Below are 72,089 nucleotides of genomic sequence, written 5' to 3' on the forward strand. Positions count from 1 at the left end.
ACAAAATAACCAGCACAAATAAAATTTAAAAAATCCTGAGGGCTACAGCGCTCAGAGTGATATCCCTTCCCTCCTCCCTGAATTTTTATATCTGCTGAAGATGAGAGAATTCTGTAGAACTGTTCCTAAATGGAGAAGAATCTGCCTCTTGGTTTCTCTGGAGGGATGGTAAGCCATTCCATCCCAGCCAATCTCAATTGCTAGGAAGGGACATAAAGCAAACAAGCCCTTAGACAGATAGGCCTTCTTATTTAGGGCTCAATGTACCCTCAGAGTTACGAACACCAGATTTACGGACTGACCAGTCAATCACACACCTCATTTGGAACCAGAAGAACACAATCAGGCAGCCGCGCCGGGGGGGGGAGGGGGGGGGAGAGGCAAATACAGTACAGTACCGTGTTAAACGAAAACTACTAAAAAATTAAAGGGAAAGCAGCATTTTTCTTCTGTGTAGTAATGTTTCAAAGCTGTAGTAAGTTTAACTTTCAGTTGTAAACGGTTGAAAAAACAACCATTACGTTTTGTTCAGAGTTACGAACATTTTAGAGTTACGAACAACCTCCATTCCCAGCATGTTCATAACTCTGAGGTTCTACTGTACTACCAAATCAACCATGAACCATAACTGCTGAATAAAAGCCACCCAAGTGCTGATCAGGGGGCAGTTTAAAGGCAAGCCTATCTCTTTTCTGTCATATGATGCAAGTCATTTGCATAATTACATACAAGACTTTGATTTGTATACACACTTGCAGACTGATTTCTGCTCAGTTATACTGCAGGTTTGCACGACTATGTTTTCCATGCTCCTTCGGAGATATTTTCATCATCTGCACACTGGCACTCCTGCAGAAAATCACAGCTCACATCCCAGGCTCCCCTCGCAGGGTTGCCAATGACTTTTGCAGTTGAAAGCCCTTGAGGAGTCATGATGCTGCACTCTGCATTAACTGTAAATGATTTTATTTAATAAATACTTTATTGATTTGCTAATAAACATACAAGTAACACAGGTTTTTCATACATCCTTGGGCTTTCCTAACAAAGAGCTTGAGCTTCTCAAACGTATAACAGATATCAACACCCAGTGGGTACGTTTGAGACAGAACATTCCCATGTATTTCATACAGTGTTTCATATTTACATATACCCAAGCCATGTCAGACACATTAAAAGGCAACATGACACTCTGGTCTCAACCCTGCAAAGTTCTCCTCACATGAGTAATCTCTATTCACATGAGGAGATGCACTGGAGTCATGTGAAATTCTTACTTGCATAAATAATGTTTTGCTGAATGAAGCTCTAAATAACCAACTACTCCCTTTTCTCTGCCCACCTGAGAATATGTAATCTTGGCAAATGAGTAGCCTTCAAGGATAGTTCCAAATAAAACATCATTTAATATTTATACTGCAGTAGCTCTCAAAGGCTCCATTCAGGGATTAGGGCCCCAGCGTATTAGTCACACTACAAACATAGTAAAACACAATCCCTGCCCTGAAGAGTTTCCAATCTAAAACTCCAATCCTGTAAACATTTATGTATGTGCTAAACTTTACTCACATGAGTAATTCCATTAACACCCAATGGAAATGGAGTCCATTCCACATGACTCAGTACAATGAGGTCTGTTAGTTTGTGAGGTTAATTACACACCTGAGGTGTGCTTTGAGGTGTGAGGTAAAATACTGAATGACTTCAAGTTTGAGTGTAATAATCCCAAGAAATGCAGCACTTGGAGTGACTTACTGCAGCTGTTGTATCAAATGAAATGTATGTCTCCGTATAAAAAAAGAAATGTTGGCTGCTGTGCAGACTGTTGATTTGCTGAAAGTCACTGGTACAGATGGAACAAAAAAACGCAACGGAGAAATTGTACCACCAGAGGACTTGACTCTGCATGCTCACACAGTACCCATTACTCATGTGAGCAAGGATTTGTAGGGTCAGGTCCAAAATTAACCAAAATAGGTCTTTAAAAACTAGTGTTGCCTCTGACTTGCCCTTTAATATTGAAAATTATATTTATATAGGTAATAATGTTTTGGCGGCATTTATAATTAAGGATTTTTTCCTTTCAACATTTACTTTTGAGGGTGCTTTTTATCCTATCCTTGCCTTAGAACACTATGGGCCAAATGGTGCCATGAATACACTGGCACTTGTTGAGAGGCGGGGCAGAGCCTCCAGGACAATCGTCCCCTGAGCAGCCTGATATGCAGAGGGATGCCCCCAGCAAGCAGAGCACAAACTGCTCCTCATGCACCCAGCATGTTGTATAGAGCTGGGCTTCCCCTCCTTTTCAGCCCCCTTTCCTTCCCACTTCTGGGCAATGTGTAAGGAGGAGGTGGGGCCCTACACGTTCCCTTGCCCCCTTTTTGCCAGTGTGCTCAGAGGGCTCGGTTAGAGGTGCACAGAGGCACAAAACTGTGCACAGGGTGTACAAAGGAGAGGAGAGGCTTCTTGCCTGCTGCTTCCTCACACTTCACCTTTTCAAAAGCCAGTCACCATCAAGCCTCACACTGCACAATCCAAAGTGATGGGAGAAATAGCATTGTGCACTGGTTAGGTTAAACTCTTCTACTGCATTCCAACAAAATTCTACTCCCTTCCAATGGGGCTACTCGTGTGAATAAGCCAAGGACACTGCCATTAGTTAATCATAGCAGTAATTACCTAAGGGTAGGCTATTCATTACAGAATTAATGAGCGGCTGACACTATGATTGAGAAAACTCTCCCAGCAAATTCCCATGATACGTCCATGACCTGAACATTGTTATTTACCTTATGAAATAAATGACTTATGAATCAACTTCTCTCTCTCTCGCTAGCCATGCAGTCTACTTTATTCTGGTGCGTATGATTTATCACACCAATCCTGCTGCTTTTCCTGTGTGTATAGATATGGCTTTATTCTTGATCAGATGTTCCTGCATCCTCCTCCTCCTTTGCATTGTCCTCTCTAAATAGCTTTAATACAATTAGTTTATTATTTTGAACTATCTAGGTACAAACAGAAGTTTCACACTGATGGTCAAATATGCCATGCTCAGGTTAAGAATCCCCAGATAACTGATGTCAACCCAGGGCATCCTATTTCCCTTGAAAGGCCTCCATTATTCTTAAATATACAAACTACAATAACATTAACATTGGGGCATTTTCATCAGGGCTAAGATGTCAAGTCTATTCTAAATAATTACATGTGAAATAAGGTAATTTTAAATTGCACATAGTATTGCACTTGGTGTGTTCATCTTCAAAAGAAATGAAGCACAAGGGCTAGGTCCTCTGCTGATGTAAAGTCAATGGAACTATTTGTAGTTCATTTGTACTAGATGGGAACCTGACCCCAAAATTTTCAAATGAACATAGCTCATTAAAAATTATTTTCATAACAAATGACATGTAAGTCCTTCGCTTCAAGTTTCTGTCTCCATACTAGTGATCAGTACATCTATCATTCCTATCACATTCAGCTAGTAAGTGGGTTAGGCGCTGAAAAATAAGGGTTTGGATCCCTTATATATTAAAAAGTAATGTTTAAAGTAACTATGGCTGTTCTCATAATCCATATAAATGTCTACATCTTTTTTAATCCTATTAAGTTATTGTCCTCAGATATATGGTAGCCAAGAATTCTGCCAGTCACTTATGAACTATGGAAAAACTATGTACTATTTAAATTACACATATCACCACATTGGCTGTGTTCATCTTCAAACAAACAAGATGTCTTATGCTACTCAAAAAGAGAATGTTTTCAACCAGCTTTCCTGGTGCTAAAACAAGGCCCATCAATCTATAATTCCCAAGATTCCCAATTTCAAAAGTAGGGACAATATTCATTGGCCTTCATTCCTTGGGTATAGGACACCCATTGACTTCAGTAGGCCTTTAATCAAATCCCAAGACAGCAAAAGTACACTCCCAGTACTGGTGATTTATTTTTGAGAGAACATAAGAATGGCTACATTGGGTCAGACCAATGGTCCGTCTAGTCCAGTATCCTGTCTCTGTCAGTGGCTACTGACAGATGCCTCAGAGGGAATGAACAGAAAAGGGCAATTCCAAGGGATCCATCCCCCCCAATATCCAGTCCCAGCTTCTAACAAGTTTAGGCCACAGTTTGTTGAAAATACATCAGGATCCTGAGCCATAATTGTGCACTGGCTCAGAACTGGAGTAATGCCAGGCTGAGTGAATCCCTGCATTTGTTCGTTCTGCAAATGTGTGTGATAGGTGATGAAAATATCAGTTCCACAATTAACACAAGAACTACTCATTATTAGTCTATTTTCAAATTTTAACTAAAAAGAATGGCGCCATCTACCTCTGTGGAAGATAATTATTTCCTCCTGACTGTCTCGTAGCAGCGGCTCAGGACATCTCAATAGAGAATTTATCCTGTTTGCAATTTACGCTGTTCTTTTTTTTAAATATCCTAATAAGAGAAAGATAAATAAAAACCTACTTGCTCTTAGATGAATCTTACCCTGTGTCTAACAATATGGCTGCATAAAGCTGTAGCTAACGTTGTCTATGTTTATAAATGAAAAAAGATGCATCGTTTTATGGAGCTAGAGTCTGAATACACTGGTAAAGCAGGACCTGATCCTTTAAGGACGCTAGAATCTTGGCATTGCTCAGCCTCTTATAAGATTAAGCCCTTAACTGCAGAGAAACTACACAGCTGTACAAAGAAAAAAGTTTTGCTACAATTTTATCATAATTGAGGGGCATTAAATAAGGGCAACATGATTCTGTCCTCACAAAGGAGCATCTTCTTTTAAGGCCTGTCTGAACTTTGATGCAAAGAAAGGCATGAATTAATTTAAGAAGCTGCTTCTAATGCACTGGCTTTTTCCATGAAATTCTTCTTAAATGGCATCATGAAGTCTTCAAAGTCCACCTCATAAGTAAAGCGCTCACGACGCAATTCCCGCTTTCTTATTAGATTGGCTGTTGTAGCTTCTGGGCTCCATGTCTGGAAAACAAAGTAAATACAATTGTTATAGTTAAGCGTTAGTATATTCTAATTAATTAATAATACTTATGAAATTGTCTCAAAATTTTTGATACCGTGTTTTTTTTAAATTAAAATCAATATCAGACAATCAAACTATTGGTTATTTAGTTGAATATTCGCTTCATCAACTGGGAGACCTGGGATTTCAATCCTGAAATTCACCATGATATTACATTAATTCCACCCAATCAAGGGTAGAATATTTAAAAGCACCTAAAGGAGTCTGATGACTAACTTTCATTGACTTCCAATGGGAATTGGAAACCTAATTCATTTATATGCTCTGGAAAATCCTACCCTTTGTCCATTAGACACTTTTAAAAATCCCACCCTAAAAATAGTCTGTATAATTACAAAACCTCTTCCTGATTCAGTAAATATTAGTGGGCATGGACGGGCACATCCAGCATTACTTCCTGCTCCCACACAGAAAATTCCTCAATGTAACTTGCAAACATCTTTAATAGCTGCAGGGAAGCATATGCCAGAGGCTCTTTCCCACTGTCATGTGACAATGAACATCTGCATATAGAAAAAAATGGGTGTCCGGCACTTTTGCTGAATAGTCAGCAATGGCATCAAGATCTGCAGCTTTATGTGACAGAGGAGGTGACAGACCCTTAGTGCATATAGAGCATTGTAAGTGAGGACAATTGTTTACAACTATGCTGTGAAAAAGGATTGAGGCCTGACTGTCCTGTCAGTTGTGCATGTGCAACTCACAGATTTCTCTTGCAACTATTGGGTTAAATGTGGTCCTAGTAGGTATATAACGTGTTAATTGTTACAGTAATACAGTAATACAGTAATAATACCATTCTGGATCTGAACAGTGATCCATCTAGTCCAGTATCCTGTCACCAACAGCGGCCAACACCAGCTACTTCAGAGGAAGGTGCAGTCGTGGGATAACTTACCCGAAGGGAAATCAGCTTATGCCTGAAGCATGAGGGTTTACAGCCTTTAAAGGTGTTCTTTATTTTTAAGATACATTTAATATAGTTACTATTGTAACTGTGGATCCATATAAATGTCTAATCCCTTTTTGAATCCTGTTAAGATCTTGGCCTCAGTGATACCGTGTGGCAATGAGTTCCAAAGGCTAATTGTAATGTCTTTAATTTCAATAGTCCATATCTTGAAGAAGAGGAGAATGTCTCAGCAGTTAAAAAAAATCAGTTATCTTCAGCAAAGTCTTTTCCTCAAAGATTATTGCTTATAACGGGAAAGTCAAATACATTAATAACATAACTGGCAAGTAAGTAGAAAGACTCACTAGCATGGATTTAAGATAGTCAAATGACAGCCTTGCTTTTCTAAAGGTACTCTCCTCTCTGTCTCCAAAGCTGTCATCATTATAGCCCTTCCACTTAATATCCGTACAAGAGGCGAGGAAAGCTGATCTGGAGTTAACCCCTTGTTCACTAGGATCATCCTTACACCCTGATACAACTTCATTGCTAACATTATAAAGATATCTTTTTCAGAGAGAAACCACCTGAATTTTTACTCAGTTGTTGCTCTTCGATCAACTGATTTGTAAATAAAATGCTGAAGATATTAATTTCTAGAGTCAGAACAAAATGGTTTCTCTAAAGTGGAACAAACAAAGTGACACTAGCTATAAAAAACATGTTTCCAAATCATGCAAACAAAACTTGTATGTTTTTGATATTTCTGAATATGTTGGGCCAGATTCTCTGCTGGGTTAATGGGTTCAGCCCCACTGAACTGACTTTGACTTCAATCAAACTGTTCACATTTACACCAGCAGAGAATACAGTCCATTGTCATATTCTTTTCAGTGTCCAAATGCAGCAGTATTGAGGCTCTGCTAATATACTTACTTTTCTGGGTATGAATGTGATATCAACTTTCTTAGTAGCTCCACTGGTTATCAGAGAATTCAGATGAATAACATTGTCCTTAAGAGATTCTTTCTTTTCTTCAAAAATAGATTTTTCTGCGATTGGTGGAGGTGGCTGCGAAAGTTTAAGCACAAGACAAATATGTCACCATTTCAAACACTGTACATATCCTGCAACAACTAGTATTTCTTTTAGCAGCCAACCAGATAGATATGTGTGTGTATCCATCCTAGAAAGCTTTTTTATTATTGAACCATTTAAAAAAAAAAGTGTACCTATTTATTGGAAATAAAAACGAAAGAAACATTTTAAGAATCAGGCGAGTATATGTAGTTTTTGGAAATTTATAGATGAAACATTAACATTTGCAAAGGAATTGGTTGAAAAGTTTAGAAAACTTGATGCTTTTTCCACGTACCCGCAAACATTAATTAGCAAACCTGTAAAGAAAAAGCCTGTAGGGCATCTGCACTAACGGGGTGACCAGATGGTTTGGCTTCTAGTTTCAGTCACAATTCTTTCTATGTTGTCAAGGACAGGATTACTGTAAGGCCATAGCTCTCAAACTTTGTCATAGTGAGCCTCCCTGAGCTATGAAAAAAATGTTTACATCTCCCTATAGTTTACTAAAACAACACAACAAACTGAAAATCCTGTAGGTTGCAAAATATGAATAAAAAAAAGTTGAAGGGATTTGATCAGTATAGATCAGTATGAATTTCAGAAGTATTAAATTTAAGTTAAAAAACCGTACAAATGGAAGCAACTAAAATAAAACTTCACAAACATTTTAGGAAACATGACATCAAACAATGATATATTAATTCAGTATCATACCCATCAGTCCTATCTTATCAGCGGGAGGGGTGTGTTTGTTTCCTCGCTGTACAAAGTAGTGGAATTCGGGGTTGCAGTGTAGAAAGGAAGAGATGTAAATCATCATCAACAGAGAGCTGTGAGCGATACTTTTGTTTTGATTGTAGTTAATGGTGAGAAGCCTGACTCACAGAGATAGGTAGATGAAAAAGGAATGAGGACTTTAAGAGCTGGTGTGCTAACTCACGAACTCAGGTCCTACTGACAACCAAAAATCTGCGACTGGCATTTGTGAAAATTTGTGCTGCAGTTCCTCGTTGCTCGTCAGGTCGATAAGGCCTTCCTCTTCTTTTGAGGACACCATGACTGTGGGGTTTGGCTTAGATCTGAATGGGTTCCTGATCCATTGATTACATTTGTCTTTGCTCACTTCAGGAAAGTATTCACAAAACTGCTCTTTCAGACTCCCTAAGAGCTGAACAATTACATCCTGGATACAGTCAACTGACAAATCACCGCACTGTTGCACAACGTCCTCCAGTGAAGACCACAGTTCAAGTTTGTTAATGAATGCTGCTATCTGATAATTTGCAATTAAAACATTTGCATGTCGTCCTGAAGTGACACATTCAGAGAATTCAGTCGCTCAAATATGTCAGCCAGATATGACAACAAGTGTATTCAACGAGTGTCATTGAAATGCTGTACAAGTGGAGAGTCGTTATTGACAAGAAAAATACAGACTTCCTCACATTGTTCACATAGTCATCAGCACCTTGCCCAAGAGACAGCCAACAAACTTCTTCATGTAACAACTGTTTGAACATTTCCCCCATCTCTTTGCATAAAATGGCCAAAACTCTTGAATTAATTGGGCACGATTTGATAAAGTTTACAATTTTTACTGCAACTGAAAAAACATTGCTGAGCTCCTCTGCCATCTTCTTAGCAGCCAATGCCTGTCTGTGGATCATACAATGATTCCAGGTTGCTGTGGGGGCCACTTCTTGTACCCTTGTCATGAGCCCACTATGCCATCCTGTCATAGACCATGTTCCATTGCTGCATATTCCAAAACAACGTCCCCAATCAAGGCCCGTGTCTTGGACAAAATTATTTACTTATTTAAAAAGCTCTTCACCAGTTGCTTGTGTTGGAAATGGATGGCAAAACAGAAATTCCTCTTTTAGTTCTGTTGCTGAAGCAAAACATAAATACACACCAGTAGCTGTGCAGCATTTGATATATCGGTAGACTCATCTATCTGATGAACACTTTCTAGGAGCTGCTTTTTCACATCAGTGGCTATCTCTGCAATAGGGCATGGAACTGTGTCATTAGAAAGTGGTATCACGTCTAGCGGTGACGCTGCTTTCTCTCCTACCATCACCGTGCACATATCCTTTGCAGCTGGAAGTAGTAATTTCTCACCTATGTTGTGTGGCTTACCAGCTTTGGCAATGAGCAAAGCCACATGGTAAGAAGCCTCAGTAGCCTTCATGTTAACAGTGCTGTACACATCAACAACTTTTTTTTCCTCCTGTTAACTCGTTGAGCTTCCTCTGAAAAAACTCTACTGGTTTAGATTCTAAGGTAGGGTGTCTTGTTTCAAGATGGCGGCGTAGCTTGCAGGGCCACACACTGTCGTTTAGTACTTTGCCACATGTAACGTATTGAGGCTTCAGTGCATCGCCGGACCCGCTCCATGTAAAGTCCAGGTTGAAATAAGCTTCATCATATTTTCGGCTTCTGTTTTGCTGGAACTTCCGCTGCTGCCCTCACTTCGGCTTGTGTTGTACACTTTTCTCCCTTTGTACCAAACCGATCGATTTCTCATGTACGCTGTTTCTCACTTTAATAGCGCTGCAGATAACATTTTTAAATGTGTGTGTGTTTTCCTCCCAAGTAATGTACGCCTGACGTGTCACGTTGCTAAGAGAGCCCTGCATGGGACTAGTGTAAAGCTCTGTTGCACCTTGTGGCTGGGGTTCCCGGTGTCAGCCCAAGGCGGCTGGGGCTCGGGCTGTCCTCTATATCCCCTCCCCCTGCCTTCCGCGTGGGCATGACCCTTCTGCACAAGACCCTGCTGCCCAGGGCTGACTCCCCGGGTGCATAAAAAAAATAAAATAAAGGCACACAGCTTGTGCCTCTCTTGACACATTCCCACACCTCCCAAGGGAGGCGCACCTCGTCATTTGAGAACTGCCACTGTAAGGAGAGCACTTTTAGTCCCAGAGGCAATAACTGCATTGCATCTCTACACAGCATCCCCAGGGGCTGATTAAGAAGGAGCACTGATAAGTTCAGAAGAAAGTCACAACTGAAAATGCCATAACTATAGTGAAGTTGCTATGGCTGATGTTAGAATGTGAATTAGTGGGAAATGATCAGGTACTCCAGGCTCTGGCTGGGATGCAGAGAACACACAAGGGAAAAGAACACTCAGAACACACACAGGGTCTGATAAATTTGACTCAAATAGCTCAACATCTGATGAGGCAGAATATGTGATAACTGCAGACCCACTACTGGGAAAAAAATGTCAAGGGGACTTTATTCAAAGCCCACGTAACTCAATGGGAGTCTTCCTGTAGACTGCAGGGGCTTTGGATCAGGCCCCATATACCTGATGTAATGAGCTTTCCTTTTAACAAATCACGGTCATCTGCTGCTCACTCTCTACAGTGCTATGATGTGATGACAGTAAAGATCATATGAGGGAAAAAGACATTTCTCTACCTTGTATTTGGATACCACAGGTCACACAATTCCCGGAATATCACACACCAAACAGGATAATAGGTGAGCCTGCACTAAGATAATTATCCAGTCCACAGGTTTAATTGATGAATGAGTACTATACTAGTTTGAAGCAGCCAGTGAGTGTCATTTAGAAACCACGAGTTGCAAAGTACTGACTTTAAACAAAGTAAATGCCCTTGGTTAGGGTCAAGTGCTACAATAATACATTTAGATGCCCATGACTAGGATAGCGATTATATTCCTTGCACACTTTCAGTGGCCAAATCTGTTGACACAGTCAAGGCCACACAAGCACTAGAGGGTTCTGGAACTGACTGCATGGCTTAGCAGATATGAAGGGTAAAGTTGTGAGTAAAGTTCTAGCTCTGATGATCTGGGTTCTGTTACCGGCTCTGCAAGAGACTTCCTGTCTGACCTTTGGAAATACACCTAATATACTTAGATTGAAAGCTCTTTGGGATGGGGATTGTCTTTTTGTTCAGTGTCTGTACAACACTTAGAATAATGGGGTTCTGATCCAGGACTGGACCTTGCTACAGTAATGCAAATAATAATAAACACTGTGTCCGAGTTCTTCTCTCTGCAACGCACTCCACTCCAATGGTCCATGCTGTTGGGCTCCTGCTACCCTCAGAGTTCTTTACCCTGGCCCTGAAGCAAACTGTACCTATTCCTGTTCTCAGGGCCCTCATTAGGGGGGCACAGGGCCCAGCACAAACCACACTGTGTGGACCCCCCGCCCGGCTCCTGCCCGGTCCCAACACAAAGCCAGGACCCTGAGGGCAGCCGCCCACCTCCTGGCCGGTCCCGACTTCATCTGCCCGCCTCCCGCCTGGTCCCGGTGCGCAGCTGGGAGACGGCCTGCAGCCACCCGCCTTCCTTCCGGTCTGGCGCGTGGCCCCCCAAAGCATGGGGCCCAGAGCAGTTGCCCCGATTCACCCTACCCTAGGGACGGCTCTGCCTTTTCTAGTTTGGTGGTCATACAGAAGGCTTCCCACAGCTGCTGCTGGGCCAGAGGCATTGCACTAAAGGACTGAAGCCAAAGGCTGACAATTGTGCTCTTATTTTATAATGTTCTCCAGGTCTGTGAGGTCCAGATTGCCCCTCTATCCCTACTTCTCCAGCATACACTCCTCTCAGGGTAACATCACAGGACAGCCCAGGAGCATGCAGACTTTGTGAAGAGGTAAATCCCTCCCCATCCCAGCCTGCACCGCCACCAGTTTTCGATTTGCACTTTGGAAAGTCTAATCTGTAATGTCCTTATCTCATGCTGAATCTTCTGGATTAGTAGATAAGGATTTTGCAAACTTAAAAAAAAATGGGTCACATTGGCAAAAAGTGACCCTCATACCTCCTCTTTTGCAGCTTCAGCCTCTCCACGCTTGGACTTAGCAGCTGATTTAGGTTTGCCCGCTTTCTTCCCTTTCTTCCCTTTATCCGCTTTATTTTCCGGTGGTTTTGGCAAACGGTCCAGTTTTTCTTGAAGCAGGTCAATTAATCTAAAGTCAGCATATGCCTTTGCAATGTCCAAAGTATTTTGTCCTTTTTAAAAACAAAAACAAAAACCAAACAGAAGTTGATGATAAGAATCAGTGTCAGGAGCTGTATCAGCCATGAAAATAAATGGTGGCACTGATAAGTACAATTGCATAATGACATTGCAGTTGAACTATCCTGCTAACCATTAAACACATGAGTCATGCTCACTCACGCTAGCAGCCTTGCTGACATCAATGGGAATACTTGCAGGAATAGGCACTATTTATGTGACTAAGGGTATGTCTACACTGCCGGGGCTGCGCCGGACTGCACAGTTCGACGCAGCGGGATCAATTGAGCAGGCAGTGGAGACCCGCACCTTCGATCCTGGATGTGCTCTCCGGTCGGCGCACTAAATCCACCGCCTCTCCCCCCTGAAAAGAGTACGGCTGTATCAACGGGAGGGTGTTTCCTGTCAACACAGCGCAGTGGAGACGCGGTGGTAAGGGAACGTTAGTAAGTACATACAGTACATAGCTTGCGTCTCTCCTGTCAACGGCCGTCGTCAGGGTAGACCAGGTCTAAGGGTTTTCAGGATCATCCCACATCCCAGGTCTAACTACCAGACTATAAGGTGTTCTGGGATGTGGGGAGGGGCGGTCTCTCTGATTTTTCAAAAACACAAACCCATGCTCCGAGTGTCCCTAACCCTCAACTGCCAGAAGCAGCCCACACTGGCCCTTATTGGAGACAGGATACTGGGCTTGATGGATAATTGGTCTGACCCAGCCTGGCTGTTCTTACATTCTTAAAATGTGGGTTCCACATAGTAAAGACTAAAACCCCAAACACTGGAAAAGAGGAAAACACCCACTAAACTTACTCAGACAACTGTAACTCTATCCCCAGAGCACCAGAAATGTAGTACAGCAGGATCCTCAAAGAACATACCACTTCATCTTATTGCTTTTAACTTAGGGTCCACTGTCTCCAAGAGGCTTGTGCGTAACTGACAAAAACCCCAAGCCCTTTATTGCCTTTTTAATCAAAAGTGACCACAAAATAATGCGGATATTTACCTTTTCTGTTTTCCATCTGGACTTTCGCACCAGCATCGATTAAATACTGCACCGAATCCAGCCTGCAACTCTCAATAGCTCGCATCAGTGGGGTGGAACTGTTGATTGTAACTGCATCTATCACTGCTCCAGACTTAACTAGCAGTTCAGCAATGTCCTGTTGACCTGCGTGGCAGGCATGGTGCAGAGGAGTCCACTTGAAATTGTCAGTTGCATTTACATCAGCCCTGTTAATGAATTAAACATAAGAACAGCCATAGTGGGTCAGACCAACGGTCCATTTAGCCCAGTATTCTGTCTTCTGACAGTGGCCGGCGCCAGATACTTCTGAGGGAATGAACAGAACAGGACAATTATTGAGTAATCCAGCCTCTGTTGTCTAATCCCAGCTTCAGAGGTGAAATGGTTTAGGGACATCCAGAGCATGGGGTTGCATCCATGACCCTCTTGGCTAATAGCCATTAGCCATGATCTTCTCTACTAGAGAGGTCCTACGTATATATAAAGATGAATACAGCTGCTGTAGCTAGATTAATTGCTTCACAATTCCAGGTACAGTAAATATTAAATGCATGACATTATTTCTTAAATGTAATAAGCCTTTTCATGGGCTTTCATCTCACTGCCATACAGCTTTGAAATATTTTAAAAGAGCTGATAAGGCTTATTATGGAACCAAACTAATTTTAGGAGTATGTGTGGCTGGTGACCACTTAACTAACTGTTCCCATCTTGGTACAACTGCCTGATGCCTACTCACACTACTGGGAGAATGTTTCCATAAGGAGGGGAACAACAGGGTTGTAAATGGTTCATGTCACTAATCAAACATGTCATTTTTACAATGTTGCTACTACCGTGCTTTGCTTCCCATTCGGACCACCTGGTGTGATCTTATAACCCTTATGGCTATGTTTTATCTTCCTTAACAAAAGATCAGCATTCTTAGATTCTTTTTATCAGACCAATTCAGGTTGACTGTCACTTAAAATCTGCTCTGAGTAAGAGGCTGCATGGTGCTAGGTTGCTGCAGAAGCAATGATCCAGGGGACAAGAATCTGCCATTGAGCTAAACTAAGAGGAGTTTACTTTTCCCATCTGAGATGACTCAGCTGTGTTGGCTCATTGGGAGAAGTGGAGCCAAAGCCTCTTCCTGTTCTTGCCTGCCCTCCTGTGCAGGAGGGAATGTAGTAGCCCTGCAACCGCTGCTCTCTCCATAGCATTCAGGAGGGTAAGCAGGCACCTATACACTTCTGTACGGGCCTACAGGGCAAGCAGTGATCTTGTCCTGGATGGAAAAGGAAAAGGAGATGAGATCTGAGGATGTGTCTGCCCTTGGAGCTCGGGATGGGATTCCCAGCTTGAGGAGACATACGTGTGCTGGCGCTGATCAAGCTAGTATGCTAAAAACAGAATGTAGGTGCGGCAGCGTGACTGGCAAGAGGGGCTGGCCACCCCAAATAGAAACCCAGTTGAGACCCTAGGTATGCTCCCATTACTTGTGTTGCCGTGGCTACGCTCTATTGTTAAGCATGCTAGCTTGACGAGAGCTAGCACGTTTCTGCAAGCTGGAAATCACACCCTGAGCTCCAAGTGCAGCTATACCCGGAGAGGTAGAACAGGAGTTTGAGGTGTGGGTAGAAGAAGTAAGAAGAGTGTGAGGGGAGGAGGGAGTGACTATGGGTTAAACAGATCTGACTTCCACTGAAGCCCACGGTTGAATTTCCATTCAATTCCAAAAGGAGCTGGAAGAGGGTCTAAAACGGAGGAGGTCTAAGGGTGTGTCTTCATAGCACAGTGAGCTCAAGTGAAAACTCAAGTGTTACTCTTTGCTCAACTCCCATCCATGCATAAAAATCTCTTGTTAAATGGTGCTTTAAACTCTAGTCCATCGGGGGGGTTTAAACTCAAGTGATGCTGGAGCTAGTAATAGTGGGGGATGCAGCAGCGAAAATCACAATAACTCATCACCAGATAATCCAATCGCTCCGTGTAACTCCAAGGTTGTTTTGCAGTGTGTGGTTGCTCTCACTAGGGCTTGGTTAGCTTGAGTTCAATAATTTGAGCGTACTGGTTTGAGTTAATTGCTGCAGCACAGACAAGCCCTAAGGGACAGGCCACAAAAGATGTGCGGAAGAACCCTTTCAGCAGCTAGCTCTAGAGTCTGATCACATCATTTATTTCAGGTCCCTTCCCAGTGTCAGGTTTTCACCTGTGGTACATTCATCTTCAGAATGCAATGGAACTCCGCAGCCCAAAGAATTACAGCCTATGGATTACAGTCAAATAGCACCCACAGCGAACGGAGACATGAAAGAGAAGTTCATCCAACTATCATGATCATTTCTTTAGCTTTTTCTCAACCGTTTTTTTAAAGTCAGTGCACCCCATTTATTTTGAAATAGTTATATCTTAAAGGGGATGTGGCCAAGTTAATAACCCAGATTTCACAGTACTTTAACAGATTCATATTGTAGGAATCGAATAATACTCATAGTTGCTTTTAATAATGAGCACACACTCTCTCTCTCTATGATTATAGATTGCCAGACCTCTGGCATAAATCAGCATAGCTCCACTGAAGCTAGAATATCTATACTGATTTATATCAGCTGATGATCCAACTGTATAGCTTTAAGTTAGAAAATTACAGTATTTTAGAGTGCTTCTTAATTATTCAGAGCTAGAAAGAGTGATATTAAAAATGTCATATTGGTGTAATCAGGGAGCATTTTCAGGATTGATTATCTAGTTTATCCTACACAGCAGTACAGCAATGATGGAATGACAGAAGTGAAATGCGCAACTTGAAAGAAAACATACGAGTTAGGTTAGCTGAAAGCATATAAATGTTTTATATTATTACAGAACAGAAATAATCGGTGTTGCAGCAATATTGTTGACATAGCTGCTTCATAAAATGTGAACTGAACAGCGACCCTCATGATGCCTCTACACTTTCTAAAGCTTACATTCGGACTTCTCCCTGCTTTTTCCATATTCCTTTTTGGTTGATTTAATTTTTTTAATATTTCCCCGTTAATATTTTTTGCATTTGATCTTGATTTTATTCACTGTTAATTTTTTTAACCTTTTGGAAACAAAAATGCATATGCAAAGAATGGTATTAACAAAAATACAGTGGTCTGAATAGCATTTTCCAGTCCAAGGCAATTAGATCAAGGAATGCAAACACCTGTGTGCAAGCAGGACGCTGCTGAAATTAATGAGGCCCTGCATACATGCAGGGTTTCATCTGTGCAGGACTGGGGCCTACTTGATTGTGATATGCCTCGGTCAAGTGGAGCTCAGGACAGGAGGGGATCCAAGAGACACTTCTCCTGGTAACCAGAAATTGAGGGAACCTCTGAGAAGGGAGACCCAAAAGCAAAGTCTGGGGAGCAAGAGTCACCAATGTTATTTCACAGTTAGCAAAGGGGAGAAACATGCTCTCTCCTGTTTTCAAACAAGCCACCAGCTCCTCCCACAATCCTCCCCAAGTCTGCTGCCTCTCAAAAGCCCTACTGCATGGGTTTACAAGGGGTAAAAGACCTTTGAGGGGTTCTTCCCTCACACACACCCCAGCTACATCAGCTTCATTGTATCTGGGACTGTCTCACAGAGGTATAATGCAGAAATTGCTAAACTGGAGCGACTATTAGTCCAGGAGCCAATACCAGATGCTTCCCAGGAAGATGCAAGAAACCCAGAAGTTATGGAATAAGATGTTTAAGGGTAAGATTCTTCCTAAGCCGCTCTGGCCAGAAGTTGACTTATGCCCTGAAATACAAGGTTTACATTCCATCCAAACGTCTTTTAAATTCTTTACTAATGCAATCCTGGATGTTCTTGTAATCTTGCTCTCAGTGACATATTGGCAATGAGTTCCACAGGCTAATTGAGTATTGTTTGTTTACCAGTTTTAAATGTGCTGGCTTTCAGTGTCAGTGGATGTCTCTTGTTCTTTTGTGAGAAAGAGTGAAAGGAAATGCTCAATTGCCTCCATGCCATTCATTATTTTATTCATCTATCATTTCCTAGTCATCTCCTTTCTGGAATAAATGATCCACAATCCTTCCAGTCTCTCGTCACATGGAATATTTTCCATGCCTGCAATTATTCTCTCCATCTGTTCCCTAGGCCCCCACTGCTTCAATTTTATCCCTTTGGGGACAAGCTGATCAGATCTGAACAGAGTATTCCAGGGGACGGCATAACATTGATTTGCACAGGACTTACACATTAATATTTTCTCTTGCTGTATTTTTTTTAAACAAACAGATTTATAATACTGCTCCAGCAAAACAGTGCAAATAAACCAAAGCACACACTGCCGATTTATGGTTAAACTGCACCATTTTCTATAACTTTAGCTGTACATACTTTGTATTCCACTTGATATGGTTTGTTGAAAGACCATATTGTAAAAAGAAGCCCAGTTAAATTCCCATAACAACATTTTCACCATGTACTGATATTCTATCTTGCTGAAAGGTGCAAAGCTAACATTTACTATGGCATTTTACCTCTGAATTTCCTGTTAAAATCCCAAAATTAACATTGCTTTACCATGTTACGAGGTTTGAATGTTAAACATAAGGGGCAAAATTTATCCCAGCTGTAATTCCACTGAAGTCAACTGAGGTTTGATAAAGTCAGTGGAGATTAATTGGTCCAATGAGCATAACCACTAGACCCCAAGAATGCACAGATTTGAATATGTATGTAACTTTACAAATGTCCCATTAATGTTAGTGGAACTGCCCAAATGCATAAAGTTACATGAGTTTAAGTGTCTGAAGGATTGGAGCCTATTGGTAACATAGGACTTGCTGGAGCCCTAGGCATAACTACCAGTATGAACCAAAGGCTGTGAATAGAGTAGGGCTGGCCTTGGCAGAATTGCAACACACCAGGTATTAGCTAGCACCAAGTAAGCACATTCCTGATGTGAGAGGATGGCACAGGAACACGCAGAGTTCTCAAGTATCTGCATGAACGCATTCCTAGGAAATGGTCTGGGGACAGACAGACCCTTCGTAAGATATTGAAGGAATGACAGGACGTTTTGTTCGAACTAGCAAGTGCAAGGTGTAGGATAATAACAGGAAGCATATGGAGTGTAATACATAACTTCTTTGTATCAATGTATAAAAGAAGAAGACATAGGAGGGGCATTTTTGTGCTGGTCTAGGGACAGGCTCCCAGTTTCCTAACTGAGCTGGTACCATTGTCGCAGGCATACATGTGTTAATGTAAGGGTAGCTTCTCTACGGCACTAGTACCGTGCTTTGTTGACAATAAACCTGGCCAAGCACCTTCACCAGCGAACCAAGCCCGTGGTCTTTCTTTATGAACACCATTGAGGTCTGCTAAATCAGCAAGCTGCAGTCTCTGCTTGTGCAGCTGATACTGGAGCTCCAGAAACAGCAGCATTTAGCAGCCTCAGCAACAATGCACAGCACTCACAACAAGACCTAAGATTGTAAGTAATCCCTCATCCTTGGCGAAGGGAATTAGTGCTGTGTCTTGCTCTATGTAGAGAGTAATGCTAATGTAAATGTCATTGTCTTTAAAATTAAAAAAAATAATTTTAAAAAGCCCATTACACTTGTGTTTAGCAATTTTTGCAATTAACATACTCCTCTTTTGTTCTCCTCTTTGAACAGACACCCTGTCATGCTCTTGTACAGCCCAACAGTTATTCAGATAAATGCTTAAGGGAACATCTTCCAAATTACTTTAATGAATCGTTCACTATTGTTCAAAATTAAAATCCTACCTTTTATTATTAAGATTTCCCAAGTGTGTCTGCTGACTACAATCTGCTACAGAACTTTTAAAGCAGTGAATATAAATGTAGCAGTATCTGACTAAAGCCTTCATCCTAATCTACTCAATACATAAAGGGTCAGCCTGCTGTGGCTGTAGAATAGAAGTGATGCTTTTATGCACCACTCTCATTCACACCTTTGCCTTTAAAGGCAGCGGGAATCAGAAGATCTACGATGTATTCCCAATTCTGCCACAAACGGCATGTGTGTCTTGGGCCAGTTACTTAGGACAACATTTTCAAAAAGGATCCACTCATTTTGAGTGCCTCCATTTTTGGAATGTCCAATTTGGGGCACGCTGGGGCTGATTTTCATAGGTGTTGAGCACCTGCAGCTCCCATTGAGTTCAATTAGATACGTATGTACTCGGCACTTCTAAAAGAGCAAAAGCTCAAACTCCGCGAATTATCAAATACTGAAAAGATTGGCTTTAGCGACGTTTGAAGATCACCTTGAAGTGTCTCTGTTTCCCCATCTTCAAACAAGGATCATTGCAACAACAATACCCTACCTCACACGGCATTATGAAGCTAAAATTCATCACTGCTTGTAATGCTCCAATTGTACGGTGATGACACTCCACAAATGCTTACAAATAAAGTTAAATATCTCCAAGTTTTCTTCTTTTGTATCTGAGGGCTTCTCTACACTGGCACTTATGCCACCAAAACTTTAGTCGCTCAGGGCTGTGAAAAAACCACACTGCACCCCTGAACGACATAAGCTGTGCCACCATAAGCTCTAGTATGGACAGCACGATGTCAGCAGGAGACGCTCTCCTCCAGCATAGTTACCGCCACTCATTTAGGTGGCTTTATTACGTTGACAGAAGAGCTCTCTCCCGCCGACATAATGTGGCCAGCAAAACTTATGTCATTCAGGGGTTGGTTTTTTTTCACACCTCTGAGCAACAAAAGTTTTGCCAGCATCAGTGCCAGTGTAGACAAACCCTTTTCACTATCACTTTTCACTACCTTTTATATATACTATGCAAAAACAACAAAAACAACCCTCCCCACCAAACAACGAGAAATCTTATAAAAAGCTAACTTGCCCCTTCTCTAGAAGATATTTCACAGCATCCATGTTCCCACTTCCACACGCAGCCATCAAAGGAGTTTTATAATATACATCTCTTATGTCTACTGGTACCCCCTCTTCAAATGCTTTTTTCAGTGACACAATGTCTCCTGCTTTAGTAAGATAGTTAATCTTGGTGTAAGTCTTCTCTGGCTCATCAATGTACCATGCAGAATCATCCTGCAAAGGATGTTCAGGTGGGTGATCCCGATGAAAGCGGTTACTATCGGTGACATTCTGATAGGTCTCGATCATATACATAGGGGGCCCGCCATCTTCTCGGCGTGGGCACAAGCTCTCTGGAATGACACAGATTGGCATGGGGTTGGAGAACTTGCCTTTCTTGACTTTTCCTTTCTTCCCTTTCTTCTTTTTAGGTCCAAAAGACGTAATGAGATAGGCTTTTTGCAAGTATTTGGAACCTTTAAAAAACTCTTCAATGTTAATTCCCCCAGCACGAGACTTATCATGTGCCTGGATGATGGTTTGTATTTGTTCAGCATCCACAAAACCACACTTCTCCAGAATAATTGATGCAAAGTCATCTTTGCTTATCATTCCATCACCTCTGTCCACCACCTCAAATGCCTCACGAAGGGCCGTTTGATGCTCTAAGGACCAATCGTGCAACCTCATTGCCCAGCGTGGATTGGCTTCTATCGCTCCAGGTTTGGAGATTTTAGCATGAAGTCGTTCAATTTTGCGCAGTTCCTTTGATGCTGCTTTAAAACCACCTTCTTTGGCGGTCATTCTTGGGGTCTTTGTTAGTAGGTTCTTCCATTTAGGATCACAGCCTATAAATACAAAAATTGTTTTACTGAAAATACAAGATGGAATATAAAGCTAGCTCAGTCTTAATACAGATCTGCAACAAACTGCTACAGATAATTAATAACATAGGTCTATAATTTTATATTGTCTGGGATCTAAACAGAACTATTAAACTGTATTTTTAACTATGGAGTGGGATAGTTATTAAACATAAATGCACAAAAACTACACTGAAAGTATTAAAGATTTTAGTTAAACCAATAAAAGAAGCCATGAAGATCAGAGCTAAGATTGAAATGTTATTTTAAACTCACCATCTTGTTCCCAAGAATTGCAGTTAGGCTATGTGGAGTGCCATTACTTAAAATGTTTGGACCTCATTAACAGAGCACAGGATTTTGCAGGTTCATATGGAAATAGTGAAATTGCAGGTGCAACACTGGATTTGATTTCAGTCAGAATGATGATCACTTCTCTGAGGCCTGATCCAATGCACGTGGAGATTAATGGGAGTCTTTCCGTTGACTTCAGTAGGCTTTGGATCAGGCCTTTAAGTGTTTAGTGATATGATGATTATTTTCCATTGAATGTAAAAGTTTCAAAAGCAGCTGTGGACACTCACTTCTGGGAGAATTAAATCCATCCTATGCTAATGGAATATTGTTCCCAACTGTGTATGCTTAAATACTTAGCCCACTGTAGTTTTAAATGACTCAAATCTATTGAGCTTCCACTGTCTCCCTTGAGAATTATTCTTCAGGCTTACAGCCATACTGATAGGAAAATTTTCCTGACAGTCTATATTTGTTCGTAGATTAAGTGCTCATTAAGAGCCACTTTGACAGTCCTGGAAAGTCAAATCCTCTATTCATATAGAAGTGAAATTCTGCATTTTGCACAGAAGACGAAGCTTTGTATGATATAGGTAAATACACATTTGTTGTTTACCTCTTTGCCCTATAAATTTGCAGCAATCCGCAAAACCCCCAGCAGCAGCATAATGAAGTGGCGTGTTCCCATTCATAGCAATGAGCCCAACATCTCCATTATAAGCCGAAATAATCCTTAGGATCTAGAAAAGCAAAGTCAATGCCATTAATAACCCTGTACTGAAGTTGTTGGGGTTTGTGGGTTTTTTAATTTTTTAATAATTGAAATACTGTTTAACCCATGTCCACATTGTGCAGCTCTCTGTCCCTCTCCTCTGATTAGTCCACATGTAAACGTTTATGAGGTTGCTACAGTTATGTGGTTCCTTCGCTCAGGCAGTAGGAGCTTGTGCTTTTAGATTCGGAATACCAATGAGGCAGGAATTGCCGTCAGGCTACTCTATAGCAGAAACTTAGAGATCTTTTGGGGAGAGATGGAGGGGGGAGCCTCTGCTGATCAGTTCCCCCACCTCTGTTGAAATTACAGAGGGCAAATCCACAGCTGTCCTGAACAACACACATACAGACCTGCCTTAAGAGACGATAAGGGGAGAAAAGAAGCTGCTCCCCCATCACTAGACATCTACATGCATTCCTTTCATGTGTTCTATGATAATAAAACACCTTGTGAGACACAGCCATGACACACACAGCCTTGGGAGACACCTCGTCCCTGAGGGGGGCACCCACATAACGCGTAGATAAGCACATGTATTTATAGGTACCTCACAGAAAACTGCTGCACATTTATAAGAGAAATACCATAATTTCTAAATTCCCTTTGATGGTTTAATAGAAGTCATTCATGAATACTGATTTATCTGCTTACTCAGCAAAGCTGCTTGGCTTGGAGAAACAGGCTAGGTGGGTAGTTTTGCAGTTAAGCTTCAGTACCATCAACAAAGTTACCTCAAAAAATCCTCCTTTGGCGGCAAAGTGTGCAGCATTGTGTCTTTCATTGTCAAATATGTTAACATCTCCTCCTCTCTCAAGTATGCCACGCACCACCTCTAGAACACCTTCTCTTGCCGCTTCCATTAAGGCCGTGCGACCAGTAGCCTGTAAGTTAAACAGATTGGTTTTATGTTTACTTTCATTTTGGACAGCCCAAGCCAGTGTTGCAAGGTGACATAAGAACTGACGGCCTCCTTTATGCGTCATAAAGAAGGGTGTAAGCCCAATAATTTCAAAGTCTTTGGCAGGTCACCTTTAAAAACCTAATCCTACAGCCTTTAGGACTCATGAGCAGTCCCGCTGTCTTCTCTTGAGTAAAAGCTGCAGGATCAATCCCCATGAGCCAATCCTACAAGTAATTACATATGAGTAGCTTTACTCAAGTGAGTAGTCCCAATGAAGTTAATGTGTCTATTCATTGGAGGAAAATTACCCAGAGGCATGTTTATAGGATCAGCCCCTAGAGATTCAGAAGAGTTCAGCTGCCATTTCGGTTTTTCAATTAAGTGGCCAGACTTTCAAAAGTGCTTCTCACCCTGCCACTGACATGGCACTCAGAGGGCTTGCTGGATTCTTGCTTTGGAATCCCACAACGGTGGACGCAGATTTAAAACAGAGTACCATTGGTTTTCCCTGCCACAGACAATCTAGACAGGGACACAGGATCATCGGCTCCTCTAGCCCATACTAAGAACTTTGTGCAAAATGTGCCTGAAAACCACTTGTGCTAGCTTTGTCCATGTGCTAAGATGGAAGTGCACGGGAAGACTGATTCAGTGCACCAGCTGGGTCAAGGAGAAGCACTAAGCATAACTGGTAGAATAGTTTACTGGAAGATGGCAGGGTTTCAGAAATTCCACCAGTATTATTATATTCCCAAGCAAAACTAGCATATGCAAGTACAAACATTAGATTTATGCATAACATTTGTACACATTTTGTTACGACAGAATATACACTTTTAGGAACATTTGGCTTTAGGTGACCCAGTGACCTTTCCTGATGCATAGCATAGCGATAGTCAGTGGCACATGCTCTGTCCCTTACTGGCTACGTCAGGTCCACAAGTTGGAGTGTGCCTTTATGCTCAAATTCCAGTAAGATAAACACAGGATGCGGCTGTATATGAAAGGGTTATTGATGCACTAGACTACGCACCAATCCAAGTGTATATTACAGCATTACCTGGATCACTACTTTTCCTTATAGCTGCCTGCACATTTTGTCTCTTTCAAATGTGTTTACATGAAAGGGAAATATGGTCTAGAATTATTAAGATGTGTGCTGTTCTCTGCACCCCAGAGATGGACATATTTCATTTGGAGTCATACATATTTTGTTTGTGAAGCACTCTGAGATGCAAGATGCTCTAGTCATATAAAGTATTACAGTATTACTACCTGATCTGTGGTGGGGGAAATAGAATCTCCATCCCCCTGACATCACCTGGACATGCAAGCCAGGCAGTGAGACTGTCTTCCTTTGAAAATTATTCTGTACAAGCTGGAGCCAAACTGCTTCTACTCAGCCAAATGGTGAGTCACAGTGAATAGCAAACCATTTGTCCCAGCGAGTAAATTCAATGGAAATGAAATTCAGCTGATCCTGAATATACTGTAAAGAGTGAAACAGTTCCGAAGAACCCTATGAAGCTGGAACTTTGTCCCCTGGTAAGGATACTTTCTAAGTAGAAAATAATTCCTTGTTGCTAAGCTCTGATATTAAATGTTCCTTATTGCCTATCAATGTTAGCCCACCAGTGAAGGAGCAAGGAGTTGTCGGGGATTCTTTTATCTTATTAAAAAATTAAAAATATTTAACTTCTGCACTGCTCTTTGACCCAATAAAACAAGCAGATTAACTCGATAGTTAATAAGTAAATAAACTGGATTGTTCATCAGTTATGTTGGTCTGTTTCGAAGGCTATATTTGGGGTAGGAGATGTAAGAAACTGCTGCACTGCTGGCAAGTGGCTGGAGCGATTATGCTTGTGCACTTTCCAGGCAGGCTGATTAGGTCTTGTGAGGCTCAGGGAGTTTGCTGTGGAGAAACGCTGTTAAAAAAAAAAAAAAAAAAAAAAAAAAGTTTTAAAAGGTCTAACCTGAAGATCCGTGTTTCAGCTTCAGTCCAGCAGCTGGTACTAAGGGGGAAAGGGGCAGTAGCCCTAAACCACTCCCTATGAAGTGTGTGGTACTAACACGCTCCTTCCTTTGCACTTGGAGCTCATATCCCCATATGATAATGGCACACCCACAATCAGTAAAACCATTCCAACTGGATAGCTAGCTGGGCATTCTCTGTGTGTGGGCTTTGGAACTCACTCCCCCTCTTGGTCTAACACAGCCTGAGTCTCTTTAATGTACGGAGCTAACCCCATCTATTTTCATGGTCATCTTGGGAGACAAAAGCTGGACACTGTTTGTGGGCAGGTGAGGAATATTTGGGCTGGATAATTTTCAATATAGGGATAAGGATAAGCTCCTGGATCTGTGATTACCTGAAACATATGGAACATTGAATGTGCCCTGAGCACTGGTGTGGCTTTTTTTAAACGTCTCACTGTAATGAATGAATAAATAACTGACCTGGATTATGGCTGCCCCTTGCATTCATGCATGACAGAAAGGAGGGTAAAGGAGAAGTTTTCTTGTAGCATCTCATGGTTCTCATGCAGGGCGAGCTACACTACACGTCTACTTTTATTGAATATAATTGCAGCATTTAAAACCATAGCTCAGATCCTTCGGCTCATGTAAATGGGCACACCTTCACTATAGCAACAGGGCTATAGCGATTTACACCATTTGGGGAGCGGGCCTGGTTGTTTTTATACTTATCAATAATTGGATCACAACCTCCCAAAATCCAAAAAAGGAGATAAATGATCCAGGTGTGGGATCTCAGCAAAATAAAACAAGGATGATGAAGGAGAGGTGCTATCAGGGGCAGTGACCTTTACATTGCCCAGAAATTAACTGCCTGATGTGTCTTACAATTATTTCAATTTAAAGATATATGGTCATGTATTGTAGTGGTCTTACAAGTGCATTACAATAGTATGTATACATATTCAATGTTAGGAACATTCCTACTAGGTTTATCGCATTGGGGTCTGCTCCTCTTTCCAAAAATTTCAGACATATTTCTTTAATCTCATGTGCTTGTTCACAGGCTTGTAGGAATACTGGTTTCCCATCGATAGTACAGTTGTTAACATCTGCGCCATATTCTAAGGCAATCTGAACGCAGCGGCAGTGCCGTTTCGTAGGTAAAATGCAGTAAAACAAAATTCCTGCAACAAAAAACAGAATGGCTGTTAAGCAACAAACATTAGGGGGCTGAAATAAATAGCAGGAAAGGTAATTTAGGCCCTCATTCAGGAATCTGATCTGCACGGACAGGTCCCTTGGACCAGTACACAGATCCATTAATTTCTCAGGTATAAAGATCTGTCCAGATTATAGGATCAAGACCTTAGAAATTAACACATGAAATGGTATTTGGGATTTCAACGGGACCACTTGTGAAGTAAAGCAATACTCAGTGAGAGTGAGGTATCAGAATCTGACCCTGAATAGTTAGGCACGTATAAAACTAAATACTGGAGAGAGCTATAGCCTAAATTCCTGATCCAGCAAAAATGTCTTCACTTTCAAAACCACAAAAGCTCTTAAGAATAATGGCTTTGTTGGGTTGTATAGACTGAACGCTAGGATGCTGAGTACTAAGCCACAGGCCTGCTACGTGAGCCAAAGAAACAATCCTGTAATAGTTAGGCTCTTACCCACTATGTTGACCAGCCACTAGAGGGGAACATAACTTACATGACTAGCATGTGACAAGAAAGCAGCATGTAATTTGTGTTGATTCGGGCTCCAAAGATACTTCTTCTGTCTAATATGATTAATCAGGACTCTTTTTACCTTTTCCTTCATTATCGACTATGGTCATGTCTGCCTCAGCCTTCGCTAGTTTATCCAGGGCTAAGTCATGGCCTCGCTCAGCTGCTTTCATTGCAGGAGTGCGTCCCTTTCGGTCTTGAACATCTGGATGAGCTCCTTGCTCCAGCAGGAAGTTGCACATGTCAATGTCATTTGCAATGCATGCCAAATGAAGGGCACTATCTCCATCGACAGGTTCTGTGAAATTAATGAGTTCTGGGAATCCAAGCTTGGTCAGCTTTTCTATCTGCTTCTTGTCTTTCTGGCGAACACATTGGAGAACTTTGTAGATCTGCAAGTTTTCAAGTCTTTTGTCTGCCAGAGACATCTTTGATCAAATGAAGTTAGTCTTCTTCAAAGGGAATACTTTCTGGGCAAAAACCACATAAAACACAGAAGTGAAGTTATTCTCCTTACAAGCCACAATGGGGTTGATCTAAATCACCTATACATCAATTAAAGTTTTTCATTTGATTTCAGAGGCCATTAAGCATCCGCATTATTCTTGATTTTATATGTGCGTATATATAACAGGGGTGGCCAGACTGTGGCTCATAAGCTGCATACAGCTCTTTTACAGTTAAAGTGTAGCTCACGGACCCCCTATGCGACTCCCATTCTCCCCTACCAGACTGGGGTGGGGAGCTCAGAGTTTCTGCCCTGCGGCAGGGTGGTGGGGCTAGAGGATTCTGCCCAGCAGGGAAGAGGGTCTCGAAGGGTCAGTAAGTTTGGCCACCCATTATATACGCACATATGTACACACAGAGAGACATGTACATATGCATAACACTTCAAAAATAACTCCTTTACAAAAAACTCTTCCCGATTATCAAGCATTTAAATTGTTACGAAGAGGTTTTGTTTAATGTGGAAACTAAATGTTGGATTTACTGCAGTTAGGAGCTAAAACATAAGGTTTTCTGTTAGAGAGACTGTTATAACAAAGCCTGAATTGATGCAGTTCAACAAAATCATAAAAGGAGGTCTATAGGCTGGTATTTTAATGCCTTCATTTAAAAAAAAAAAAAATCAGAAGTCACAGCTTTCTCTGCTCTTGCTAAAATATACAAGATGAAATTAACTCCTGTGCAGAGGGCCAGCAAAAGACCTCTGCACTACTTGAGCCCTATTCTGTAGTAAATAGCATACAGGCCTTGTGTTGGGTCACTTGCACAGGGAGAAAATTGCACATCCACTGATTCCTGTGATACGTCTCCTGAGAAAAGTATTTTGGAGAGAAGGAGCTGTGATGTAAAACGGTTCCATCCAAGTGATGCAAAACATGTAAACATGGTTTCATGGAATTCCCAGGGGACACTAAGATGCTGGATATAAGAATAGCATTTACCTCAACTAAGTATAAACTTGTTTTTTTAAATTTTCCTTGACCCAGTGTCCACACTATTTATAATTAAAGGTAAAGCAAATTGAGGGAAATAAGAACCCTAGGAACGTGATCACCCTTGTTACATGCTATCATAGAGGAATCAGGGAAACAGCCCAGAGCTCAGAACACCCCACCCCAACTCACCCCACCGGTTGTCCCCTTTTCCTTCCCCAGACCTTGACCCCTACATCCACACTCCTCAAACCTGAGTATGTGGTATTTGTGACCCGGCACACAGGATCACAGTGCTGCTTAGATTAGGCCCAGCTGCCCTTCTGTCATAACCCAGCACAAACAAGAGTGGTATTATGACCCGGCATGTCAGGTTGCAGTGCCACTCACTCAAATTTGGCCTGGTTGGCCCTCCATGACATTGTGACCAAGCATGTGGGGTCACAGACCTCTCAGGTTTGGCCCAGCCAAAAAGTGATCAGGCCCTTGGGTTGGATGCCCTCCCACGCCACCCCAGCTCCATGGCCTTTGGAATGAGAAGCACTGTCAGCTGTGTGGAGAAAGTTGGTACAATGCCTAATCACCAGAGCTGGTTGAAAAATATCAAATACTTCCTGTGGGAATTTTTGAAAAACTCCATGTAAACTTTGCATTTGTTGGAAAGCCAATTTGTGTTAAAAAGAGTCTTTGCCAGCTCTATACCACACTATACTTGACTCCAGCAATGTCTAGGAGCTCCTTGCTTTGAGTGTCACATTAGCTCAGAAATGATTAATAAAATGTACCAATGTTTGTTGTTTGTAATGTAAACTTATCAAAATGCATCAAGTGAATTTTAATCATACACCAGCCTACAATTTAAGGAATTACCTTTCCAGATGACGTGGTTTTCTCCCATTTAACTAGCACCAGGAATTAGATTATTATTTATTTATATTGTACTCCCGGAGCACTCAGCAGCCCAGTCATGGACCAAGACCCCATTGTGCTAGGTGCTGTACAAACACAGAATAATAAGATATTCCCTGACCCAGAGAGTTTACAATCTCTGTAACAAGTTGTTTTGGCAAATATTTGGATTTAAATATTAAATTCTATTCTGTGTAGGTTCTTATCTCATCCTCATTATCATAGTATCTGAGCCTCACCCAGTCGTATACTAAGCAAAAAGACTAACATCAGTCATGTGTGGTTTGTTCTCTCACTATGCTTATATTTATTGCATTTGGTTATTCTGACAAAAGGAATAAGTGCAGCCTTTTATAACAGACTGTCATGAATGTCTTGTATACAGATGTGAGCTGCCTCCACCCTGGCCAGTATAAATGGCTCCTTACTGAAAGGGGAGCATGCCATGCCATACCATCCAAAGGGCTGGTGCAGGGCGTGCATTCCCCATGCGTGCTGGTAAGCTTTGAGCAGCACAATCCCTCCAACAGCTTGCCCCTAGGGCAATGAGACTCCCTACCACTCCCCATGTCGTCTGAAGCCTTGTTTTTTTTTTTGGCTAAGCTTAAGCCTTGTTCTTGGGCTAAGCAGTAGCAGCCATATTAGGAGAGACAGTAGCCATAAGCTTAGTAGCAGGTGATCACATCTTCACATTCCTGAAATTACTTCAAGACAATGTAATATCAGGCTGTTAAGAAGGTGATACTGTCCTAATGGTACCTACCGCCACCACCAGATTAAGAAACAGATTTTAAAATGCTTAAAGAAAACTTTGCCCTGGTCAACACTTACCTGGAGATTCGGCAGCAGTTGACGGGAGTTATGCAAACTACGCAGAGTAGCTTGTGTAACTCCCGTCGACTGCTCTGCTTCCCTTCTGCGCACTGTCCACACTGCGCTACTTGAGGGGGTGGTTTTACTCAGTCGACTTCCTGATCAATTGAGCGGGTCTACACTGACCACTCAATCGATCCGGAAAGATCGATCTGGCGTCATCGTCAGTATAGACGTACCCTTTGTTTGATAGCATTCTGTCTGGAAAGGAATCACGTATCAACAGCTGTGGCTGTAAAATCTACACTTCTTACTGTTTTGTCTTTATGGTACCCACTTCTCTATTGTTTATCTGAAAGGTTTCTGTCTGGTTCTTTGATTGTTTCTGTCTGTTGCATAACTAAGTGTGCATTATTTAAATCAATTAAGGTGGTGCGATATGATTGGTTAAAGGACTTTTTTTATAATGGGTTAGGATTGGTATTTTGTGGTACTTTAGTTTAAAATGGTTGGTTAAGGTACAGCTAAGCAGGAACCAAGTTTTAACTATATAAACTGAGGTCCAAAAGGAAATTCTTACTTCTTTGATACCTAACTCCAGAACACAACTGAAGAAGATCAGAGCTGCCAGATCTCAACACCCTGCCAACCATACTGTGCAGAAGCTGGTCTCCCCAGATGATCTTACCCTGACTGGTCACCAGGAGAAGTTTGTCCGCCTTATTGGGAGAGGTGAGCATTGTATGCTTACCATGTGTATTCTGTTTTGATATTTGTTAATAAATAGAGAATAAGGATATTACTGTGTAAGGCTCCTCCACTGGTAAAAGATCCCGCAAACCTGCAGAGATTTACACCCAGAGCCCTACACACTGGGAAAGGGTGGGTACTTCAATTAACCAGGTTACACCCAGAGCCCTACAGACTGGGAATGGGTGACCCTGAGCCCTAGAGTGTGAATTGGGTACGGGTAGGTGCCTTTCCCTTGGAGCTCTATGGATTGGGAAAGGGTGGGTGTGCCTTAACCGGGTTATGCCTTGAGCCCTAGGGATTGGGGTAAAGATGGGGTGCCCTAGTGTGCAGGTAACACCTACTGGCTCTGTCATTAGTTGTGCACACACGCTGCAAGTTCTTCTATCTATCCAAATGATGTTCAGGAAACCCAAAGTTATCCAAGGAGAAAAGTGGAGAAAGGAACAGAGTACAAAGCTCCTTGCCCTCTGGAAGAAATGTAAAAATTCTTCATTGTTCTTCTATCTGCAACTAAGAGTACCTGACCTAGAGACGAGAGTACAGGTCAAGTCACCACCCATCTGGTGATAAATTATGTAGTTCTACAGAAGTCAGAGCTACATCGACTGATTTACATCAGCTGAAGATCTGTTGATTTATATATTCAAGGTTAATACTTCTGTGTACAAATCTGGATGTTATGCAGTACTTGTCAGTGATACTTTTAGGAACAAATCTTGTTTTTTCTTCCCTTCCATCTCCCACACAGAACCCTAAAGACAAACTTTAGGTTCTTCTTCACTGGAATGGGGACAGTTAGGACCTAGGTTTCCCATGCAGGGGCAGTGTCTCAATTTAGAAAAGTAAGTATTTGCCAGCCACTAGCAGTACCCATACACAACAGGTGTGATGTTCAGCACATCTGACTTTGTTTAATGGAGTATTCTTTGATTCAACACACTACATATTACACCCAAAAAACTACATTAAGAGAATGTTACGGTTGCAAAGTCAAGTTAGGAAATGCCAAAATTAAAGTTGCTTGTGCAAGCTTAATTTGGCTGCCCTGTGTGCACGCATAATGATATTGTCTTTAATTACGTGATCACATATTATTTATTCCACAGAACCCCTGTCTCATTAAGTGCACAGGATGGATGGAGATCATTGAATGAGCCGCTATTCACTATCTTGTTTAATCCTTAAAGTTCAATGTGTGGGCTTAGGCCTTATTTACTGTATACAATTCATATCCTGCTCTGAACACAGGATTTTTAATTTCCTCATGGGCTCATCACAGAGTGCTTCACAAAACATGAATTTCTCAACACACCTATGAGGTGGGGCGGTATTATCCCCATTTTACAGATGAGGAACTGAAGCATAGACATTAAGGTCACAAGAGGCAACTAGTTTTGGGTGCCCACTCTGAGATGCTTAAGGTCTGAATATTCACACAGCTTATTTTATAGCACTTTATTTGTCCACAACACAGCTCTCACTAACTTCAGTTGCAGTTGTGAGTGCTTAGCCCATCTGCAACTCCCAACCACCTGTTTCAAGTTTGGCACCTGGAAAATAAGAACATAAGAACAGCCATACAGGGTCAGACCAATGGTTCGTCTAGCCCAGTATCCTGTTTTCCAACAGTGGCCAATGCCAGGTGCTTCAGAGGGAATAAATAGAAGAGGTAATCATCAAGTGATCCATCTCATCGGACATTCTCAGCCTCTGGTAAAGAGCAACTCCTGCCTATCATGGCTAACAGCCATGGATGGACCTATTCTTCATAAACTTTTCTAGTTCTTTTTTTAACCCTGTTATAGTCTTGGCCTTCACAACATCCTCTGGCAAGGAGTTCCACAGGTTGACTGTGTGTTGTGCAAAGAAATATCAATGGTCTCACAGTTAGCTGCCACCAGTGAAAAGCTTGGTTTAAGTGTCTTGCCCAGCATAACATAGGAATTCCGTGGTAAAGGCAGGGATAGAATCAATTTTGCATGACAGTAATCAACTTCCTTAATCATGAGACACTCCTTTCTCCTCTAGCAGCTCCCAGTCTCATTCACTTAGTATCTCCCAGCTTCTGCAACAAATGAAACTTTTGAGTGTTTGACCTTGCAACCTTAGCGTTTTTTAAATCATTAATTTTGCACATCATCATTTTTTAACAGCCCTTAAAAAACAAATGTCATCATGTGGAACTCACTGATCTCCACAAGGGTCATCAGCAGGGTTGGAACCTTGATAGCCACAGCAGAGACTTCTGCTACTTGAGCTACTGGAGTAACTGAGAGCAATAGTAGGCTGGCACCCTGTACTTGGACCAACCACTAAGGAGGGAGGAGTCATATTTTGACAGTGCGTTTCTGATATTTGCTGACAGTCTTGGGAAATATTGGGTTTCCATTCCAGGCTCTAGAAGGGAGCATGCTACAATGGTCACAGACCCTTCTGCGCCTCTCCCCTCCACAAAGCCTGATCACTTCTGGACCCTGTCCTTGCCAGCTTGTCTCTCTCCCAGCCCTGTATTTCCCACCCAGCTCCTCATCCCAGCCTTCCCCCACCAGCTCCTTGTGTCTGTTGCCTCTCTCAGCCAGTCTCCATGTCTCCCTCTCGTCAGGCTCCTCATCTGATCTCAGTCCCCATCATGCAGCTTCTTCCTTCTCCAGGGGCACCAACCCATGGACAGCACAGGAGAGAGAGACTCACTGCTTTCAGTTCCAGTGTCCATCCCCTTGCACATGCAAGGAAAGTCTTGCACAGCCCTGCATCCCTAGGCTGGAACATGCCCTGTGCAGATTGAACCTTCAGAGAACTTAACTGCCAAATGAACATCACTACTGAGCACGTGTAAACTTATTTTTCAGAGGTTTATAATTTGGCCAAATTTTTGCAGATTTTCACAACAACAACAGAAGGCACACTCCTGACACTCACATGAGGTCCCTACCAAATTACAAGTCCCTGCTCCAACATGTGGAGAGTGGGAGTTTTTCATAAAAATGGTTGTAAACCTTTTTTTTTTTTTTTTTTAGAACATGGGTAAAAACATTTTTCCTTAAACTCATCCTTGGAAATGTCTGAACCATTTTTCCTGACACTTTTCTAAATAATTCAGTCTCAGACAAACACTCAGCATGGAAAATTCCAGCCCAAGCAGTTAAAAGTTTGACAAAGTTATAAACAACTGAAAACAGGGTACTAAAATGGAAAGTGTCAGGCAATGTTAAAATATAGGTGATGTTACCAGCACCAACACTAATTCTGTGCAATATGCAATTACACTGGTGTTGATTTAAAAAAAATATTATTCAGCATTTTGCTAGTCTGTGTTGTTAAGCAAATATTAGGAACAGAACTCATTCTATAATTTTAATCAGTGTTACCTTTGACATAATATTCTTTGTTGGGAGGAAGGACTGCTTAGAGCCTTGACCCAGGTACACTCTGGCAAACCTCACACAAACATAGCTATGCCAATAAACCTAAATCCCAACCTGTAACACTTCTATCTCTCTTCGTGCCAGATTCCATCATGGTTTTGTGATGGACTAGACTGAGAATTTAAAAAAACACTCATTTTAATTTTAGTTTAATTATTTCTCCAATACACCAATTAGTAGGAGGGTCTTTTAAGCAGATTCCTATTTTCTCATGGAACTTGCCAAACCTAGATGCACAGAGGGAAACTTTTCAAGGGCCTAAGTGTGAGCACAAGTATCCAACTCCCATTCACTGATTTTCCATGGAAGATGGGGACCTACTAATTGCCCTTTATGCCATTGAAAATCTGCCTCCCTGTGTTTCTCAAAGGGCCATTATCATCAATAAAAATATCTCATTGCTGTCTGATTTTTTTCCCTTGCTATTGTTACCAGTAACACCTAAAGCACAATCCTGCAAACACCAACATACGTGCTTTGCTTTACTCACAAACGTAATCTCAATTATTACAATAACTCTTTGCAAGGCTTTAAGATTAGAGGGAAAAACACTTCTCTTTTTTCAGTTTGTTTACTGTATGCAAGTGTCAGCACTTTGTGTATAGTTGGGTCTTTACCCACTGTGTGTATGTGAGACACACCTAGCAACAACAACCAAAAAAAGAAATACTTAAATAAGACCTGGAAAATGTAAAACCACAAAATTGGCAGAAAAACTCAGGGATAGGTACAGTAACTGAAATTACTTTTACTTCTTTTTTAAAAGCTAGATTTCAAGTTGGCAATGCCCCTTTTAACAAGGACTGTTCACAAACCAGTAAACAAAGTTATAACAGACTGTCTTTTTAAAAATGTGTTTAGCATTTTAAAATTTTAATTAGTTTACATACTGACAGTGTAGATAAGCCCGAGCCCTATACCATGACACAAAAGAACTTAATATGGTAGCAGCACCTCACTGCGTTTTCTGCTTTATACAATTAACCGCCTGAGATTTCAGCTGCATGACTTCATTTAACTCATGTTTAATGGGAGCTGTGCAACACAGTCTCATCATTTATCCCCGCACAGTGAACAACCTACACATTACAATGCTACAGTTAAGGCTCAGATGGATATCCCTTTCCCTTCTAAGCCTTTGATTTTTAAATTGTATGTCACTTCTCAAAAAATGTTCTGTTTGGTTCGGACCGAAATACAAGGTAGATGACCACTGTAGGGACGTCACACCCCACTCATGCACCCATCTAGAAAACTAAAAGCAAGTCAGCATCAGTGTCCCTTTCTCGTTTGCAATCGCTAAATCTCCAGTCCTATCCTGAGCTCCTCATGGGCGGACCTCCAGGGAAGGGTCCACACTGGCAAGAGCCTACCTGTGCGGATCCATTGCACGACGACGGGGGGGCAATCCTGAGCGCCACATGGGTAGACCTGAGGCTAAGCAGGCCTTGCAGGGAAAGAGCAGGGGGCCTAATGTATCTAGTCTCTTGTCCTCCAGGTGCCTATGCCACCTCTAGTAAGAAGAGGGAATATATCCGCCCCGCGGTGGGGTAACGATGTACGGCTCCGATTGACCGGCTCCGCCCTGACTCTAGGGGAAGAGCTCTTAAAAAACCAAACCAACCACCACCAGAATTGGCAAAGTAGGGGCCCGCGGCTGCCCTGACGGGCGCCCAGCTGAGCATGTGAGTCCGGACCCTGCACCCCCCTCCCCAGGGGAGCTGGCCCGAGCTACCGGCAGCAATGCCCACGCTCCCCCGGCACCGCTAAAATGCAGCCACCTCTGGGGGGGAGCGGGCGGACCACAGCACCACCGCTGCGCCTCCACCCACTCCTGCAGGACGGCGCCGGAGAGAGGCCTCCCAGGGCCGGAGGGAGGCAGCCGCCGCCGAGCATCCCAGGTGGGCACCGGCCAGGCTCGCCGCCCCTCTGCTCTTGCCAGGGTCCCTCCCGGCATCAATGACCCGCCGCAGCCAGGACGCGGCCTCACCTGTCGCACCTACGGGGGGGAGGGTAGCCCCGCCCCAGCCTCCCTCCCTCCCTCGCCCCCTGCGCGGGCTCACCTCGGGCCCAGCAGCAGCAGCAGCCTCGCGCGGGCGGAGCGGCATGGCTCGCGCGCCCCCAGCCAGGGAGCCGCCGGGCGCCGCGTGGCGAGGGACCGTGTGTGTGTGTGTGTGTGTGTCACCATCACCCCGCCGCTCCCATAGCAACAGCCGCCCGGCCCGCACATGCGTAATAATGCCAGCCTAGCTTAGCCCCGCCGCCCTTCTCCCTCCCCGCCTGGCGCGGCGGCGTGTGACTCCAGGCTCTGTGGGCTGCGGCCCGCCCCCTCGCTTCGCTGCACGCCGTTCCGCACCCGCCGGGAGCGCTCCACCTCATCCCCCTCTTCTGTGGCCCCGCATCCCCTCTCCTGGCCTGCACCCCTCTTCCTTGCACCCTCAGTTCGCTGCACGTCATCCCCCCCTCCCTTCTGCGCCCCCAATTCCCTGCACCCCGGGTTCCCTGTACCACCCCCTGTTCTGCAACAGACAAGATTTGCAGGGGCAGGTGTTAGGGATAGTGCTCCTCTCTGCTGAGGAGGCGCAGTTGCTGGAAAGCTTTAGAAAGTGGGGCTGTGCCTGGGGAGAAAATAATAGCAGCATAGCCGCCTCTTCCCCCTGCTAGGGTGACCAGCTAGCCAGTGTGAAAAATCAGGACAGGGGGTAATATCCACCTATATAAGAAAAAGCCCTGAATATCTGGACCATCCCTATAAAATGAGGAGATCTGGTTACCCCCTGCAATCCCTGGACAGGAGAGCCCCGTAAGTTATGTCTACACTCTATAGTGTGGCACTCAAGAGTCCTGGAATTCACAATGCAAAAGGCACTGCAAGTCACTGCTTTTCTGAGCAACAGGCATTCCCTAAACCCCACTCTGTCTCCGATTTTGATTTGTACAGGCAAGTTATGTCTACAATGGACGTTTTTCTAAAAATCATCCAGGAACTGATTGTGCAGCAGCACAACTGGTAGCAATGCTCCTGGTGTGAGAGCACCTGATCACGTCACATTTATAATTTTAGAGCTTATTGTCAGAAAAAGAAACGAACGAGATTTGTGGCTAGCCATGCCCAAAATTACACATCTGCTCCCTGAGGATTTTATATGGCTGTGATCTTTTGGGACGCACACAGACCAGTAACCTTGGGTGCCTTGAGGCCATACTGCTTGGTTCAGAGTTCTGACACCAGTAGCTTGTGCATGTGTAATGTATGGGTTACTAAAATCCAAAGGGTTGATGTGTTAAAAATGATTGGATAAAGAATAAATAATCTGTAAGGTGAAAATGTATAAATGACCTAACTGAACCTGGGCCCAAACTCGAGAGACATCGGACCAGAAACTGAAGAACAGGACTGCCGGACCAGTCCAAGGGATCAGAGAAGGCGACAACTATCATGGAAAGTGGAAGAACTTCCCAGTGCCCCAGAATGTGGCAACTTGGACCCACTTACCCATTCTGTCCTGTTTGTTATTATATGTCTGGCATCAATGTATGTCCAGACTTTATAAGTGACAATAATTCTGTCTGCAATTGTATAAATAAAGGTGAAAATTGAGTAAGCCTAAAATGGATGGATTTGTGACTCAGTTTCTTTTTTACTCCCAACAGGCTCTTCCTGGCTGATAGCTCAGCTTTGGAGATGTGCCAAGTAAATGAAGAATGATGCGATGTAGTAGGTAGAGAAATTGAAAGCATAAATGGTGAAGATCCTTGAATATGCCACAAAGCTTTGCGACTGGAAAAAAACAGCTTCCACAGAGGGATTGATCAATCAGCCTGAGGAAGTGAAGAACTTCAGATCAAAGCACAGAAAAATCAGGACCTGATCTACTTCAATTGGGCCGAACTGCCATTGCTATAGCACTCAGTGGGGCAGGCAAAGCTGCTGAATGCTACTTTTGTGCTCATCTGATCTGCAGAACTGTGCAAAGCCAATTTAACCCATGTCATAAGTTAAGGCAGCCTCAGAGCTGCTGTAACTAGCACCAGATTGTAAGGGCTCCCAAGGGTATATTAGGCTGTCCAGGAATTACTAGAGCGCTGCATGCTTTGGCCACACCCCCTTATTCCCAGCACCACCTCTTTACACTACAGGGGCCAGGAGAAACTTGTGTAGAGGAGGCAGTGCCAGCTGGGGCTTCCCCCACTCCATGTGACTTTTCAGCTGCCTGATTTAGGGCAGTTTACAGCCTCATTTGGTACTGATGGAGGGACACAAACTTGAGTGTTCTCTAAAGAGTTACACCAGGACTTAATTTGATCCATTGACAGAACAGGATTCAGGAGGTATCACTAGCAGAATCTGATAGTTAGATGATCAGAAATAAATTGGTTTCTAAATAAGACCGTTTCAATAAAATATTAATTTGTGAGATGGGAATTTGTTTCATCCTGTTTTATACATGCTAAGTGTTAACCTCAATAACTCATACAGCATGTATGCCTCATACTATGATGGGCAAAGCCCCCATTACCCATATGCTCACTTTGAAGCAGCAGGATGAGCTAATTATACATGAAAAGATTTTGCTGCAGAACAGCTGCTTCAGAGTGCTTGGAATTTAAATATAAGAGCTTTTGAGTGCTTTGTTCAGGGCTGGGGAAAGGCACTAGACTGACAGCAACTAGAGAAGTTCTCTCTACAGCACAGGTGCAGCACACCACTATCAGTCTCAATATATACCAACATGCTGCATTTGTATACTGCCTTGCATCCATGGATCCCAAAGCACTAGAACATAACTAAGCTTCACTGCCCACCTGTGAACATGGCATTATATGCTGTCAGAAATATTATGCAGATGGGAAAACTGAGGCACAGAAAGTGGTATTGTGGCCCTATTGACCAGAGTTGGTATGGAGCCTAGCACGATTTCAGTTGTGTGTGCACACTGGCATGCTATTCCACATTACACTGAGCATGTTGTGACTTAAACCTGTTGCTCCTCCAACCATTATCTTCCCAAGGTTAATTACTACTATACTCTGTCATCTAGTCCCATCTTACTACAAGTCCTCCTTCTGTTTTATGCTGCATCACTGCAAGTCCTCTTCCCCATACCAGCTCGCAAGCCTGATGCATAGTGCAACGACACAAGCCTAGCACGTGGCTAATTATAATGTCCATCTGGATCATAAATAATGTTAAAATCAGCCACGTTACCTTGCAGGAGTGTGAGATTACGTTAGCATGGCTAACGAACGCATTAGTCTTGGTAGAGTTAAGTAACACATTGTTCCTAACAAAGAGCTAGATTGTGCGTAGCACACACCTGGCTCTGTAGAGAAAGAAGAGCTCCTGCACAGCTGTCTAAACATTACCCACAACACACCTCCAGAATCCCCAGGAGCAAATGAGTGGGGACTGGGTAGGGAGGGGTAAGGTCTGGACAGATCCCTAGCTCCTCCCTCTCACACCCGGGCCACTGGAGCTGCACGGGTGTACAGGGAGACATCATAAAGGGGTGTCTCAGATTACTACCTCTCCTCTAGTCAACCCAAAATTAAATTTTTTCTCTTTTGTTTTTGTTGTTTCACTAAGAAAGAAAGAAAAATATTGGGGTCAATCTAAAACAATTTTTTGTTTCAGTGTTTCGCTGCAGACAGGGAACTGAAAAATTGATTATTCACACAGCTCCACTTACCTCCTAGCTTCCTAAATACAAATGTCGGGCCCTACCTTGCATTCTTTGCCCACCCAAAGCTCCCACTAGCTTCAGCAGGACCTCTGGATGCACAAAAGAGATAGGATCAGGATTTTAAAGGGCAGTGGGAGTCTCAGCACTTTAACCCTTTAAGGTTACTTTAGTGTATTCAGTCCCCACTCTTGGAAAGGTGCTCCATGGTTCCTAAGCTCTGGAACTGAGGGTATATAACCTCGGTCATCTCTGTCCACCTGCCTAAGGGCCTAGGCCAAAGCCCATGGAATGCAGTAGTCGTGGATCCAATTCACTCCTTTCATTAGTTCTTTGTAGGCAAGAATCGTTAGGACAAAAAAACCAAACAAACAGAAGAGTTCTTTTTGTAGTTATTTGTAGTTAATGTTAGTGTAGGTTAGTACTGGTGAGACGTAGCCTAGACTGTGTTTGATTCTGCGTACACTAATGTCCAACCCATTCTGATCCTTACTGTTACATTATCACTGTTGTCCACTAATATTCATCGTAAGTTCTTACTTAAGTTTGCAAGACTGATGAGAAACAACAGCCTCAAGTGAGTCATTCATCTAGCGCTTATGAACAAGGCTAATGAAATATTGATCACGCTGTATCGCATATGCAGCAAACAGAGGAGCGATTTTCAGCTGAAAATAATGCATGACTGACAGAAGCGGACTGGGCAAGCAGCTCTTCTGAAATGCCTGCTGTCTTCCTGCAAACCCTGAATTATTGCTGAATCTCTTGGAAACATAACCTGTAAATGGAAGGGATAACAGCGTGCAATTAACAGCAACATCATCTGGAATAATCATGTGTCTCATGGGGCTGATTGTGAAACCCTGTCCCATTGATTTAAAAGGACCTGCTTTAGGAATAGGAGGTGCTACTCACAGTGAGTATATCAAACTCTAACCCCACCTGAGCCAGGCACACAATTTACCTGGCCTATGTGAAGAATGTATAAATGAACCAGATTATAAGGAAAGATGGCTGCAATTCCCAAAATAAAGTCTCTTGGTTTGGGGGAAGGAGAGAATGTTTCCCTGACGCTAAATCTACAGGAAATCCCAATCCTGTTCACCTGCTGGGCCTTTTTCAGGTGAGGCTAGATGAGGAGAACAAGGGCTACATACCTGATAAACCTGCTGCAGACAGATGGCGGAAGGGAAAGCGTGGAGAGGGTTATGGAGGAGGTCTGGCTTAGCCTTCTCTACTTGCTAGCCAGCATGGCTGGTCAAGCAGGATGGGGTGGAAGCGGAGAGTAAATTGCTTCACTACAAGGGATGAAGTAACTTGCTGTTCCTCTGAAAAGCAAGGGGCAATCAGGAGAGGAACTATAACACTGAGTCACAATGCATTCCTTGATCTCCTCCTGGGCTACACACTGCCCCTGATTCAGATCGTAAAGTTACCAACCAACCCCATGTGCTCAGTGACTTACTTTGTACTATTATAACTCCTTCTAAAGGAATACTGCCGTTTCCTGGTAATGATTATTACACAGAACACACCTGCTGTAGGAAGACAGGATCACAGCAACATGTTTGAAGTGCAGCCTGAAATGTGTATTAGTTTGCTCAGATCAAATACTCTCGTTCTTACATGGGTATTTGTCTTTGTATTCATTTGTAAATAACTCTTAATTTCAAAAACATACCCTTATGCTATGCAGTCCCTCCACTATCAGTTCTCTGTTAATAACAAAATTAGCCGATGGCCACTGGTTCAAATCAATCTCCGGTCAGATGCGAAAAAAATTCATGACCATCTAGGCTCCTCGGTGACAGTCTCTGACAGATCTGGAATGAGCTGGTGAACTCTCAGTCCAGTTCATGAAGGGGAAGAATCCATGCCACACACATGGCAACAAATCAGTTCCTCTAGAGCAGTCTCCTGTATGGAGGCAAATCTATGTGGCAGCAGATTCACGTGTCAATTTAGCACCTTTTGTGAGCGCTTAATTCATTTCCATTGAAGTCAATGAGACTCTTTTCTCATTGATTTCAATAGATTTTTCATCAGACCCTAAATTAATTCCTATATTGACAGAAAGAAAGGGAACCTCTTAAACATCAAACTGAGCTACAAGCTATATGTGCAGGCTTTCCTCAACTACTAGTGGTTGATTGTGCAGTGCTAACTGCTTGCCATCTTTTGTGTTTAGTTCTCTGACTGCACTTTAGCTTAATTAATGTATAGGTTAATCTGGACATTAGATAGAGTGGATAAATTGTATTAGGAATGAATATTCATATGCAAGTGGAATGTGCTACTTATTTATTTTTCAAAGCACATGACATACTTGCTTTGGTGTTACAGATTTCAGCAAAATATTTGTAAGCTTAAAACACTTTACAGTGGTAGCCATTATTCCATTAGGAAGGGACTATGCTTTCATAATTAATTTAAGACTTCCTAGCTCTCTGCACCCTTCTGCCTCCATTCAAACCTATTTCAGTGCCCATTTCTCATTCCTAGCCTAACACTCCTAGCTCTGCCTCCAACAAAACAATAAAATACTATTTCAGACTCTCAAAATGATTGCATTCATCATCCCTGTCTGATTGTTTCCGTCAATGCTACTGTAGGATACAGTCTACTTGTAACTGACCTGGAAGCATTCTGTGATACTTTCGTATGAAACAGTCAATAGAAAAATAAAATGCACTGGGTTTAACAGGCAAGGAATACAGCAGCATGTGGGTTTATCCTTACGAGTGGAGAAATGCTGTGTCCCAGAGTCCAAGTTAATTATTTTACCTTCAACTACAAATGTATTTCAGCATGCAAAAGTTACACTCCTGTTTAAGAGTCTGATCCAAAGCTCATACCAGTCAATGGGAGTCTGTCCATTGACTTCAATGGGCTTTAGATCAAACTGTAAATCCTTTGCTTACAAAAGTGGTACAACCCAAATGATAGAACAGAAACAGAAGTCAATATTCTCTCCATAAGGCTATGTGAGATTTACTTTACTCAGTGCATAGGACAGAAATGAATCCATCACAACAGTTGGGAAAATTGTGCATATGAGGACTAACAGTTTTTCCTTTAGCTTTGCAACCATATAGCGTGCCTTGGGCGCAGGGGAAATTAAAGCTTCCACCATGACATCTACAACTTCATGGGCTGTGGTGCTCCCTTCCTTAAGTATGTTGTTGAAAAAATCTGAAAATCTTTTCACATATTCTTTATTGTAGACTGCCTTTTCCTCCTCATTAAGTTCATTCCAAATCTGTTCTGCGTTGACTGGCGGCTGAATATTAGTTGAACGTGAGTAATTTCCCGGCTGAATAACACAAACCTAAAAGGCAAATGATATGAGAAAATAACTATTAGAATAGAATCAGCTTCTCTGCATTCAGTGAAATAATATGAGCAGCAGAGCAGGTCGAAATGTTTTTTTCTTTTTTTTTTAACAGAACAGTTCTGTAGGAAAATGTGGTTTCTTCACAATCAAATGTTTCTTGGGAATGTGTTGATTACAATCAAAATGGAGTATTTCATTTTGACTTTGTTTCATTTCAACTTGTTTCACTTTACGTTGACTTAATTTTTTAAACTTTCTTAAATTTTAATTTATTTTTATATGTATTTATATATTGCATAGTGTATTTTATATTTATATATCTAACATTTTTTATAATAGTGAAACATCATCAGAACAAAATGTTTTGACATTATCTAAAGGAAACATTTGGATAAGTTCATTTTAATGTTTCCAAAATGAAATGTTTCCAAGTTTCTGTTACATGGTAAATTTAGAAATGTCAACTTTTTGTCCCATTGTGAGACGAAAGAAAATTATGAAATGTCGGAATTTCTCACGGGATGGAAATTCTCTTTTCCTAGCAGTTCTAAGGAACTGGTAATGGACTTTGATTTCCAAGTATATTGGGACAAAGATCATACTCCTGATCCCAATGGCATCTGTAGCAAAACGCCCACTGATTTCTGTGTATATAGGTGTACATCCAAAGTTTCCAAATCTTTTGCTGCTGGGTCTCCATTGTCCTTGCTAGCATTGGTGCTGCTGTTCTGTAGCTTCCCAGAGATCTCAGTGGAATGTCAGGGCATGTTAGGCACTACAACAGGCACATTTGACCTGGAATATCTGACTACTGGTAAGTGGTTAACAGCATATTTGTTAAAACTGCCTATATCGTGCAACAGTGACACTATGGGTTTGTCTACCCTGCAATTAAAAACCTGTGGCTTGCCCGGGCCAGCTGACTCGGGCTAAGGGGCTTGGGCTAAGGGGCTGCTTAACTGCAGTGTGGACATTCAGGTTCGGGCTGGAGCATGGGCTTTAGGACCCTGCAGGGGTGGGAAGTGGCCCAAACATCTACACTGCAATTAAACAGCCCCTTAGTCCTAACCCCAACTGCTATATCCCTTTAATGGGTGCAACACACTGTGAACTGTGTGCCCTGTACACTGGGCAGTCAGTTCGGCTGGTCAATGGATAGAGGAGATAGAGCTGTGCTCCATCTGCTCCTTGCCCCTTTTTAGGAGAGTTGTTCCAAGAAATAGGGACAGACTCCCAGGGGGATGCATTCTGGAAGCCTTTCTGCAGGTGGTGTGCAGAGGTAAAGGTGACCAGGGGGACTAGCTAAAGGCCAGCCACAGATTAGCCCATTGTGAGTGGATATAAAAGTAATCCTCATAAATACTGCCACCATATATATTCGCAAAAGGTAATTATTAGAGAAATATATTTCTGAACTTTGACATCCAACCAAACTAGAACAGCTAACCTCTTAAACTAAGCACTTCTAGGCACTCAAGATTATCCTTAGCTAAGCAGTTCAAATCCTCATCATGCTGTAGGTATGTCCAAGTGCAGAATGCAAATGATTTTATAGCATTTTATATTTTTTCCAAAATGGCGTGGTTATTGAACAGCTACAACTTTTCCACAACAAAACTGCTGTGAGCAGTGCATACAATGAGTATATGCTGCAGTAAATCCTTCGGGGGGGAATATTTAGTGAGCAGTAAAATGGGGATTTAAATTTTAAATGGAGGAACGATTCAAAGGAAAAAAGCTAGGTGAGCTGTTTAGTGATCTAAGCTTTAGGTCTGGTCATTAGTGTGCCATAGTCAAAGACGACCTGCTTCAGGGGGTGCATATTTCACCAGTCACTAGGAACACAGTCCCTGGCAATCTAGTGGGGAGGGAACATCTCCAATGTTCAGATTTTCTACCAGAGGAGGGAACCTTTAGGTCCTACTGGAAACTCCACAGGAGCTCTGTGAGTGAGAGACACCAGATCATTGCACTCCCCAGGCAACCTGGTCTTCCTCCCTTCTTATCTCACGCCACTCTCTTTTGAAGTCCTTTTGAAGCTGCCCCACTGAAGGGAAGTTTTAGTTACTGTGTGTTGTTACAACCTCTTTTTCCTTGGCAAGCACTATATAAACCCATAGTGGAGGACAGTTCCTGCCCCAGAGAACTTACAATGTAAACAGATGAGGCAAACAAAGGATGGGAGAGGAAACACAGGGGAAGTGACTTCCCAAAGAGCTGGGAATTAGAACCCAGCACACCCAACTCCACAATGCCTGCTGGGGATCACGTGCCTAGAAACCAATGTAAATTCTAGGAAAATCTGCATCTTAGAATTCCTAGAACCAGAGGCTGGAATCCCAGGGCTGACTCAGCTCTTTGCCTTTCCATTATCAATATACTTAATTACATGCTGGAAGGGGCTTTTAAATATGACTTTTCACAAGGGTAAGAGTCTGTCTGGCCAAAATTTCCCTTTCCCCTCACCAATATGCAACATCCTCTGTGTAAGCTGCTTGCTCCCCCTGCACCCTAGAAATAAGTGCATGTTAGTGATGTGTGTACAGTTTCCGGAGGAAAGGTGCTATGTAAATATAGAAGACATCTTTCTTCCCGCAAAATTAATGCTTAGTCCTGAAATATGCAAACAGTTTTTGTGGGTGAAAAAGCTTAATAAGTATCTTACCAGCACTCCAAACTTCTTCATTTCCAGTCTTAAGCAATCACAAAATTTTTCTAAGGCTGCCTTGGTCATAGAGTAAATGCCATTCCCAAGAGTAAAGTAAGCAGTAGTACTAGACATAAAGACTACACGCCCTGGAGGGAGGAAGAAAAAACATTGTTCAAATGTTCAAAATCATGTAATTTTATATTTAAATCCCTTATTTTCCCTCCTAATCTTTCCCTCATAACTGCCTTACTCTGCAGTGTGCCTAAGATGTGCATTCCCAGCATATCCTTACTATAGTATGTTCATCTCTGTAGCTCAAAAAGCCAAGCTTCCTGCAAAAGTCTCATTTCTTGGATATATATTTGTAGGTGCTGAACCAGACTAAGTGTACTATATTCACAATTTGCAACTTACCCCAGTTCTGAGACAGTAAGTTCAGATATAAAGAGTGTAGTTTGAGAACATTAATGCAAAGGGCCATGCTTTAATCAGCAACTAGAGAATTCCCTGACCACAAAATTCCTACATTTATTAAGTTCCCTAGTGAAATATATCATGGTCCTCTTTGGAAACTGTGGAAGACCAGGAACTGTGTAACCCCTCCACAGAGAGGAGGAAAGAGATTGCAGCACGAAAATGAAGGGATTGTACATCTAAAAGGAGGACTGCAATAGGGAGCGAGATAGTGTCTAATTATTCATCGCTATGGGTCTGATTCCACTTTAACATCAGCTTTATACCAGTGCGACTCCTACAGCTCCAACAAATCATTATGCCATAGAACTAGAAATGTTGCCATTAGAACTAGAACTAGAAATGATACCATAGACACTGAGAAGCAGGATGATCTTGCAGTTAAGGACTCAAGAGATCAGGGTGCAACTCCTGCCCCAGAATAACCGTGTGACCGTGGCAAGTCATTTAATGTCTCTGTGCCTCAAAGCTCCCCTATCAAATGGGGATCACATTACTTCCTTCTCCCTGCCTTTTGTCTGCCTTGCCTATTTAGAATGTGAACTATTCAGCTCAGGGATTGCATCTTACCGTGTGTATGTATGTAAACTTTTTCACTAGGAAGGGTAGTGAAGCACTGGAATGGGCTGCCTAGGGAGGTGGAGGAATCTCCATCCTTAGAGGGTTTTAAGGCCTGGCTTGACAAAACCCTGACTGGGATGATTTAGTTGGCGTTGGTCCTGCTTTGAGCAGGGGGTTGGACTAGATGACCTCCTGAGCTCCCTTCCAACCCTAATCTTCTATGATTCTATATACAGCACCCAAAACAATGGGGCTCTGATCTCAGTTGTGGCGTCTAGGTGCTACTGCAACACAAATTATAACAAGTTCTGTGGCAGGAAGACGCAATGGCTCAGGAACCTCAGGACAGCGTGGCCACTCTGGGATCTCTGGGGTGCACTGTGCACTTCCCTTGTACAGGACCTATCTCCATTGGCCAGAATGAGAGGCGGTTGGGACAAAATAGTAATTGTTACAGTCATGGCCATGTTTCAGGACTAGCTTTAATGGATCTCCATACAGGGCCTAAAGTTAAGCACATGCGTAAGTTTTTGCAGGATCTGGGTCATAGAGTGTTAGCGACAACATATCATAGAAAGAAAGTGACCTCTCATCCCACATATTACCAGTATAGCACTTCCATAGCTTCTAAATAGGCACAAGCAATGCTGTGTTCTTGTGATAACCTGGCCATTAGTTTTACAGTGTGTTAAGTTTTCATTACATTTTTTCCCCGTACATCGAAAAATCATGAGCAGTGTTACTAGGAGGCTGAAGAGCTGCATATTTATGACTTAGGGATAAATGGTAAGATAAAAGCATCCATTTCTAGATCACAGGGCACTTTCTATTATTTGTGTTACAATAGCACCTCCACACCCCAACTGAGACCCCAAGACCTCATTGTGTTGGACCCTGGGCACACACATAGTAGGAGACAATCCCAGCCTCCAAGAGCTTAAGGCAAGACAGACAAAGGGTGGGAGAAAGGAAATATTATTATCCCCATCTATTAAATGGGGACAACAGAGACCCAGAATGATTAAGTGAGCCACCGAAGGACTCAGAGAACCCGTGGCAGAGCCAAAATTGAATTCAAATCTCCTGAGTCCTTCTCCACAAGATCATCCTTCCTCACAGAAGCAATGAATAATAAAAGCATACAATCTAAATACTGGAACAAATTTAAAAGTGCTTGCCCATGCTGAGTGTGTCCCAGTGCCAATGCTGATAGTCCCGTGCACTCGAACTCGAGGGAAGGCTGCTGACAACTAGCTTTAAGCATTTTCCTCGGTTTTCAATCACAGTTATTTGTTGTCATTAATTCATCATAAATTAAAACAAACTACTTTTTTCACCCTGTACTTCCTTGCCCTCTTTTCAGGATCAGGTTGCCCTCTCAGGTAATATTTCAGGAATATTGGACAATATACTGGTTTTGTTTCAGTTAATCGAGAGAGACGAGGCCTCTATTGTAGCTGCTACATTACCTTAATTATAGTAAACTAATTACTCTACAACTGTAAATTACATTGGATTAGGATTACCCTTGTATTTCCTGAGAAGAGGAAGAAATGCCAATGTTGTCCTTATGCACCCCAAGAGATTCACATTTACAAATTTTTCATACTTCTCCATAGGCAGCCACCCTGTCTCACCGAATGTCGATATTCCAGCATTGTTCACCAATCCCCAAAAACCTGAAAGGGAAAAAAAATTGGACTCCTGCCTACAACATATTTAACCACCAGACAAACTGGACACCATACCCTCAGAGCATTCAACAATGTTCATATGATGGGTGTGGTATTGCACTGTGCCTTTGAGGACTGAACTTCCCAGACAGAGGCAGGGCGTTGTGAAGCCCTGGTTGTTATGACCACCTGCTTGGAACTGACACACAATAAAGCAGAGCTTTTGCAAGCAGTTTATATACCAAGTTATCACTGACCACCACAATGGGGACAATCTGAAATAAGTCCTTGGTACATTACACTTTAGGTTTGTATTCATAAGCACATGCACATTTTGCTTAATGAAAGAACATAATTGTGGCCATTAATTTGATCGTATCAATCTGCTCAGCGCTATTTAATAATCACTTACTATACTGTCTCCTTATATTATTTATGAATAACATGATCTGGGAGGACACTTTCTAATGCCAAAAAACAGCATATCAAGGTATTTTAACTATATGAATCCTGCTATTTTAACTATGAGCAGCTTTGTGAAAACAACATTAAGCAGACTAAAGGCCAAACGGTAACATTTTCAAAAGTGTCTAAATAGCTTGAGAGCGTAAATCCTGTTTTCAAAAGTCATCTGGTATTTAGGAGCCCAAGTCCCATTGAAAGTCAATGGCCTTAGACATCTAAGTCACTTTAAAAGATAGGACTGAGCCTAAGTTACTTAGTCGTTTTTGAAAACATTACTCCAGATCCTGTCCTCAAATGCTTGTTGCAGGTATTTCCAGGCTGAAGTCATTAAGAATCACATAGGGATGTCTGTATTGGACTCAATAGCTGAGGCCTAGTCTACACTACAGAGTTAGGTCGACGTAAGGCAGCTTAGGTCAGCTTAACTCTGTAAACAGCTATGCTAAAATGTGGTTCCCACTGATGTAACTCGTCCACTACATCGACTTAATAACTCTACTCCACGAGAGGCGTAGCACTTAGCTCGATGCAGTGTCAGTGTAGACACTGCGTTGCTCACATCAACTGTTGCTGCCTTTCCCAAGCCATCCCACAACGCCCCGCATGGACAGTTCAATCGGCACAGGCACGCCTGGCGAGGACACGCCCCGCTGACACAAGGAGCGTCGTGTGGACACGCAAAAGCAATTTAATTACTGTGGTGGCTGTATGTTGATGTAACTCAGGTCCACATCATTTTGTGGTGTAGACTTGCCCTCAGTCTTTCCCAGGTTTGTCAGCTTTGCTTACTGCCACCCCCCAAGGGGCTTGCACATACCTATCTGAAGGCAGCATTTGATACAAATGGTCATTTTCACATCCCCTGTGCAGAATCAGTGAAAATGGAGTATTTGTGGGGGCTGGAGCGGATAATGGAATCTTTCCTCCTAATCCCAACACAGGGTGCTGGGCATCAACACTGTAATCTATGGCTACCAGTTGTGGCAGGGATCACAGTCTGCTGCAGCTGTACCAGCAAGGTTTCTGGCTCGTGGAGCTGCATAATTCATAGACCTAATGGACATTATCCCGGCTCTCCCTTAGACCACCTCTTGGAGCAGGCTCCAGGGTTTCCTTGCTCAGCCTCTCCTTTTTCTGAGCTGCCTATGCAAAGCCACTATGCTGGTTTCACTGGATTTTGCCTTTCCAGACCTCAAGGCAGTGCTTGGTCAGGATCTCATCCAGTGTCTATCCAGCTTTCTGAAATCCCCCTCTCCCCCCCAATGGATAGATGTTGGGCAGTGTACAGATTCTATCAGAAACAGAACGACTTAAGCTGCAAACAGAATTAGAGGCCGGGGGAAGTGGGGGAGGGAGATTCTCACTAACACCGTGGTCGTTAAAATGGATTCTGAGGACAAAGATTAACAGATAAACTAGAGGATCTGGAGGTTCATTTTAGGAGGCCTCATTGAAGATTAGTGGGGCTTCCAAATGGGGGAGTAGGGCAGGCTGTCCCCTGGGCAAAGAAAAACTCCTAAACCTGCCAGGTGAAATTATGTCTATTTCATATAAAGAAGATACCCTGATGTTCTTTCTGATGTGTGGGTAGAAACACAGAAAAGGATAACATAATTCACTCTGGTTTAAAAATATATAAAATCTTATGCAGCTGGGTCCAGAGTCTGCAGTGTGGTACCTTGCAAAGCTTCATATTCTTTACAACAAACCCAAATCTCTTGGCACATCATAAGACGCTAATAAATTCCTTGACTTCTCAGAAAAGGCTATGGGGCAGTTAATCACTTCCTGAATAGGAAGCTACACTCATAATCAGCAAATGAGAATCCAAGATGAAAAGAGGGTGAAAAATGTGAAAAGCAAAATAAAAATGTGCTGTTTCTAGGTTTATTTCTCTTTTGAAATTTCAAATTTGAATATTTTTGAGTTTGTCCAGGTTATGCATAAGCAGACAGACAGGAGAGGACTATTTGACCCTTGGTTTTATGGAATATACAAACAAAGAGCTTGTGAGAAGATCGATGCCAATTGGGTTATTATTTCTGTGAAATATATTGTTAGTAAATATTCATGGTTTCTCGTAGATATGGAGGTGTGCTGGCAGTCTGGAACTCACTGAAGAAAGCACAGAGCTGGTTGAAAATTTTCATTTGAAATTTTTGTGAAAAATGCTCGTTTTTCGGAAAACAAATTGTCACTGATTTTTCTTTAAATTTTCCAGTTTATCAATGGAAATCTTTCATTTTTTCCCCTTCCTGTTCTTTTCCTTTCCTTCCTCCCTTTCAGTGATGAAATGAAAAAAGGAGAAAAAGAAAAAAGGGAGAGAAAGGAAGAAAAAAACCTGATTTATTTATTTCTGTGTATATTTGTGTGGTTTCAAAAACAGAAAAAAATTTTAGAACGTTTTTTATTTTTATTTTATTTTTTTCATTTGAAACATTCTCCCCACTTTTCATTCAGCTCTGCTCATTATATTATAAGTGGTAAAAGAGGGTGTTTCACTAACGAAGGCTTGTGTTATACCACCTTCCATGTGGATGATGATGGTGATTACAGTAGTCTAGAGGCCCCAACCAAAATTGGAGCCCCATTGTTTTAACTATGTTAGATACACATAATGACAGTCCTTTTCCTGAAAAGCTTACAATCTAAACAGACAAGATAGACAAAAGACACATCATTTCCCATTTTACAGATGAAAAACTGAGATTCGGAGAGATCCCAGTGCCTTGCCCAGTGTAACACAGGGAGTTTGTGGCAGGAATTGAACTAAAATCTCCAGAGTCCCAGACCAGTGCATCAATCAGAAGAGCATTCTTCCAAGAACAATTGATGATTTTGATTGGTGGTTTTGATTGGTATTGTTGCCACTCTGAGTACATGCCCACGGGCAAACTGGAAGAAAAATATGGTATCGTGGACCTATTTTGGTTAATAGATTCGGAAATATTGGATTCAAGAATGTTAAGGTATTTTAATGAAATGTACACAGACTGAATAATCCAATCAAGTGGAAGAAAGTACTTAATCACCTAAAAATTGGCATTGACATTACAGCCCTGCAGGAAACATAGTAAAAGACAACAATTATGGGGAGGGGACTTGTATGCAACCACTTACAAGAAGGGGGAAAAGAAGAGGAATTAATTAAAAGGGGACTCGTCTTTTGGGTTGCGAGGACTGTAAGGAGAACAGTTGGGAGACTATAATACATCAGAATTCTGATCCATGGCCCATTAAAGTTAATGGAACAATTCCTATTGACTTCAGGTTCTTTAGCTCAGGCCCCAAATGACACAATCTTCCCATACTTAAGCAAGATGACAAGGGCTCAGACTAAATGTATTAAGGGGGCCATCTGCAGAGCTGGAAATCTTAACTCGGTTCCTAGTCCCGAAAATAATAAAAATAATAAAAATAAAAGGGGGCAACAGACCCTCTAAAATCCACAATTGGCAGATGTCTAGGGAAAGCAAGATACCATGGAAAATGACTTTCAATCACGCCTGGTTTTATAGTTTAGAATAGACCATATATCTACAGAGAGAAACAACCTATAAAGAGAGAGTATCCAATCAGGTATTAACAGTACTTTCATATCTGCTTTTATACTGATATTACTGACGTCTGTCTGAATTCCTATGGGTCCTGTAGCTGACTAAGCATTGGGCCGTATGTAACACTATGTTACAAAAGGAGGGCAGCCTTAAAAACTTGAGAAATAATATGTCAGAGAACATGGCAAACAAGGAACACAGTGCTGTAGTGATTCTGTGTTATGGAAAGCTGCCAAAATGACACTTATGAGTGAACTGATGTTTAAAAGAACAGCAGCCTAAAGAGGGACCCTAGAGAAGATGGAAAACATAGATTAGAATTTGGGAAGAAGGAAGCTTTTGAGGTTAAGGCAATAGAGTGAGATTCAGAGGATCTGGATGCTGTTCCTGGTTTCTCACAGATCCCTGTGTGACATTGGGCTAATCACTTAATCTCTCTGAGTCTCAATTCCCCATCTTCTGCTTGTACATGATACTCTTTGTTTGTCTTATCTATGTAGACTGTAAGAGCCTGTCTCTTATTATGAGCCTAGCACAATGAGGCCCTGATGTTGTCTGGGGTCTCTACGTGATACTGAAATCCAAATAATAATGAAGTTCTGCAGAAGGCTAGAGTGGAGGAAATATTATTTAGGGATATAATAAACACTAGAGGAAAACTGATTCATCTCCTTAGAGAAAAAGAGTAAATAATTACTCCTTTTATGACAAAGGAAAAAAAAAATGACACAATACTGGCCTATTAGTTAAAAAAAGGGCTCATAAGACAGCTTTTTGCCAGATCATGTCTGAAGGACAAATATTTAATGACTCAAAAGATCCAACACCTCTTTCATGCACAAAACTATATTTTTTACAGTATTAAAAGGGTCAGCAAATTATACAGCAAGACTTAAAACTAGCTATCTTCAGCAGTTAGAATGGGAAACCTTAGGTGAACTTATTCTAATGCAAGATGTTTTCATAGATTTTAAAGTCTGAAGGGACCATTTTAATCATCTCGACTGACCTCCTGCAGAATACTTTCTAGTGAATTTCACCAAGAATTTCTGCATCAAGCCCAATAACTTGTGATTGAACATGAGCATATCTTTCAGAAAGATATCTGATCTTGATTTAAAGATTGGGAATAATATAGAATCCACATCCCTTCATAAGCTTTTCCAGTAGTTAATTACCCTCACTATTAAAAATGTGCTCCTTTTTTCAGCTTGAAATTGTCTAGTTTCAACTTCCAGCCATTGTATTTTTTTACCCTCATCTGCTAGATAAAGAGCTCTCGGCTATCAAATATGTTCTCCCTCTGTAGAAATTCATAGGTCATGATTACGCAAGTCAGATTTTTTCTGAATAAAAAGGTTTTTTGTAAAAAAAAAAATTGGACTTTTTTCAAAAGAATTTTTCAATTGAAAAATGTGTGAAAAAATTGACTTTTTCAAAAAAAACATTGTTTTTCCCCACAAATACATTTGCAACATTCTTAAAAAACTTTTATCAAAATTATTATCCGAATGGTTTACTAATTTTTTTTTGTTACTGAAAAACAAATCACCTTAGGCCGAATTTTTCAAGGTGCTGAGCACCCACAACTTCCATTGAAGTCTTTATACTGAGGCACCCAAAATCTGTCACCCCTTTGGAAGATTTGGCTGAAAGGTCTTTATTACACTTGGAGTAATACCACCTAGTCTGTGTTATAGCATATGGAATTCCAGAATCACAGTCGTTCTTAAGCAGGATGAATTTATTATAAAAAAATCTATTATACATACAGACATAAGCAAATAGGCTTCCAGACAGCTTGAGTTCTTGCTTGATCTGGGTTTGTTTACTAGGTACTACTTTTTGTCTGGAACTCTATGTAGCACACAAAATGCAGTACTTATCAAGTGGCTAAATAATATACATGCACATCATTTGTCTAATGCAGGGTAGAATTTTACCTGCAACATCATATGTATTTTTAAAGGGCAGGGGAGGAGTTAAGGATCTCATTTTTACATTTCATTCATTTAGGCTCTGATTCTGCAATCGTTACTCACACTGTGCAGTGCCTACTGGGACAAGCAGTCCAACTGAAATCAACCAAGGTCCATAGCTTTCACCAAGAGTCCCAATGAGGTGAACAGTGTGAGTAAGGGCTGCACCGTTAGGCCCTTCTGAAATATTGGGCTAAACTGGGAGGTGCACTGTCTTATGGACTGCGTATATGCCCTGAGCTGGGTTGCACGGCAGAGTAAGTAATTGCTTACACCTCTTTAAGCAGTGCTGCATACTTTTGCCTCCCAAATCTGGCCTGCCCTCTTGTGGTGAGTTGCTCTTGGGAAATAGGAAGGAAGAGGCAAGCAGAACTCAGAAACGGCCCCTACGCCATTGTCTCCTCCCACACGCACAGGGTAAGGAATTCTAAAAGACCCTTACCCAGGCCTCACATAGGAGGCAGGGTCCTTACTTTCTCCACCTCCACTGGGCAATCGTGAAAGGAGGGAGGGCACAATCTGGCCCATTTTAATTAAAGAGATGGATCACCACATCCTTACTTTGTTGAAGAAACCCATGCCATAAGGTTGCTAATGTCAGTCCCACATACATTGGTTTCTCAGTTTTTGTTCCACTTAAAATGAAATGTTTTATGTCCCTATATTTTGCAAAGCAGTAATAAGGCCTTTGGAATTCACTGTGTTAAATCAGATATTAAATTAAGCCAGTGTCTCGTATTTAATGTCAATATACTCGTAGGAGGATGATTGCCTAATAATTTAAAGGTTTTTTTCAAGTGAGGTACATGCTGGTAGGATTTGTAAAGCCACTTTACCTTTTGACTGCCTGGTTCTTTCCATAACACATTCAATAACTGCTCAAGCAGCGAAGTTGAGCAAAAAAGTGAAGGAGCACCATAAAATGCATAATAGATACAAGATCCTGATGATGTATAATGTAATATAACATAATAGGTATAACTGTCTCATTAAGGGCCTGATCCAAAGCCCATTTAAGGCAAGGAGAGTCTTTCTGTTGACTCCCTTAGGCTTTGGATCAGGCCTCAAAAGTCTAGATCAGTTTAAAATAATGTCTACATTATGATCTACACATTCTGTGTAAATGAACTGAAACAAGCATAATCCCTGGAAAATTTCCTTTTTCCTATGAATCAGGCCTTGCAGTAAGAGTCTTTCATAACACCACCAATTTGGCATGCTAACCTTGTTAATCAAGTTCCAGACGGGTAGCCGTGTTAGTCTGTATACAGCAAAAACAACAAGAGTCCTGTAGCACTTTAAAGACTAACACATTTAATTTCTGCTGGCATAGGCTTCCGTGGACTGCAACCCACTTCGTCAAGGTTTCACTGAATAGATGCCAGCTACAGCATTGGTATAAAGTACAACTAATGATCCCTGAACAGGAGTTTCAGGGTGATGCTGCTTTAAGTCCCTGGGCTCTGTCTATAAACATCTTTGGCATTCAGCTGTTGTTTCTAAATCTGGGAAAAGAACTTAAAAGGGGAAGACTTAATCAGTTGAGGTCAGGATAACCCATAAATACACATACTTAATGAGAGGCTTCTGTACTTTTGTTTACTTCCTATATTCTTGTTTCTTTCCCCTGACATATCCTAACAAGCTAGTCAAGAATGTGTCCTGCATTTCCATGGTCATATCATGTGCTTTATTCTTCATTATAACTTTTGTATTAAAGAGAATCATTCGTTCGGAATTAGAAATACACTTTACTTTTGTCGGCTAAATCCCTCCCTGATTCTATGCAACTCCATTGGCTTTAATGGGTAACAGAAGTGTTTACGTCCTGCAGACTTAAGTCTATAAAGAATTTTGCCGTATGTGGCACATATTAATTCATGCATGATTTTGGTCCAATAAGTTCACGCATGGCAGTTTGTAACACTGTTCTGATAAGGTAAGCAGGGATTTGTGCTGCCTGTGATTATTTTGTGCAATATAATATACCCTAAGTTCATTATTATGTGGAGGCTAATGGGTGCTGCTGTCCCCTCACCAACTTTTTGCCCAACAACCCAATCCTAAAATGAAAGCATGGTGGGTGGATTTGGGCTAGTACATAGGCCACTGAAATTAATTCATCTCTATGCAGGCAGAGTGTCCTCCTGCATGGAGCTCATTGCCCAGGAGAGTGCTAGATGGAAATTCGGCCCTATTGATGTTCAGGTGGGGCAGGGAGCTGGTGAAAGGAGGCTTCCAGTGCGCTCTTCCATCTCTAGCATGGTTACATGACAAAGCAATTCTGGTTACATGCTTTCCCTAATTTAAGGGAAATTGTCTCATTTTTACTATTATGTATAACAGGTCTAATGAAGAGTGCAAATGAGCATGTATCTCCTTTCCACTCCCTTTGGTGTCTGCTATTCATACTGTATACAGTTTAGACTTTACATTCTCTTTTCAATATCCATCCCAAATCTGACCAAGTCCTATGCTCTAGCTTTATAAAACAAAACATTAGAATGATAAATAATTGGTAGTTCTTGGTACAAGAGCCTTCTTCTCTGCAGCTGTCCTGCATTTATTCACCTCTTTTCAAATCACTCCTGAAACTATTTTTTCCCTCTTGCTTGTACTTCTTAATTGCTCTCGTTCATACTATTACCTATGATTAGATCTCTGCAAAATGCTTGCAAAGAAACCCCTAAATAAGTAAAACTTGGCTGGTTTCCTTTTTCATTACAAACTTGAAGCTTAGGCAAGGTTCACTGAAGGGCTTGTGACTGTAAACTCTTTGGGGCAGGGATTGTCTTTTTGTTCTGTGTTTGCACAGCACCTAGCCCAAAGGGGTCAATGACTGGGCCTCTGAGGTAGTACCACAATACAAATTCACAACAGCAACAGTTTGGGTTGATTTATGGCTAAGTCTCAAAAAACAAGTGATGATCCCAGCTGACTTTTTTTGTTCCAGTTTTTGAGTGCATCCCCACCCAAATCTCAAAGCTCAAACCCAGCCAGAGCAAACCAAAGTGCAAGCAATCAAACCTCAAGAGAAAGATTTCATGAGCTTCTGTCCCCAATACCATCAAATTGTACATAGCTCTGTTCATCACCTAACTCAGCACAGGGCATATTCGGCTGCTATGAAACACACCAGACAAAGCCCTTATTAACTAACAGAGCTGGCTGGAAGGGAAAGGGGACATTTAGTTCACAGTTTCCTTTCCGCTTTATATTTTATGGCCAGCTCAATGAATTGCTTTCTTAAGTCTCAAAGCAAAGTCGGGGCGGTCCAAAAGGCAGAGGAGAGACAAAGGCGGCAGGGTCCCTGCCCCAAGGCGTTTCCAACACATGAAAGTTGGTTGGTGCTCATCGACTTGATTTGATTTATTTATTTATTTTTGCCACCGCGCTCCCCCAGAGCTAGGCAGGTGGAACTCCCAGCCCCGAGTCTCACACCGGATTAAAAACTGCTCCAGTCCGGCCCAGCGTCCCGCGCTCCCCCACCCCGCCCGCAGAGATTGCCTGGCCCCGGGAGTGGGGGGACGCTGAGTCGCTCTGCCCTGGCTGGCAGCAGGACCCCGTGGTCTTTGGCCCGGGGTGCAGCCAGGGGCAGAGGGCAGGATTCGGAGCAAGGCAGTGCCGTGTGGACGGGCTGCCTTCGGCGCAGGCAGGGCTGGGCGCAGGAGGCTCTCACCGGTCTCCGGCAGGTTGCTCAGCACGACCTCCTTGGCGGCGGCCACGTCCCGCTCCCGGGTGACATCCAGCTGCAGCACCCGCAGGCGGCCGGAGCAGGTGGCGGCTTCCCTCTGCAGCCGCCGCGCCCCTTCCCCGCCCGGGCAGAGGCAGCCGGCGAAGACGGTGAAGCCCAGGCGGTGCAGGCGCAGCGCCAGCAGCTGGCCAAAGCCGCTGTCGCAGCCGGTGATGAGCACAGCCCGGCCGGCCGGCTGCAGCGCGGCCTCGCGCCGGAACCTGGGCAGCAGCACTAGGGACAGCGGCAGCAGCAGCAGCAGCAACAGCAGCAGAGCCGCCGCTTCCCACATGGTGGCTGCGTCTCCCCCAGCGCCGCTCAGTCTGGCCGGTGGCACTGCACAGAGAGAGAGAGAGAGAGAAATCCCCCCCGCCCCGCCTCCCTTTGCAGGGGGACTCGGAGCATTGCCCTGCCCCCGGGGAGGGGGCGGAGAAAGGGGCATCCTCTGGTCTCGTGGAGCCTCTCCCCTGGCTGGCTGGCTCCTGGATGCTGCGCTTAGCTGGGGCTGGTCTCTTGCAAGGAGGGAGATTTGCAGACAGGAGGGGCTGAGGGGCGGGGCTGGTCCTGACTTGCGTGTCTTGCTCTTTTTCGATATCTGGCCTAAAAAAATCCCTAGCGTCTCTTTTAGGGTTTTATTCAGCGGCCCATCACTGCAGGAGCCGAGCCCCTTCCACATCAGATCAAGAGCAACAGAAGGCCCCTGGGGGGCTGCACGGCCTCTCTGGCACATCTCTCTTTTTCAGGGTCAAAACTCTGCTGGGCAAAGGGGTTGTTTATTTTTTGCTGGTATTTTAAAGAGATGTGATTAATTTCCTCTGTGGCTGGTTACATGGTCGGGGTTTAGGGACACAGGAGAGTGTCACGATTGTAAGTGACATGGGAGGAGTGAGGTCACATCTTTTACTGGACCAACTTCTGTGGTGAGAGAGGCACACTTCGTAGCTTACACAGAGCTCCAAGTCCAGTGAGACCTGCAGAGGAGCTCTGTGTAGCTTAAAAGCTTGTCTCTCAGAAGTTGATCCAATAAAAGGTAAGACCTCAGCCACCTTGTCTCTCTGATATCCTGGGGCTGACAGGATGACAAACAAGACTGCATACAACTATTGTGAGTGTCATTCGTTGGGCTTTTATTTAAAAAAGGTATGTCCTTTCCTGGTAAACAATTCTACCCCTTTTAAAGCATATATAACCTAATTTGATACCATTTATTATCATGTTATTATGACAGAAATTAATTCTTCTTTTTCTTTCTTTCTTTCTTTCCGAAAGTAAGTGGGAACAATTTTCAAACTATACAAACATTAACCAAGAAGATACTCCCTACTGCAGCTGTCTAACAACTTATTTACAATGTGGTATCTAGGAATCAAAAGCAATTATTTTAAGAACCACATTGTCCAGGCTGAAACACCCTCTGATTCCCCTCAGGGCAGCTGTATTTCACACGTAGTTAAATTGAATTTTTTCATCAATGAGCATTTCTAAAAAGAAAACCCTAAATGAGAAATTCAGTCTAATCTGGTAGTGGGCTACATTGTGTATATACCATAAGCACATTAACTCCCATAATACTGAATATCACTGTTCTTTGCACTTTTCAGTGCATTTGCACAATTATAAAATGGATCCCTAGGGCTTCTCAGCCTGTTCCCAATTAAGGCAATGTGTGCACATCAGAAATAGTCCCATTAAAGTCAATGGAGGTATACCAGTGTATAGTTCCATTAAAGTCAATGGAGGTATACCAGTGTATAGTTCCATTAAAGGCAATGGAGGTATACCAGTGTAATACCAGATGAAGGTTCAGGCTCCTGGAATATACTCTGGGCCAGAACCGCTGCTGGAGTAAATGTCATAGCTCCATCAATGGAGCTATGACCATTTACCCCAACTGAGGATCTGTCCTTTCTTTGTCAGGAGGATCTCGATCCATGAAAAAGGGCTCTCAGCAGGTCCTCATGAGATTCCATAATGTAAGTACGGTCATGTCTACACTATGACACTATTGTGGCATAGCTACGGTACAGCCCTCAGTGATAGAAAATTACTAAAGGTAATTTTTCATAAGTTCCTAGCCACCCCTTCAGATCAGAAAAATATGAAATTTCTGTATTTTTTTTCTAATTTCATAGGCTCTTTATACAGATACATTTCCTGTTACCACTGATGAAAAACTTCACAATTTTACAACTCACAACTGAATTGATTAAAGATGAACTGCTCACAGTGTAATTGGTCACACTTTATATTAAGGTTCTATTTATAAGAGATTTATAATGGAGTTAATTAAAGATTAAGAGGTATTTTAATTGAATAAAATGGTTAATCAGTTATTGATTGTTATAAAGTCCAACAGGGCAATAGGTTGTTTGCTAACATGGTTTATAACCACATATAATCCCTTCCATTATTGTGCTTATAGCCATCTACAGCACATGCTATGTATGTCAGTGACATGCTTATAAAAGCTATTAATGATTTATTAACTCTTTACAAAACATTTATAAATGGAACCTTAATATAAAATGCGATCAAATATTTTTTGCAACCAAAAATGTATTTTATTCCAGTGAAATTTCGGGGTACCCTAGAGGGAGTAATGAATCAGATTTACAGCAAACTTTTGAGGAAGGTTGTTATCATATCTCAGACATTTTTTTCCACAAGGTATTGATTTCATTTTATAGTTACTATGTGAAAAGGAATAATATTAAGGGAAGGTATCAGAAAGATATAGTGCTACATCTCTGAAGGCTGGGTTTGTTCCAAACAGAGGTTGTATTGGAGTAGAAAGTGATGGTCTTCTACTTACAATCCATCCACAATCCCAGGATAGCTGGATACTTCTGCTAAAACGATTAACATTGAAATAGTTAACGATGTTGCCAATTGAGGTGTCATAATTAGAGTTCAGAGGTAACATGTCATTAAGAATAAGAGGGGCAGTTCTTTCCCCCCTTTGTTTCAATCTCTCTTCAGACAAGTTGGCATTGGTCCACATTCAGGAAATTAATTTCAGACTCATTAGGAATAGAAATTCTTTTTTTTAATAATTAAAAATTCTAGTACTGTTCTGCTTCAAAAGGTGATTGTAAGAATGTCATATTAATTGTGCCTGAATGATTTATGGATCAAATATGCTCCATTTACGAGCAGAAAGATGAGTCAGGGCTGGTCTACACTGGCAGCTTAGGTCGATTTAAAGTCCCTTAGTTCGAATGAATAACTCCCGCATCTACACTGGCACTACTGTTACATCAAATTAAGGTGCCTGTAAAATTGAATTAATAAGACCACCTCTGCAAGTGGCATAGCACCTAATTCGAATTTGTTAATTTGAATTAGTGTCAGTGTAGATGCAATAGGACTAAATTCGAATTAATTGACCTCCGGAAGCTATCCCATAATGCCCCATTTTAAAGTCCCCTCCCCTCAAGCAGCCCCGGGAAGATTTGAATCTTCATTTCCTGTGCTTGCTGCTAGCGGGGAGAGAGCTTTCCCACTGTTCTCAGCATGGCTACTGCAAAGCCCAAAAGCGCTCCAGTATGGAGTCGACCAGAGATCTTAGACCTCATCGGGCTGTAGGGCGAGGAGTCAGTTCTTGCTCAGCTCAGAGGTAGCAAAAGGAATCAGGAAATTTATGGGAAGATATCCCAGGGCATGCTGGACAAGGGACACCAGAGGGACGCTCAGCAGTGCCGAGTGAAAATCAAGGAGCTGCGCCAGTCGTATCAGAAAGCCAGGGAAGCTAACAGCCACTCTGGCTCCTCTCCCAAAACATGCAGGTTCTATGATGAGGTGTATGCAATTTTAGGGTACAGGAGAGCGGGGTGTTCATTCTCCCACAAAGTCAGGAGTTATTCCTGACTCCTGTGCAGTCCACCAGCACACAGGACAGCACAAATGATCCCATGGAAGGCACATCTGGTGAGTTTTCTTTCTTATTAGCATTTCTGTCCTTGCACATTGGGGTGGGAAGGGGGAGGGGGATCTCATGCATTTTGTTGACTGCCATGGGTGCTTACCCAGGGCTCAGTTTTTTATGTGCTGACAAACACTACGTTTATCATCTGATATCACATGGAAAATTTAATGTAAGTAATCTGTTATCCCTCCCTCGCTTGAAAAAAGTTTTCAGGGGAGGGCTGCCTTGTCCCTCACTCCACGGTAGGATTCTTCTCTGCAATCAAGGCAGCCAGCATCTCCCCCCCACCCACACACTACGTGGTGAATGGGTTTTAAATGCAAGCAGTGATTCCCCACACACAACAAGCCCTTCGGAGTTTGTCTCTGTAAGGGTTTGAAATACAAGCAGAGATTTCAACCCCCCCCCCCCCAACCGCGCGGTCAGCAGTTGGTCTCTGAATGGGTTTTAAATACAAGCAGAGAGAGGAAATCATTTGTTACATTATTTCATGGGCTCATTATGGAAATTGTTACTTTTGTAAGAGTTTCTTCACTATGCTTCATGTGGCTACAGTTGATCATGGGCTCATTATTGAAATAGAAACATTTGTATCACTTTCTTAATATGCTAACTGGGGCTCCCTTGTTATTTATCTTTCACTCTGCAGACACCCCGACAGTGGACCGACCCTTAAGAAGTGCTGCTGACAGACTGTCTCATATTAGAAAAAGGGGGGGGGGGGAAAGCAGGGATGACATGTTTGCGGACCTCATGAACGCCTCAGCAGCCGCACAGACAGAGAGAGCAAAGAGCGAGGTGGCTGACCTTGTCTCATAACATGGGACAAATACAGGACAATGATCGCAGCACCACGCAGGAGATGCTGCAACTCATGCGGGACCAGGCAGATATTTTACGGCGTCTCGTGGACAGAGTCCCGCTGCAGCCCCTCAATAATGCTCCTCAACCGATGGCTATGCTGCCTTCCCCCTCCCCAGCCCCCAATAGGTCTCGGAGGAGATTGTCCAGGATGCATTACATGCTTACCTCCACTCTGATGGATGTGAGCAGAAATCTGCGGCGGCCACACTGAGTGCTGGCCAGCAAGCTACCACCCTACCCCTGGAGACAGTGAATGACCCCCCCGCCCCCATTTCCCCATGACTTGAATGTTAAAAAATAAAGCTTTGCATCATTCCACATTTCTTTATTAAATCATATCTGGTTCAGGAGGGATTTCTCGGGCACAGATATTGAAGGGGGTTGGGGGGGCGGGATGGTTATTAAAGGCAAACAACATACGGGGGGTGAGGGGGTTGATCATCTAAGGCAAGCAATATATGGGGGGTGGGATGATCACTAAAGGCAAACAACATACAGAGGGTGGGTGAGTGGGTTGATCATCAAAGGCAAGCAAAATACAGGGGGGTATGGGGGATCATGAAAGGCAAACAACATACAGAAACAGAAATCACTCCGCATCTCATTGCAGAACCTGGTTTTCAAAGCTTCCCTAATGCAAAGTGCTCTGTGGTTAGCTCTGAGCGTAGTGCTGGCATGTGGCTGCTCATAATTGGCGGCCAGTCTTTCTGCTGCCACAGCCCAACCCTGGGGGAACCTTTCCCCCTTGGTTTCACACACATTATGAAGAACACAGCAAGCAGATATCACAGAAGGGACGTTCTTCTCACCCACGTCCAGCCTATTCAGGAGACTCCTCCATCTACCCTTTAAATGCCCAAAGGCACATTCTACAACCATTCTGCAACTGCTTAACCCCTTATTAAAACACTCCTTGTCACTGTCAAGGTGACCAGTGTACGGCTTCATTAGCCAAGGGAGCAATGGGTAAGCAGGATCCCCTAGGATCACTATGGGCATTTCCACACCCCCGATGTGAATTTTTTGGTCAGGGAAGAAAGTGCCCACCTGCATCTTAGAGAACAGCCCCGAGTTACGAAATACACAAGCATCATGCACCTTCCCAGACCACTCCACATAGATGTCTGTGAAACGACCCCTGTGATCCACAAGCCCCTGCAGGACCAAGGAAAAGTACCCCTTGCGGTTTATGTACTTGGTTGCCAGGTGTGCAGGCACTAAGATGGGGATGTGCGTCCCATCAATGGCCCCCCCCACAGTTTCGGAAACCCATCATGGCAAACCCCTCCACTATGTCCTGCACATTTCCCAAAGTCACTACCCTTCGTAGCAGAACTCTATTTATGGCACTGCACACTTGAATCACGGCAGCTCCCACTTTAGCGTTACCAACTCCAAATTGATTCCCAACCAAGCAGTAACAGTTGGGGGTTGCCAGCTTCCAGAGAGCGATGTCGACTCTCTTCTCCACTGTCATAGCTTGTCTCAAGGGAGTGTTCTGCAGCAATCGAGAATTGTTCTGCTGGATGTCTTGTAGCAGGGCAGTCACGGAGGCATAGATCAATCTGCTTCGCATTCTTGCTTTTTTTCTAAAGTACCCCATGATAAGCCGTGATGTATTTGTCACGCTCACAATTATAGTGCAGAGTTCAGCTGGCTCCATGTCTCTGCAGCAATGGTGATCAGGAGGAGTAAAAAAAGGCGTGAAAATCCTTTTCCTGTTTGTTTTGGGGGGAGGGGGCAGGGTAGGGGAAGCAGCGTTGCATCATGGGACAAAGACACTCGTCCCAACAGCCACCATGGATAGTTGCACTGTGGGATAGCTACCCACATTGCACTGCTTTGTAATTCAAATTAAGGCTGGCCAGTGTGGACGCAAGAAACCAGCACAAACGCCTTAGTGTGGACAGTCTGATGCGATTTCTATAAATCGGTTTCTAAAAGTTGAATTAAGCTAATTCGAATTAGCGCTGCAGTATAGACATGGCCTCAGTGTTGCCAGCTTTTGTGATTTTATTAAGACTTTTGCAATGTTTTTTTTTCTTCTGAAAGTTGCAGCTCCTGGAGTCATATGATTACATGAGAATGTCGGCTTTCTCTCAGTGTGATCTCTGCATTGAAGGCAGACACCTGAAGACCTTCTCTTGAATAGAAAGGAGAGTTAAACCTTTTCTTCCTCTAAATGAGCCTCTCACAGAGGCACAGCCAGTACTCTTGAGCTGCGTGAATTGAAATATTACAGAAATAAATATAGCGTTAGTACTGAACAATGCAGGGAGACAACACCGATAAACTCTACAGCACAGTACATCTAGGCAGATTGGCAACAAGCAGAAGTGACGGCACGGCAATTCACAGGCTCCTGGAAACAGCTTTAAAAATAATTATTCTGTCCCTGCTTTGGGCTCAGTGTATTGTTGTCCTACAGCCCCCTGGCACTAATGAGACTGGTGTAGAGAGGCCCCAGTCAGTTAGAAGACCACCCCACACCACCAGTGGGGAATATCCCAGCACAGAGGTGCAGGGACCTGCTCAATCATCCCTGAAGCATGTCTGCAGCAGGTCTGGGTACAGAAGACATTCTGAGGCAGGCCAAAAACAGGTTGTGATGCTGGCTGGATTGGAGGGGGGGCATTTATTATATTTTTTAACATCAATACATCAGAATCGTAATAATTCATATGAGGTATGCCGTGTCAGGTACTGTTAGAAAAGCTACAATGTGCTAAGTAAGATGCTGTTTATGTTCATGTGTTATGTGTATAATGGAAGGTATGGATATGTTTGATATCTCTGTATTTCAAATTGTGCTGTGTCTGGGCGACACCCCAGACAAGATGGCTGCAGCACAAGCACCTGCTTATTGGCCCATTAAGGAAACTCACAGGTACAATGGGCCCAGGGGGAGAAGCCAGAGATACACCTGATGTGTCACCAGGACTTGCCCATGTGACTCTGGACTCCATTTTGGTCTCTGTAAAATTCCACAGGCAGCATGGCAGGGGCCAGAGGATTTATAAGGCAGAAGCCTTGGAAGCCATTTTGTCTTCAGTCGGGATTCAGCTTCAGCTATCAACCTACCTCTGGATCAGCTCATCTACAACTAAACTGAAGCTGTGAAACAAAGGACTGAGACCCATCCAGGTACTGGATGTACACCAGAGGGACAATACAAGCCTGCAAACTCCACAGTTCTTCTAGAAATCTGATATATATGGACTTTCAAATCATTTGTATGTATCTGATTGCTTTAAGCCTTTAACATTTCTCTTATAGTTTGTTTCTTTCTTTTATAATAAACCTTTAGTTTTAGCTACTAAAGGATTGGCTGGCAGAGTGGTATTTTGGGTAAGATCCGAACTTATATTGATCTGGTACTGTGGCTCACCCTTTGGGGTCAGGAGAAACCTTTTTAGTAAAGAGCATGGAGTTTAAATAACTGATCCCTTTACTGGACCTAGCAGCTGATTGGGAGCCGGAGACTGAAATGCAGTAAAGGGGGCTGTGTGTATTTGTATTTTGGGCTTCTTGATAACCAGTGTGAGAAATCAGAAGCACTGTTCATGGCTAGTTGGGAAGCCTGACTTCAGTGTCACCCACCAGCGCTGGGAGAATCTGCTCTCCTTTTACAGCCTGCCCTGGTCTTGGCATTTTCAGGTGGCTACCCTAGGCACGTACGGGTCATAGAGGCGACAAGGCAGATGTGGGGTAATTTCTGCACCCCTGCAAAGCTCCCTGAAAGCCATTGCAATGGGGGCACAAGTTAGGCAAGAGCACTTGAGGTCCCTCAAGCCTAGACCTGCCTCTAAACCAGCAAGTTACAAATTGCATTCTCTGTCCCTGAGCCTACACCAGTGCAGGGATAAATCTGCCCTTTTGCTTTTTCCATGGGTCAATCTTACTTCACAATTGTTTTCCCCCCAGCATCATGTTGATCTTTCCATTTAATTGTAGCTAGATAGGATAGATATCAAATATGTTCCTCTCCAGTAACACCTTAGGATGCTCCCCAGCTAGAAGAAAGGGAGGGGTAATACAACCAGATCCAATTCCTGGTCTCATTGAGACTAAAGAATCTCTGTTCAACAATGGATGAGTTGATCACCATCTCCTAGGAAGAGCTGAGATGTTTTATGCTCCCAAGGAGTATAGAATTGGGAGAACGCATCATTGGAAATGGCCCAGGCCATGGACCTTAAGCTGGCCTTAGTAAAGCACATAAACAAATTCTGGCTAATAATATAATACAGTAGAACCTCAGAGTTACAAACACCTCAGGAATGGAGGCTGTTTGTAACTCTGAAATGTCCATAACTCTAAATAAAAACTTCTGGTTGTTCTTTCAAAAGTTTACAACTGATCATGGATTTAATACAGCTTTGAAACTTTACTATGCAGAAGAAAAATGCTGCTTTTAACCATCTTAATTTAAGTAAAACAAGCACAGAAACAGTTTCCTTACCTTGTTAAATAATTTTTTATAGTGTTCCCTTTATTTTTTTAGTAGTTTACCTTTAACACAGCACTGTGCAGTATTCGCTTTGTGTTTGTGTGTATCTCTGCTGCTGCCTGATTGTGTATTTTCAATTCCAAATGAGGTGTGGTTGCCACATCAGTTCATAGCTCTGGTGTGTGTAACTCTGAGATACTACTGTATTGCAGACAGTTAAAATCCCATTCTCATGGATGCTGGAGTTTCCATATTGATGCCATGTCAATCCCACTTCTAACGTCTTTCACAGCGATGGAGTCAAACAGTAAGATCAAGCTCAGTTTTTGATGAGTCATGGTGAAGGGCTTGGATCTGTATCCCTAGGTCTGATGAGCCCGACCTTTGATTTTTGTTCTGGGATACATCCAAAAACCTGGGAAAGGGGACTCACTATTTTCCAGATGCATGTCAAGATGACAGAAATCAACTGCTATTGCAAGATATCTGCTGTGCTGGACCCAAACTCCACAAGATTTTGGTACTCTACCTTGAACTGAATGCACACTGAGAATCATCAAGGGCATATTTCTTTAGAATGTTACCGTCCTGTGAAATAGTCAATTTGTTTTGGTATTGAAATGTCTTTGTAATAGTTTGCATTACTATAGCATGTGGAGGCCCCAACTGAGGTTAGGATTCCACTATGCTAGGCACTGTACCTACACACAGTAAGGGAGAGTCCCCACCCTGAAGAGCTTACAGTCTAAACATGAGACAGACAAAATGTGGGATAAAGAAAAGAGCATTATTCCTATTTCAAGACTGGTAAGTGAGGCACAAAAATATTAAGCCACCTGACAAAAATATATTGATCCCGGATCTCCTGAGTTCCAGCCCAGTGCGTTCACCACAAACTCATCCTTACATACAAGACCTGGCTTCCAACTGTTTACTCTTGGTATGTGCACCTCATTCATCAAGGCCCTCTGGACTCTGCAACGAACTGGAATGAACTGGCTGTAAATTCCTGGCATCCTCTGGCACTCTGACACAGCAGACTGGATATTCTGTGGTAGCATAATTTAAATCTACCAACTGAGGTTTTTAATGAATTAAATATGAAAATAAATAAAACAATCAGCACAGCAGTGACTATGTTGTTCATTCTAATATTAAATTCAGTTCATTTTATGCTGTCCTGACCTTTTCAGCTTTTTATCTGCCACATATTTTTGTATTGGCAATGCATAATTGCAGTATAGAAGATGTCAAGAGACAAGGTGGAGGTTGTGATAGGTGAACAGGGGATAGAGGGAGCTTTTGACACCTGTGGAGGACAGCTTAGGTTTGTGGGATAAGCATATTTGCTGGATATTTCTGCTAAAATGACCAGCAATTAAACAGTTAACAATAATATCATTTAAAGTGTAATCGGTAGGTTTCAGAGTCAACATAATATTAAAATGAATGGTGGCACTTCAGCCTTCTTAGAACTATTGATTCAATCTATCTACAGACTCAGAAGGACAACACTTACTTCATGTTTTCCAGGTTGTCTACAAGCACGAGGGCTAGAATCATATATATTTGTAAATGAAAGGGTAGCTTTTGAAGAACAATGTTGGCAAAGGGTGGATCCTACAAAAAATTATACAGCAGAAGAATCACATGATACCTGGGGCCATGCCTATGATAAATCTAATCTGGATCCCAACACCAGTTTTTCAGCCCATGTTTATTGGCACAGCAAGCTTACTATAGACCATCATTAATAGATTGTACAAGTAAGCGGCAAGGGTTGTTTTAAAATAATTCAGTAAATCACATTGAGAACTATCAAGGACATGTTCAGGTGTTACTGTCCTTTGAAATATTGGATCTCTTTTGGTAATAAATCTGCCCTGAGGATCTGCTTTCATGACAATAAGTGCAGAGGGAAGGACCCCCATCTCAAATCTCCCCCATCTACTTTCTCCCAGTGTGGGAGTTGGGGCAGGGAGTGCCAAGGACCGACCTCTCCCAGGCCCCCACTCATCTCCTTTTGGGTGATCTGCATCTGATGGGGTGGAGGGCTGTGTTTGCTCTCTCCCAAGTTCAAGGACCACAATTGTCCCTGACCCTTGATTAATGAAATGACCAGCACAGGAGGGGGAAAAAAGCCATTTCCCTCAAGAAAAAAGTGTGACCTGACTAATATGGAAACACTGCACTACCCCTGCTACAGACAAACTTCTAAAGATATTAAAACATGGTGAATTATGTGATCAAAAGTCCCATCAGAGGACAAAAGCATTTTGTAGGTATAGCAATGGAAACACATAGACTGAAAGATATGGATTAGGAATGTAAAAGATTATCCTGAGCAAGTAGAAATACCTTCATGCTCCCTAACTCTGTAAATCATATCATCTAGATATATGATAAGCATAGCTAATATTTGCTGCAGAGCTTCTTTCTTTGCTTTAGTGAGTAAAGCACGGAAGGATTCTTTCTCTAAGAAACAGGCAGCACAGACAATACTGAAGAGGTTTATTCACGATACTGGGAAGTCTCATAAATCAGCTTCAAATTCATGTTGTTACAGGAGACGTTTATATACGGTTTTTATCACTTAAACAATCTATTTACATTTCTTCTGTCTATTCACTAGAGACGCCCTAATTACATCAAAGGATTTCTGACTACACTTGGGGGGTGGAGAATGGGTGGAGAGGGAGACTCCTTAGAGATAGGAGGGTACATGACAGGGGGGTGTAAGAAATGTGCTGTTCTCATTGTGAGGCTGAATCATTAAGTGGACATCTGGCCTTCTGGGTTATCAGGTATTTCCTCTAGTCATTGTCCTTGAGGATCAGGTATGCTTGCTAGCCATTTACATGAGTTTCGACTTACAACTTGTTAGCTGAAAATAAGTTTAAGCCTTACAAGTGGTTTTCTCTCTCCTCTAGTACTGTATTATTTTATTTCAATTCTCACACTTTTTTAATATAAATTCAGACTATGACTTTCTGGCTCTGTGCTTTGTGCAATATCTGAATTTGCACTGTAATTCTCACAACATATTTTATTCTTTATTTCCCCCTCTATCTCATAATTTCTATTTGCTGTGCAAGGCAATAGTGATTTTCCTGAAGCAAGCTTGATGGAAAATCTAGATTTGGAGGAGAACAATAAGCAAAGGCAGTCTGGATAAAGGCCAATTACTAATGATGGTCCACGTGGGTTTGGTTAAATACTAACATGACCAGCGATCTCCCATTCCTTATGTTTCTATCAAAAGAAAGACAAATACCAGGGACACAAATCTGTGAAACAGTAAATAAAATGTTTCAAAACTGAATTTTCACCAGATCCCAGCATACATCGATTAGGCGTGTTGGAAATAACAAGTGACTATAATTAAAGCTCAAATCAAGATTTTCAAAAATAGAAGCCTAAAATTAAGATCCTAAATCCACATTTAGGCTCTCAAATGTGTGGCTAGCTGATTAAAAGCACTGATCGCTGAGAAGATCCCATTGACTTCAGAGAGAGCACAGCACTTCTGATAATCAGGCCATTTTATTAGGCTTGGTCTACACTTAAAACTTAGATTGGCGTTGCTAGGGCACTCAAGGGGTGAATAATTATGCCAGCCTAACTCTTGGTGTAGACACAGCTAGGTTGGCATCCCTATTAACATCCCTCCTTTTCTGGGTGCTGTTAACTCATTCCTGTTGGAAATGAGGGCTCAATAAAGAAGGAAGGAGGAATGAAGAAGGAAACATTTTGCCTGAAATGGATCACATGGTACCAAAAGGCAGGTGTTATCCAAAACTTTCAAAAGAATATCCCCGCATTTCTCTAAAAAATAGTCTTAAGACACCTCCCATTTCTTATCACACTGTGTGATACCTTCACTATGTCGTATATTTTATAAAACAAGTCCAACACATTTAAAAATGTGGAGTGAGATTTTTTTTGAAGTGCATTACCTTAGTTAGGCTCATGCATCTTGCTTAGTCTTCAAAGGCCTGATATTTCCCCTGCCACGTCCCAGGTGCAACCTTTTAGCTTTCTTCCTTTGGCACTACAGCAGGCACATCTTTGCTGTGAACAAGGTTGGGTCGGGGGGAGCCAGAACATGCAGCTTGCCAGCCCTGACAGCTGTAAGCCTTGTTGTACGATTAGACTCTGATTACCTTGTCTGTCTATCTCCATGTAAATCACAGATTTTTAGTTTTCTACCTGGAAAGCAAGTTTATCTGATACTAGAATACTTTCATATAGAGATGGATTAAATGTCAGCTTTCAGCTTTCAGTCATAACGAGTAAGTAACTTGTGTTTAAACATTAGCAATACACATTCCTAGCTCCTAGGCTACTGGTTATAATTAACGCTGCCAATATGGACTTGTAGGGTGGGTTTAATATGTCTTTGCTTTAGATAACCAATATTATTTATAATATGGCAGAGCCTGTAGGTCCCAAACAAGATCAGGGCTCCATTGTGCTAGAAGCTGTACTGCCAAGTAATAAGACATAGCTTCTGTCCCAAAGAGAGTAAAATCAAATCAGATGAGACAAAGATGGGAGAAAGGAATACAGCCTATGAAGTGAATAGAGAGTAATATTGCCACCCCTCATTTTCAAAAATCATGATTCAGACCCCCTCAAATCATGAGATTGCCTTAAAAATAATAAATGTGGGATGCTTTTCATTTGCCTTCTGGTTCTGAGTCTTTAGGGGTCCTGTTTTCAAGCACTCCTCTGCAACCATGAGATACGGAGGCTTTAAAAAACAACCAAAAAAACCCCCCTGTAATTCTCACATAATCACATGACTCTGGTAGCTGGGACTCAGAAAAAACACCAAATAAATCTGGACTTGCAATAAAATCTTGAGCGTTTAATATTCGGTATCATTTTATCGGTATGCAATGAGGTTTAAAAGTTAGCATACATGATTGTTTTCTGCATTACACAGAA

The 72,089-nt window shown here is 42.4% G+C and overlaps 2 protein-coding genes across 4 annotated transcripts; both read right to left on the reverse strand.

Annotated features, from left to right (window-relative positions):
* Positions 1 to 4,726: 4,726 nt before the first annotated feature.
* Positions 4,727 to 35,992, reverse strand: ANKEF1 (ankyrin repeat and EF-hand domain containing 1). Its single transcript, XM_067564676.1, has 10 exons — positions 35,857 to 35,992; positions 26,537 to 26,924; positions 25,706 to 25,905; positions 22,569 to 22,718; positions 21,679 to 21,802; positions 19,934 to 20,753; positions 13,046 to 13,272; positions 11,839 to 12,029; positions 6,885 to 7,019; positions 4,727 to 4,995 (listed from the first exon to the last, which is right to left on the reverse strand). The coding sequence occupies exons 2-10, from the start codon at positions 26,880 to 26,882 to the stop codon at positions 4,843 to 4,845; spliced, it is 2,346 nt and encodes a 781-aa protein (XP_067420777.1). The 5' UTR covers positions 26,883 to 26,924; positions 35,857 to 35,992; the 3' UTR covers positions 4,727 to 4,842.
* Positions 35,993 to 42,434: 6,442 nt separating this feature from the next.
* Positions 42,435 to 58,222, reverse strand: LOC137164088 (D-beta-hydroxybutyrate dehydrogenase, mitochondrial-like). Of its 3 annotated transcripts, none has more exons than XM_067564678.1 (4): positions 57,847 to 58,222; positions 48,131 to 48,172; positions 45,474 to 45,604; positions 42,435 to 42,802 (listed from the first exon to the last, which is right to left on the reverse strand). In XM_067564678.1, exons 1-4 carry the CDS (start codon positions 58,190 to 58,192, stop codon positions 42,455 to 42,457), a joined length of 867 nt encoding a protein of 288 aa, XP_067420779.1. In that variant the 5' UTR covers positions 58,193 to 58,222; the 3' UTR covers positions 42,435 to 42,454. The 3 variants fall into 3 exon arrangements, with proteins under 3 accessions (XP_067420779.1, XP_067420778.1, XP_067420780.1); XM_067564677.1 differs by having other exon boundaries at positions 48,020 to 48,172; XM_067564679.1 differs by lacking the exon at positions 48,131 to 48,172.
* Between the last annotated feature and the right edge of the window lie 13,867 nt (positions 58,223 to 72,089).

The sequence above is a fragment of the Emydura macquarii genome, unplaced genomic scaffold (assembly GCF_026122565.2).
Source record: "Emydura macquarii macquarii isolate MOO-44397 ecotype Brisbane River unplaced genomic scaffold, CSIRO-AGI_Emac_v2 contig_2676, whole genome shotgun sequence".
Lineage (NCBI taxonomy): Eukaryota > Metazoa > Chordata > Testudines > Chelidae > Emydura > Emydura macquarii.

Coding starts and splice junctions, on each gene's coding strand:
- ANKEF1 (XM_067564676.1), bottom strand. CDS start 26,882: ATGTCTCTGGCAGACAAAAGACTTGAAAACTTGCAGATCTACAAAGTT. Junction 22,719..25,705: donor ACCCCAATGCGATAAACCTA/GTAGGAATGTTC, acceptor TTTAACTTACAG/GCTACTGGTCGCACGGCCTT. Junction 4,996..6,884: donor TCACATTCATACCCAGAAAA/GTAAGTATATTA, acceptor TTTGTTTTCCAG/ACATGGAGCCCAGAAGCTAC.
- LOC137164088 (XM_067564677.1), bottom strand. CDS start 58,192: ATGTGGGAAGCGGCGGCTCTGCTGCTGTTGCTGCTGCTGCTGCTGCCG. Junction 45,605..48,019: donor TCTTCTCAGGAAATACAAGG/GTAATCCTAATC, acceptor TCCTCCCTCCAG/GGCGTGTAGTCTTTATGTCT. Junction 42,803..45,473: donor TGAAGAAGTTTGGAGTGCTG/GTAAGATACTTA, acceptor TTTGCCTTTTAG/GTTTGTGTTATTCAGCCGGG.